General features: G+C 45.5%; 1 pseudogene; it reads left to right on the plus strand.

The window, feature by feature from the left end:
• Positions 1 to 48,339: 48,339 nt before the first annotated feature.
• LOC143935952 (small ribosomal subunit protein uS17 pseudogene) lies at positions 48,340 to 48,843 on the plus strand (annotated as a pseudogene).
• Positions 48,844 to 72,089: the final 23,246 nt, after the last annotated feature.

Below are 72,089 nucleotides of genomic sequence, written 5' to 3' on the forward strand. Positions count from 1 at the left end.
CTGTAAATCATCCCTAAAAGACTGCTGCTGCTGATGCTGAGTGCCAGCCTCCACCTCCATGCTGACACAATCATCTTCTTCCTCCTCCTCCTCCTCGTCCTCTTCCTGTGTGATGGGTGGGACAGCAGGAACACTGTCTGGATGAAGGGGGCTTTGAGAGGCAAGGAAGTCCTCCTCTTCCTGCCTCTGTTCTGCCTCAAGTGCCCTGTCCATTATTCCACGCAGCGTATGCTCCAACAGGTGGACAAAAGGTACAGTGTCACTGATGCATGCACTGTCACTGCTCACCATCCTTGTGGCCTCCTCAAACGGTGACAGGACAGTGCATGCATCCCTGATCATGTCCCACTGGCGTGGTGAGAAAAAACCGAGCTCCCCTGACCCTGTCCTGGTGCCGTAGTCGCACAGGTACTCATTGATGGCCCTCTGCTGCATGTGCAGCTGCTGCAGCATTGCCAACGTTGAGTTCCACCTGGTGGGCATGTCACATATAAGGCAGTTCTTGGGCAGGTTCAACTCTTTTTGGAGCTCAGCCAGCCGAGCACAGGCATTAAATGATCGGCGGGAATGCACACAGACTTTCCTGGCCTGCTTCAGGACATCCTGTAAGCCCGGGTACCTGCCTAAGAACCGCTGCACCGCCAGGTTAAGGACATGAGCCACACAGGGCACATGGGTCAGTTGTCCCTGTCGAGGGGCGGAGAGGAGGTTGGTGCCATTGTCGCAAACCACCATTCCTGGCTTAAGCTGGCGTGGCATCAACCACCTCTCGGCCTTCCCCTGCAGAGCTGACAAAATATCTGCCCCAGTGTTGCTCCTGTCCCACAAACAAACCAGCGCAAGCACGGCATGGTATAGTTTTGCCTGCGTACTTGCGTAGCCCCTGGAACGCCTACGGAGCACCACTGGTTCTGAGGACAGAGCACTGGAAGAGGCCATGGAGGAAGAAGAAGAGGGGGGGTGGAGGAGAGAGGTGTGTCACAACCAGTAGTAGCATTTTGGAGGCGTGGTGGCGGAACAACCTCCAACACTACTGCACCTTGTCCTGCATCCTTCCCAGCTGCCAGAAGAGTGACCCAATGGGCCGTGAAAGACAGGTAACGTCCCTGTCCATGCCTGCTGGACCATGAGTCAGCGGTAATATGCACCTTACCACTGACCTGTCCAGCAAGGCAAGGACATTGCCTTCCACATGCCGGTAGTGAGCCAGAATCGCCTTCCGTGAGAAAAAGTGGCGTTTGGGGACCTGCCACTGAGGAACTGCACATTGTACAAACTCACGGAAGGGGGCCGAGTCTACCAATTGAAAAGGCAGCAGTTGAAGTGCTAGCTATTTAGCCAAGCTAGTATTCAACCGCTGGGCATGTGGATGGCTGGGAGTGAACTTCTTTCGACGGTCCAGCAGCTGGGGCAGGGAAATTTGCCTGCTATAATTGGACGTGGGTGTACTGCTAGCAGAGTGCCCGGAAGCACTTGGCTGTGACACACCTAATTCTAAACCTTCATTCCTCTCAAAGCAGGTTTCAGAGAGGACTGAAGTTCTAGTGGGGTTGGAGATCCCAGCTGATGAGGTGCAAGGAGAGGTCCGCTTTTTTCTTTGGTGTTCGTCTTTGAGGTACGCTTGCCAACGAGCTGCATGGCAGGTCAACATATGTCTGGTCAAGCATGTGGTGCCCAAGCGGCTGATGTTTTGGCCACGCGAGATACGCTTGAGACATATGTTGCAAATAGCAGCAGTGCGATCTGATGCACTCGTCTCAAAAAAGGCCCACACCAAAGAACTTTTAGAATAACGTGCAGAGGCAGCGCCCTGCACAGACGGAGCTCTGCGGTGTGATTCAGTCGGTGTGCTGCCCCTAAGCTGGCCCCCGGAGGGCATGCTGCCTCGTTGGACATGTGCCTCCTCCTCCTCCTCCTCTCTCCTACCAGGCACCCATGTGGAGTCAGTGCCCTCATCATCCCCTCCCTCTTCATCGCTGTAGCAAACCTGGCAGTATGCTGCAGCTTGTGGAACATGACTGCCAGATTGCTGTCCTTCTTGAGCATCCCCTCTCTCTGCGCTCACGCTACTGCCTTCCTCTAGCTGAGTATCATCATCAGAGAGTACAACATCCTAAAAATTTGGATTACACGTTCTTCTCTCCGGTGCACGGTACGTACTCCAGGATCGACTATATTCTCGTGGAGCATAGAGCTCTTGAAACAGTTTTGGAAACAAGCATAGAAATAATAACACAATCAGATCACGCTCCAATAAAAATGAAGATACAGATCCCTGGATATAGTAAAAAAGCCACTAGTTGGCGGTTAAATGATGAATTAATCCGAGACAAAGAGGGAGGAGAAGTAGTAGGAAGAGAATTAGAAAAGTATTTCTCAATCAATGATACCGTGGGCATCTCTGGACAAGTCCTGTGGGATGCCCATAAGGCATATATCCGTGGGATCCTGATAGCTAGAGGAACACAAAAAAAAAACTAACGGGTCGAAAGGATTAACAAACTTAGCGAGGAAATCCGCAAGATAGAACAACAACATAAACTGGGTATTGCGGATAAGAAGATATATCAAAATCTACTAATTAAAAGGGAAGAACTACACAGGCTAAGAGAACAAGAAACAAAAAAATACCTCAATCAACTAAGGAAAATAAGCTACCAAGAGGGGAACAAACCCACTAAATACCTGGCCAATAGACTTCAAAAGAAAAAAGCCATCAACTACATAGAGAAAATACAAACAGAACACGGGGACTTGGTGTATACGTCAAAGGAGGTTGCAGAAACATTTAAAACATACTACGAGAGATTATATGCCATAAAAAATAAGAAGCTGGAAAAAGGGGGGGACATAAAGAAAATTGATAGATACCTTAACAACGCGAGACTTTCTCAGATAGGGGTAATAGATCAAGAAAACTTAGATAGCCCCATAACAGTAGCAGAAATAAACAAGGTATTGGCAGATTCAGCTCTGGGGAAGAGCCCAGGACCGGACGGATTAACAATCTACTATTATAAAAGGTTCAAGGAAATCCTGGTACCGGAACTCTGCAGGTACATGAATGGAATTGGGGAAAGATATGATATAAGTAAAGAGGCATTGTCTGCCTCCATTACTGTCATATTAAAAGAAGGGAAAGATGAAACCAAATGTGCCAGTTTTAGACCAATTTCACTTTTAAATGTAGATACCAAATTATTTGCAAAGGTACTGGCCAATAGGATGAAGACAGTAATGAACCTCCTGGTACATCCGGACCAGGTTGGGTTTGTGCCAGGTCGAGAGGGAAAAGACAATGGGGTTAGAACCCTATTATTGCTATCTCAAAGGGAGGAGACGGAACCCCCGGCCTTACTACTATCAACAGATGCCCAAAAAGCCTTTGATAGGGTTGACTGGGGATTTATGTTCCAGACAATAGAAAAAATGGGTATTGGCCCCAGGATGGCCAGGTGGATCAAAACATTGTATCAACATCCCACGGCGACTGTAAACATTAACGGGTTACCCTCCCCTCCCTTTGAGATGGAAAATGGGACTAGACAGGGCTGTCCACTCTCGCCCCTCCTCTTCGTGCTCTCATTGGAACCCTTACTTTCGACGATTAGAAACAACCCAGAAATAAAGGGAATTATGGCGGGTCAGGAAGAGCACAAGCTCGCTGCATATGCAGATGATGTGCTATTCTATATTAGCAATCCCAAAAGTTCATTATTAAAAGTAATAGAGGCCCTTGAAGATTATGGGAAAATATCGAATTTTAAGATTAACCAAATAAAATCAGAAATCCCTAATATAAACGTTAGCAAACAGGAAGAACAACTAATCCAGGGAAAATGTAATTTTAAATGGGCAAAAGAACTGAAATATTTGGGAATAAAACTAGCACGTACGTTGGATAAGATGTTTCACTTAAACTATATCCCATTATTAAACGAAATCAAAGCGGAACTTAGGAAGGTAGCTAACGGATCTATATCTTGGCTGGGCCAAATAAATGTATTCAAAATGTCCATCCTTCCCAAAATATTATATAAATTCCAGATGCTACCGATTAATATACCCTCTAGCTACTTTTTAAAATTAAATTCATTAATGAGTAAATATATTTGGAACAATAAAAAACCCAGGATCTCCCATAGGGTATTAAAACAGGAGAAAAGGAAAGGGGGACTGGCAGTTCCTGACCTGTTCTATTATTACCAAGCAGTCTTATTGTCTAGAATAGTCGAATGGAGTAGGGGAAAAAGGAATGAAAAAAGGTGGGTGAATCTTGAATGTATATATAGTAAGGTACAACTTAGGGAGATAATATGGAATCCCCCGAAATATAGGGCACTGGATATAAACACGAATGAGCTGACACGGAAGGCACTTATGATTTGGGATGGGGTATATAAAAGAGTAAATGGACACTATAACTCACTGATGATAGTTTTAAAAAACAATGAATACTTCCCCCCAGGTAAAAAGGAGATAGCGGGGAACTGGATTAAAAAAGAAGGGTCACAATTAAACGATATAATTAAGAATGGCAAACTTATTTCACTTGAAGAATTAGTACGCACTGGATTTATGGTGAACGATAGATGGCGATATCTCCAACTGGCCCACTTTATACAAAGACTGCCTCGGCCACCTAGAGTCAAAAATGAATTCACAGGGCTAGAGCAACTTTGCAAAGCAGACCGACCTAAAGGTACAATATCAAGGATATATAAACTGCTGATATTGGCCAACCAGAAGGAGATACCACCATATATAAAAAAATGGGAGCAGGAATTAGGGTCACGAAAAGGTCAAGAGACGATAAATAAAATACTGAAAATAACACATAGTTCGGCAATAGATAATAGGACAGCCGAGATGAATTACAAACTCATCTCGCGATGGTATAACACTCCAGATAAAATGGGTAAATACCAACAAGGTACAACGGTTGAGTGTTGGCGAGGGTGTAAAGTTACAGGAACAATGACACACCTATGGTGGGATTGTGCAAAAATTAAGATATATTGGGAAGAGATCCTTCAAAGGATAAAGGAAATAACTCAAACAACTATAAAACCGGACCCCTGGATAGTGCTTTTTCACGGGATCGAGGGGGGAATTAAACAATACCAAGATACAATTATTCCACATCTCTTAAACGCCGCGAAAAAATTGATTCCCAGGAAGTGGCATGAGGTTGAATGCCCAATGATATGGGAATGGGTAGACGCAGTAGAGGGAATAATCAATCACGAAAGTCTATGTATGAATGATGAAGATGAAAGAGTAGCATTTGAAAAAAAATGGAAAGGATGGAAAGAGTTTAAACAGAATTGGAGCTATGCAGCACAGCTGAGACCTAAAAGATAGGTAGTAGAGGAAGATAACTAGAAGAGGAACACCACTGACATGCCGGGGTTGGGGGGGGGGGGGCTTAGGTAGAGGGTAAATAAAGTATAAGAGGATGGGCGATGAAATAAGTTTTACTTTTTACAGCGAAGAAATAAAGTTATCTCCGAAATCCATTTATATATATAAAAAAAAAAGTGGGATTAAATAAACGATAGCTACAATGATGTAAAATAAATACGAGACAGCGATGAACGTAAAGTTGATTCTAGTCTCCTTGATGATTCGCTGACGTGGCTAAGAAAGAAAGAAAAAAAAAATAAAAAATAAAAAATAAATCATCAGAGCCTACAAAACACTGGGCATACTCCTGGAGCATGTATCCAACACTGTGCTCAAAGAGTTCAGGAGACTCCTCAGGAGGATGTGGTGGGTCTAGGGAAGGAGTCACTGATGATGACATTGAGAGGTGGGAAGATGATGCGCTGGCAGCTGCTTTGCTAGTACCCTGAGCCTGGGTGAGAGAGGATGAGGAGGATGAAGAGGGCTTGGTCATCCACTCCACCAAGTCTTCGGCATGATGCGGCTCAACATGTCCAGCTGCCGAAAAGAAGGACAAGCGTGTCCCATGGCCACGTGCTGATGATGACGATGCACGACCAGCACTGTTGTCTCTAGACACAGAGCCTGCTTGCCCTCTTTTATCGGCTTGCGCCTGTCTGCCTCGCCTTGTTGGCCTTCCAGACATGGTAATGGCCTTAAAGGAGATGGGAAAACCAGCAATTGGGTAGTGTATATTGTGCTGGAGGCACACAACACCCACTAACTCCTGCAGATGGCTCAATTAGAGAAGAGCTATATAGGTGGATATAATGGTGTATAGTGCGGTCAGGGCACGCAGACAACACGCACAATCTTCTACAATTGACTGCAAGCTCTATTACAAAAGAGCAATATAGCTAGCAATATAGGTGGATATAATGGTGTATAGTGCGGTCAGGGCACGCAGACAACACGCACAATCTCCTACAACTGACTGCAAGCTCTATTACAAAAGAGCAATATAGCAAACTATATAGGTGGATATAACGGTGTATACTGCGGCCAGGGCACGCAGACAATGCGCACAATCTCCTACAACTGACTGCAAGCTCTATTACAAAAGAGCAATATAGCTAGCTATATAGGTTGATATACCGGTGTATACTGCGGTCGGGGCACGCAGACAACACGCACAATCTTCTACAACTGACGGCAAGCTCTATTACAAAAGAGCAATATAGCTAGCTATATAGGTGGATATAACGGTGTATACTGCGGTCAGGGCACGCAGACAACACGCACAATCTCCTTCAACTGACTGCAAGCTCTATTACAAAAGAGCAATATAGCTAGCTATATAGGTGGATATAATGGTGTATACTGCGGTCAGGGCACGCGAACAACAGGCACAAACTCCTGCAGTTTGCTAACAGCTCAATTACAGAAGAGCAAGAACGCAAAATCGGCTGATAATGAACAGTTTATACTGTGTTGAAGGTACACAGAGAACACCCACTAACTCCTACAGACGCCAACACACTACACAAGGCCGCCGCACTGGCGGCCTTATATAGTGTGGGGCGTGTACTACACAGACTGAGCTATGATTGGCCACAGGCATCCTGCCTGTGGCCAATCATGGCTCTCCTCGCTGCCGGCTCTGTGATTGGCCAAGCATGCGGGGTCACAGTGCATGCTTGGCCAATCATGAGCCAGCAATGCACTGCGATGGTGCAGTGCATTGTGGGCCGTGAGCGCCACACGAATTTGGCGTGAATGGCCCATAACGTTCAGTATTCGCTGAACGGGCGAACAGCCGATGTTCGAGTCGAACGTATGTTCGACTCGAACACGAAGCTCATCCCTAGTAAGGAGGACTGATGGGGACACATATGTAAGGAGGACTGATGGGGACACACATGCAAGGAGGACTGATGGGGACACACATGTAAGGAGGACTGATGGGGACACACATGTAAGGAGAACTGATGGGGACACAGATGTAAGGAGGACTGATGGGGATGCACATGCAAGGAGGACTGATGGGGACACACATGTAAGGAGGACTGATGGGGACACAGATGTAAGGAGGGGTTCTGCTGGGGACACCGATGTAAAGAGGGGCTCCGCTGGAGACACTGATGTAAGGAGAAACTCTGCTGATGGGGACACTGATGTAAGGAGGGACTCCGCTGGGGACACAGATGCAAGGAGGAACTCCGCTGATGGGGACACAGATGTAAGGAGGGATTCCACTGGGGACACTGATATAAGGAGGAACTCTGCTGATGACACAGATGTAAGGAGGAACTCCACTGAGGGGGACACAGATGCAAGGAGGTACTCCACTGGGGACACTGATGTAAGGAGAGACTCTGCTGGGGGCACCCAATGTAAGGAGGGACTCTGTTGGGGGCACCTGATGTAAGGAGGGACTCTGCTTTGGGCACCTGATGTAAGGAGGGACTCTGCTTTTGGCACCTGATATAAGGAGGGATTCCGCTGGGGGCACCTAAAGTAAGGATGGATTCTGCTGGAGGCATCTGATGTAAGGACGGATTCCGCTGAAGTCACCTAATGTAAGGACGGACTCTGCTGGGGACACCTGATGTAAGAACGGACGCTGCTATGGGCACCTGATGTAAGGACGGACTCAACTGGGGACATCTGATGGCATCTGGTGGCAGTCGATGTGGCAGGTAACACACTCAGGGCTCCCACTGATTCTGCATTATGGTGAGTTGAATGATTTAATTTTATATTACAATATAATAATATAAATAATGAGCTTCAATTATCCTGACACCATAACAACCATGGTGCCAGTATGATTGATGTGCTAACACCAGGTGTTTGGAGAATCTTCATCTGCTGATTGTTAAACTTTCTAGAATACACATATTTCTATTGTTGTGTAGGATCTGGGCCTGCTTTCCCTTCCTCTCTCCCTCCCTCTAGCCCTCGTTCATCTCAGAATCTAACCCCACCCCCTTAGGGCCACATCATTAAGCCATGCCTACTCGAAACCACACCCATTTAACCAAGTGGGAGGGGTCAAAAGGAAAGGACGGGGTCTGGCATCCTCCCATCCTAAAACTTCACCAGCCCCCAATGGATTGTATATAGAATCAGAGGGAGTAAATAATGTATTCAAACTGTAGCTACAGCAGACAGGGAATAAGTGTGAATATATATATATATATATATATATATATATATATATATATATATATATATATATATATATATATATATATATACTTTTTTTATTTTTATATATATATATAAATATACACACACGTATTCATGAGAACCAAACAACATATAAAAATAGCTTCAGGGTACACTAGGAAAAGGAGTCCTATACATAATACTAATTTCCAAAGAAAAAGAAACTATTTGAAAAATATATTTGCAGATCATCGCCAAAAGGCAGCATTCTTCCAGACAGATAAATCATTGATGCTAAACCAAAAGGAGTAGACAGGGGAGAGGAAGTAAACTCATCTTAAATCCCAGTCAACAAGCAGGCAAGCTGAGATACTTAGTAAAACAGACATTATATAAAGAACAGTCATAAGGATACTAACCAAACAGTCTGCTGCTGAGGTATACACCATTAAAAGCAGTGTGAACGCACACCCTGAGGGTCAGGAGGATGCATGGCAAATGCAAGAGACAAACAGCTCCTCATATATTGCCATGGCCAAATAGGCAGTCCCTGAATGGTGGCATGAGATCACAGTGCCCAAGATGGAAAAGAATGTCACTCTCTGCAGCCGCATGGGTGGCCCATGTGCACCGGGTGGGCATCAAGGAGAATCAGTGGGTGAAAACGGAATTTCAACCAGGCACCGCCGGATGGAGAGGGCTGGAATGTGAAAGGACATAATTAATAAACACTATTCTAACAGAAGTATGTACATAGAAAAAAAATATATATATATTATTAAGGCTAGAATCATCCTAGCAGATAACAAGGACATAATCAGCCAATAGGAACCCTTATGGTTCACAAACACTAATTATGATTTTAGATGATATAACCTGGCTAGAGCAAAAAAAATATAGGGAGATAAAAACAAGAAACACCATAAAAGTAAAAGTGGACTGACAAAGAAGAAGGTGACAAAACAGAGCAGAAATATATGAAGTGTATATAGTTGCAATCAGGGGATTGAATCACAATTGTTTTACTCATTTCTCCCAATCACCTGAGGGGAAGCCCTCTAGGAAAAGTTTAAAGTTGGTAGCTTCATTCATACCCGAGGAAGATGTAGCACCCAAATGATAGATGCAACATAATTCACATTGGCCCATTCTCTTATTCCAGTCACCTCATCTGGAAGGGGGGTGTAATCTACCTAGAATAAGAATCTGAATACAAGGAAAAATGCCATTATGTACAGTCATAACATGCCGCCCCGACGGCAAATAGGCATTGCAAGATTTCATGCTCAAAATGTGTCTATACGCTTGTTTTCCAGAATTCCTGAATCATTTTTCCCCACGTAAAAACACCCACATTCACAGGTCAGAAGGTACACAACACCTGATGTTTCACAATTAGCATAGTGGCGATGCTTAAAAATTGTGCCATTAGGTAAGCGGACCCACTTTCCGTCTGCATAAATTGGCAATAGTTGCAACCACCGCAGCAGAAAGTGACAGAATATTTGCATGAATTATTTTTTGCTTCCCTTTGAATTCACTATGATCCAGCTGGTCCATCAGTGATTTTGCCCTTCTATACGTAATGGCCGGTTTGTCTGACACAAGGAGGTCAGTTTTAGGGTTCATGCTTAAAAGGTGCCAATATTTGTCCATAATTCCTCTGATCTGTGAATGTTGGCCACAGTAACAATTTATGATACGAGTGGTGGTATTAGCTTTAGGTTTTTTTTGGGCATATAGCAAATTCTGTCTGGTAGGGGTAGTAGCATGTTTGACAGCTTTTTTGAGACAAGTTTTTGAATATCCTCTGGCTAAGAGTCTATCACGTATAGCATCCACTTCTGTTTTGAATGAACTATCACTAGAGCAGTGTCTACAGATCAGTAGATATTGACTATAGGGGATTACGTTTACTAAGGGTCTGCGGTGAAAACTGGAAAAATTTAAAATAGTATTTTCTACCACAGGTTTCTACAAAAGTCTACTCAAGAGTACCTTGTCTAGGCCCTTTGAGATTGTAATATTCAAAAAAGGTATAGAATTTGGACTGAAATTCATTTGTAAAAGACAAATTTAATTCATTAGAGTTCATTGCTTGTAAGCAACGATGGAGGGTCTCGACACTTCCATCCCACACTAATGCCACGTACAGATGATCGGAATTTCCGACAACCAAACCTTGGATTATTTCCGACAGATGTTGGCTGAAACTTGTCTTGCATACACACGGTCATACAAATGTTTTCAGAAATTCGGCAAGAATGTGCTGACATACAACACGTATGACGGGACTAGAAAAAGGAAGTTCAATAGGCAGTGTGCCACTCTTTGGGCTCCTTCTGCTAATCTCGTGTTAGTAGACGTTTGATGAGAGACGATTCGCGCTTTTCAGCCTCATGCTTACTGCTCTTCAGTTTGTGCTTGTGGGTTTGTATCTTTTTTTTCAGTGCGTGTACTCAGTTCGCATCTGGTTTTCAGTGCGTGCCATTTCTAGTATGTATTTGATTCCCAATGCGTTCTTGTCCGCTCATTTCTAATTTTCAGCTCATTCTTCTCAGGTTCACATCCACATCTTGCATCCCCCCCAACTAGGGGTCATACTATTACAACTATAAGGGATTTAATAGTATTGTGATGTTGGCAGTGGTGTCGGCGACATATGAGTTTCTCTATGTGGACGTGGGGACAAATGGCCGGATGTCAGATGGTGGAGTCATCACCCAGACTGAGGTCTACGGATGGCTCCAGAGTGGTGGCTTGGGCTTGCAACCTCCAGATGACAACGTAGCTGGTCTACCGTTCGTCTCTGTCGATGATGAAGCATTTGGGCTGGGTGATCACCTGATGCAGCCATTCCCGATGAGGAGGTTTTTTAACAGCCGGCAGAGCCAGAAGAGTGGTGGAGATTGGAGAATGCTTTCAGAATAATGGCCAACCGGGTCCGCCTATTCCTGACACCAATCAACATGGTAGAATATAAAAAAAACATATAATACTTGCATGCTGCATTCTACACAATTTTCTCAGGAGAAATGCTACAAACTATGTGACCGGATTTCCAGAAAAAACAACAACCCTGACAGCACTTGAAGCTGGCTTGCCCCCGAAAGCGCCCGCAAGGTCCGTCAAAAATATATGGAATACTTTGCGAGTAGGGGGGCCATTGCTATGCCGGCAAATGTTTGATAAAAATTTTAAAAAAAATTGTTTTTGATAAAATGAAATGATATTTCATTTGATTTACTGCTTGTGTTTCTTTTAGCTGTATCCTAGGTTCTCCAATGGGGTTTTCTTTTTGGCCATTTTCTTAAATAGTGCAAACGTAATTTAGTTGACACATGAGGTGACAATCTCTTCTTCAGCTAATTATTATGTTGTGGGTCTGCTACATACACACACACCTTGTTTTTGTTGTTAACCACTTGACCACTGGGCACTTAAACCCCCTTCCTAATCAGACCAATTTTCAGCTTTCGGTACTCTCACATTTTGAATGACAATTACTCAGTCATGCAACACTGTACCTATATTAAATTTTTGTCCTTTTTTCACACAAATAGAGCTTTCTTTTGGGGGTATTTAATCATCACTGGGTTTTTTTATTTTTTGCGCTATAAAAGACAGACAATTCTGTAAAAAAGTGCATTTTTCTTCGTTTCTGTTATAACATTTTGCATTAGTAATTTTTCTTTATATATTTTGGCCAACATTTATACCACTACATATGTTTGGTAAAAATAACCCACATTGGTGTATATTATTTGGTCTTTGTGAAAGTTATAGAGTCCACAATTTATGGTGCCAATCCAGTGGCGTAACTAGAAACCTCAGGGGCCCGGTGCAAGAAATCAGGAAGGGCCCCCCCCCCCAAAAAAAAAGCATGATTTTGATACTTTATTTTTTCCACTGTACAACAAAGTAAAACATTTCTGTTTCTGATTTCAACTTATTTCAACGTAACCAATGCAGCCGGTGTCACCAATGCAGCCGGTGTCACCAATGCAAGCTGTGTGCTCAGTGCAGCCTGTGTCCCCAGTGCAGCCTATGTCACCAAAGCAGCCGGAGGCACCAATGCAAGCTGTGTCCTCAGTGCAGTCGGTATCACCAATTCAAGCTGTGTCCCCAGTGTAGCCGGTGTCCCCAGTGCGGCCGGTGTCCCCAGTGCAAGCTGAGACCCCAGTGAGGCCTGTGTCCCCAGTGCAGCCGGTCTTACCAATGCAGCCGGTCTCACCAATGCAAGCTGTGTCCCCAGTGCGGCCGGTGTCCCCAGTGCGGCCGGTGTCCCCAGTGCGGCCGGTGTCACCAATTCAAGCTGTGTCCCCAATGCAGCCTGTTTCCCCAGTGCAGCCTGTGTCAGCAATTCAAGCTGTGTCCTCAGTGCGGCCGGTGTCCCCAGTGCGGCCGGTGTCATCAATGCAAGCTGTAACCCCAGTGCAGCCAGTCTCACCAATGCAGCCGGTCTCACCAATGAAAGCGGCGTCCCCAGTGCAGCCTGTGTCCCCAGTGCAGCCTGTGTCCCCAGTGCAGCCTGTGTCCCCAGTGCAGCCTGTGTCCCCAATGCACCCTGTGACCCCAGTGAGGCCTGTGTCCCCAGTGCAGCCGGTTTTACCAATGCAGTCGATCTCACCAATGCAAGCTGTGTCCCCAGTGCAGCCGGTGTCACCAATTCAAGCTGTGTCCCCAATTCAGCCTGTTTCCCCAGTGCAGCCTGTGTCACCAATTCAAGCTGTGTCCTCAGTTCAGCCTGTGTCCCCAATGCAGTGGTGGTACTGGAGGGGGGGGTGGTGGGCTGGTGGGCTTGTGGCACTCGAGGGGTGGTGGTGGCACAGTCTGGAGGGGGGGTGGTGACACAGTCTGGAGGGGGGGTGGTGGTAGCGGCACTGGAGGGGAGGTGGTGGTGGCACTAGAGGGGGGTGGTGGTGGCACTAGAGGGGGCTGGTGGCACAGTCTGGAGGGGTGATGGAGGCACTAGAGGGGGGGGTGGTGGTGGCACTGGAGGGGTGGTGGCACAGTCCGGGGGGGGGTGGTGGCACAGTCTGGAGGGGTGGTGGTGGCAGTCTGGAGGGGGGGTGGTGGGCTGGTGGTACTGGAGGGGGGGTGGTGGCACTGGAGGGGGGATGGTGGCACTGGAGGGGGGATGGTGGCATTGGAGGGAGGGGTGGCACTGGAGGGCGGTGGTGGCAGTCTGGAGGGGGGGTGGTGGTGGAACAGTCTGGAGGGGTGGTGGTGGTGGCACAGTCTGGAGGGGTGGTGGCACAGTCTGGAGGGGTGGTGGTGGTGGCACAGTCTGGAGGGGGGGTGGTGGTGGCACAGTCTGGAGGGGGGGTGGTGGTGGCACAGTCTGAAGGGGGGGTGGTGGCACTGGAGGGGGGTGGAGGGCTGGTGGCACTGGAGGGCGGGTGGTGGCACAGTCTGGAGGGGTGGTGGTGGCACTGGAGGGGTGGTGGTGGCATCGGAGGGGGGGTGGTGGGCTAGTGGCACTCGAAGGCACTGGAGGGAGGTGGTGGTAGCGGCACTGGAGGGGGGTGGTGGTAGCGGCACTGGAGGGGGATGGTGGAGGCACTGGAGGGGGGGTGGTGGGGGCACTGGAGGGGTGATGGCACAGTCTGGAGGGGTGGTGGTGGCACAGGAGGGGGGGTGGTGGCAGTCTGGAGGGGGGTGGGCTGGTGGCACTATGGTGGCACTGGAGGGGTGGTGGTGGCATTGTAGGGAGGGGTGGCACTGGAGGGAGGTGGTGGCACAGTCTGGAGGGGTGGTGGTAGCAGTCTGGAGGGGAAGTGGTGGAACAGTCTGGAGGGGGGTGGTGGAACAGTCTGGAGGGGTGGTGGTGGCACTGGAGGGGAGGTGGTGGCACTGGAGGGCGGGTGGCACAGTCTGGAGGGGTGGTGGTGGCACTGGAGGGGGTGGTGGCACTGGAGAGGGGGTGGTGGGCTGGTGGCACTGGAGGGGGGGTGGTGGCACTAGAGGGGTGGTGGTGGCACTGGTGGGAGGTGGTGGCACAGTCTGGAGGGGCGGTGGTGGAACAGTCTGAAGGGGGGTGGTGGCACAGTCTGGAGGGGGGTGCTGGCACAGTCTGGAGGCAGGTGGTGGCACAGTCTGGAGGGGGGTGGTGGCACAGTCTGGAGGGGTGGTGGTGGCACTGGAGGGGTGGTGGTGGCACTGGAGGGGGGGGTGGTGGGCTAGTGGCACTCGAGGGGTGGTGGTGGCACTATGGTGGCACTGGAGGGGTGGTGGTGGCATTGGAGGGAAGGGTGGCACTAGAGGGAGGTGGTGGCACAGTCTGGAGGGGCGGTGGTGGCAGTCTGGAAGGGAAGTGGTAGAACAGTCTGGAGGGGTGGTGGTGGCACTGGAGGGGAAGTGGTGGCACTGGAGGGCGGGTGGAACAGTCTGGAGGGGTGGTGGTGGCACTGGAGGGGGTGGTGGCACTGGAGAGGGGGTGGTGGGCTGGTGGCACTGGAGGGGGATGGGGTGGAACAGTCTGGAGGGGGATGGGGTGGAACAGTTCTAGAGGAGGGGTGGTGGTGGCACTGAAGGGGAGGTGGTGACACAGTCTGGAGGGGTGGTGGTGGTGGTGGCACTGGAGGGGGGGTGGTGGGCTGGTGGCACTGGAGGGCAGGTGGTGGCACTGGAGGGGGGTGGCACAGTCTGGAGGGGTGGTGGTGGCACTGGAGGGGGGATGGTGGGCTGGTGGCACTGGAGGACAGGTTGTGGCACTGGAGGGGGGTGGCGGGCTGGCACAATCTGGAGGGGGGGTGGTGACTTACCGCCAATCAATCTATGATCGATTTCCCCCTCCTCAGAATCCTGCAGAGTGACGCAAAGTTCCTCCACGAAGCGTGCCTCCTCCAGGAATGCCTTGCTTCAGGGAGCTCCTCCCCCGCCTTCACTGAATTGGCTGAAGTTTTTTGTGTCCGCCCCGCCTCCCTTACAGTCGCTCTGGATAGGCGGGGGCGGAGCCCAGAGAGCACTTCTCTCACGCTGGTGAAGGAAGCCCCCCCCACGGCATGAACCCGACAGTGAATAACACCACACCCCCCCGGGGCGGACAGTCAGGTGGGCCCCTCGGGAGGCGGGCGGGCTGCCGGTGGGCCCCCTGAAGTGGCAAAGAATTACAGGGCCCAGTCGCACTTGTGACTGTTGTGACCCTGATAATTCCGCCACTGTGCCAATCTCTGAAAATTGGTCACACCTGAAGTACTGATTGCCATTTCTTCTCATTTCTTGATCTCATTTCTTGAGACCCTAACAAGCCAGGAAAGTACGAATACCCCCCAAATGACACCCTTTTGGAAATTAGACATTGCAAGGTATTTAAAACACATTCTGCTACTCCTCCTGAGTATGGCGATACCACATATGTGAGACTTTTACACAGCGTGGCCACATACAGAGGCCCAACATGCAGGGAGCACCATCAGGCGTTCTTGGAGCATAAATTACACATATAATTTCTTGACTACCGCTTACACTTTTGAAGGCCCTGGAGCACCAGGACAATGGAAAAGCCCAAAAAATGCCCCCATTTTGGAAAGAAAACAACCAACATATAATCTATGAGGCATATCGAGTCTTTTGAACATGTCATTTTTTTCTAAAAATTTTTTGAAAATGTGTAAAGAAAATGTAAACACATTTTTTTTATACAACATCCATTTACACAATATTTCTAACACATAGCATGCACATACCAAAAATTACACCCCAAAATACATTTTGAGTATGGTGATACCACATGTGTGAGACTTTTCCACAGCATGGCCACATACAGAGGAGAACCGTCAGGTGTTCTAGGGACATAAGTTTCAAATCCAATGTGACTACCTATTACACTTTTGTGAGGCACTGTAGTGGCATGGATGTGGCATGCTTGAGCATGAATGGGGATGGCTGAGCATGAATGAGTATGGCTGGGTACGGCTGAGTATGGCTGGGTATGGCTGAATATGGATGGGTACGGCTGAGTATGGATGGGTATAGATGGGATGGCTGGGTACGGCTGAGTATGGCTTGGTATGACTGAGTATGACTGAGTATGGCTGAGTATGGCTGGGTACGGCTGAATATGGCTGGGTATGGCTGGGCGGGGCTGAGTATTGCTGAGTATTGATGGATATAGCTAATTATGGATAGGTGGTGAATGGGATGGCTGAGCATGGATGGATGAGTATTGCTGAGGATGTATGGATGGCTGAGCATGGATGGATGGATGAGTATGCTGAGTATGGATGGAGATGGATGGATGAGTATGCCGAGTATGGATGGGTATGCTAAGCATGGATGGCTGAGTATGCTGAGTATGGATGGGTGAGCATGAGTGGATGAGTATGGATGGGTGAGCATGGATGGATGGATGAGTATGGATGGGTAAGCATGGGTGCATGGATGAGTATGCAGCGCATGGATGGGTGAGCATGGATGGGTATGCAGAGTACGGATGGGTGAGCATGGATGGATGGGTATGCAGAGTATAGATGGATGAGTATGCAGAGTATGAATGGATATGCAGAGTTTGGATGGGTATGCAGAGTATGCAGAGTATGGATGGGTATGGATGGGTATGCAGAGTATGCAGAATATGGATGGGTATGCAGAGTATGGATGGGTATGCAGAGTATGCAGAGTATGGATGAGTATGCAGAGTATGGATGGGTATGCAGAGTATGGCTGGGTATGGCTGAGTATGGGTGTGTACGGCTGAGTATGGATGGATACAGCTGAGTATGGCTGGGTATGGCTGGGTGCGGCTGAGTATTGCTGAGTATTGATGGATATGGCTAATTATGGATGGGTGGTGAATGGGATGGCTGAGCATGGATGGATGGATGGATGAGTATTGCTGAGGATGTATGGATGGCTGAGCATGGGTGGATGGATGAGTATGCTGAGTATGCTGAGTATGGATGGGTATGCTAAGCATGGATGGCTGAGTATGCTGAGTATGGATGGGTGAGCATGGGTCGATGGATGAGTATGAATGGATGAGCATGGATGGATGGATGAGTATGGATGGGTAAGCATGGGTGGATGGATGAGTATGCAGAGTATGGATGGGTGAGCATGGATGGGTATGCAGAGTATGGATGGGTGAGCATGGATGGATGCATGGGTATGCAGAGTATAGATGGATGAGTATGCAGAGTATGAATGGATATGCAGAGTTTGGATGGGTATGCAGAGTATGGGTGTGTACGGCTGAGTATGGATGGGTACGGCTGAATATGGATGGGTATACATGGGATGGCTGGGTATGACTGAGTACAACTGAGTATGGCTGGGTATGGCTGGGTACGGCTGAGTATGGCTGGGTATGGCTGAGTATGGATGGGCATACATGGGATGGCTGGGTACGGCTGAGTATGGCTGGGTATGACTGAGTACAACTGAGTATGGCTGGGTATGGCTGAGTATGGCTGGGTACGGCTGAGTATGGCTGGGTATGGCTGGGTACGGCTGAGTATTGCTGAGTATTGATGGATATGGCTAATTATAGATGGGGTGGATGGGATGGCTGAGCATGGATGGATGATTATTGCTGAGGATGGATGGATGGCTGAGCATGGATGGATGGCTGTGTATGCTGAGTATGGATGAGGATGGATGGATGAGTATGCTGAGTATGGATGGGTATGCTGAGCATAGATGGCTGAGTATGCTGAATATGGATGGGTGAGCATGGGTGGATGGATGAGTATGGAAGGGTGAGCATGGATGGATGGACGAGTATGGATGGGTAAGCATGGATGGATGGATGGGTATGCAGAGTATGGATGGGTGAGCATGGATGGATGGATAGGTATGCAGAGTATGGATGGGTGAGCATGGATGGATGGATGGGTATGCAGAGTATTGATGGATGAGTATGTAGAGTATGGATGGATATGCAGAGTATGTAGTGTATTGATGGGTATGGATGGGTATGCAGAGTATGCAGAATATGGATGAGTATGCAGAGTATGCAGAGTATGGATGAGTATGCAGAGTATGGTTGGGTATGCAGAGTATGGATGAGTATGCAGAGTATGGATGAGTATGCAGAGTATGCAGAGTATGGATGAGTATGCAGAGTATGGATGGGTATGCAGAGTATGGATGAGTATGCAGAGTATGAATGAGTATGCAGAGTATGTATGGGTATGTAGAGTATGGATGAGTATGCAGAGTATGCAGAGTATGGATGAGTATGCAGAGTATGCAGAGTATGGATGAGTATGCAGAGTATGCAGAGTATGAATGAGTATGCAGAGTATATATGGGTATGTAGAGTATGGATGAGTATGCAGAGTATGCAGAGTATGAATGAGTATGCAGAGTATGGATAGGTATGCAGAGTATGGATGAGTATGCAGAGTATGGAGGGGTATGGATGGGTGAGCATGGATGGATCTGTCACTGAGCAGCGCTGTGAGCACTACACATGCAACCCACAGCGCTGCTGCCACCGATCTCTCCCCTCTCCACTCACACTGGATGGAGAGGGGAGGGAGGAACCGGAAATCACCCTGGTTTGTTTACATGTGATTACTCCATCATTTGACGTAGCGATCACGTGGTAAACGGCCACTATGTGTCCAGGGGACCTGGCGGTCACGGTCGTTCTCAAGTGTGTGCCCCAGGGAGCGCACGAGAGCGGGATTCTGGGAGGACGTCGCTATACTCCTTCCCTGGGTTAAGCAACCTCCCTGTAGCCATCATTCAGTTGTTAAGTGATTACTGTATGTAATGCATTAATGATAAAAAAAACATCCTTTTCAGCACCATGAATTAATTGTTTTGAGTCCCCAAACTGGCCTGATTGGGTCAAATTTTAGGGCATCGTAGGGGTTATTTACTAAAGGCAAATCCACTTTGCACTACTAGTGCACTTGAAAATGCACTGAAACAGCACTGAAAGTGCAAAGTGGAGTTGCCTTTAGTAAATAACCCCCATTGACACTGTAAACACCAAATTACTCCAAAAACTGGTATTGAGCATTGAAAGAAGAAGCCACACTTTGTTGAGTAGAAAACATTTTACTCAAAGCACATTCACATGTGTGTTAAAAAAGTTTTTTTGAACAAACCAACATATTTGTTATATAACATTTTTAGGTTTGACAGCACAAATAGCCTTTTTGGGTTAATCAGGCACGTTTAAAACCATAAACATATACAACACAGGAACTTACAAAGTTCAACTTTGACAAAGTGAAGGCAATATCATATATTAGTATGTCCAAACTGTGTTTATATTGCCTTCATCAGATGGGGTGATGTCACCCTGTTAAAGCCAAATTTTGAACATGCACACAAATTGGGAGTCAAAATGTGGATTTCCCTCCTGATCCCACGTCTAATGTCAACATGTGCTATTATGCATCATGGGAGATCAATGGATGTGTTTTGGGGGTGCAAACCTCTTCCTCTCATTACTTTAGTTGCGAGGAAGGGGTTGGACCCCCAAAACGTGTACCTTGATATCCCGTGATGGCAGATAGCACATGTTGACACACTATGTGCATCTTAAAAATTTGGCTTTCATAAAAAATTAAAAAAATTTGTGAAAATTAGAAAAATACAAACCAACTTGAATAATTTTTTAGAACTTTAGATTCTGCCTAAAACATCAATGATGTTTTTGAGTCTTTTTCCACATCATTGATGTCTTCCTTGTTCTTCTGTAAATCACAATTGCACACCCTGATCTCCCTGATGAGGAAGTGTGCACTTGTGAAATTAGATTCTTCTTCCACAACATCCACATCACCTAAAATAAAATAAAACACCATGTATTATAAATATGCATGCATACATCTATTACCTGAAGCTGTGGTCTCAGACACTCACCTGTTGTGGTCACTATTTCGCCCATTTCATAAACCTCTCCTTCCTCCCCATCCTGAGGTTGTGGTGTTGTGACTTCCCCTTCTTTATGATGTTGGGGGTCCCTGGTGTCCTCTGATGTCCCGAGTCTCTTCTTCCCTATGTGAATTCAAAAAAGGTATACTTAGCACAAATAGGAATATGAAACATTGCTTGGAAGTGACGTACAATTGTCTGTTTTGGCAGAGTTCCAAGCTGAAAACATTTTTTATTTTTCTAAAGCTAGAATAATTACCTGTTTTGGGCAAGTTTAACACATGTAGAGACACCTAATATCCACTGGAGCACCTGTGTGGGATCCCCTAAAAAGTTTGTTCTGGTATCCCACACTAGTGCTCCTGCATCCAGATGTGTAAACAGCTGCTGAGTGTCCTCTCCTTACACTGAATACCGTTTGCATTTCATTCTAGTTACAAACCCATCTAGACAACAATGTACTAAACTTCTTTTAATACAAATAGGCATGAGCAAATGTAGTTAAACCGTATCTGCCAAAAACATGTATGTATTAGTGAGTGAATGAACGATGTTTACTACAAACGATTACTGTGTCCACGAACCTGAAACTTGCCATTTTAAACTGTACAATAGTAAATAAAAGCACATGAAGCAGCATGAATGTAATAATAATAATAGGAACACACAACAAAATACTTACTTTTTTGCAGCAGTCTCTTGATTCTTCTGTACTGATCCTGCTCCCTCAATTTTAGATCTGACCATCGTTTCCTCAGTTGATCCTTGGATTGACGTAATCCAAAATTCTTCTGCAGAGTTTTCACAACTTTAGCCATTATCTTGGTCTTTCTCACATTTGGGTTTGGGTAAGGTCCATGCTTCCCATAATAGTCGGCTCTCTTCAAGATGTTCACCATCTCCACCATCTCTACAAAGGACATATTTGAGGCCTTAAATCTCCTGGATCTCCTGTAGCTCCAGGCTTTCATCGTCCTCCTCGTTGCTGCTCTCCTCTGCATGCACCTGCTCTTTCTTCCCCATGCCCACTGCTCTGAATGAGAAGGGACAGGGAATATACTAGAAAGAAGGTCAGGAGCGGGTGGTGTTTCATGCATATGCAGTGTATATAAAGCGTATGTTGCACGTACAATCTGTGAGTGGAGGACGGAGTAGCGCAAGTGCCGATCATGATAACGAATGTACAATTTGAACTTGGGGCATCAGTGGTCTATACTGCTTATAGATTGAAGCCTATATTGGGACAATATTATGAGAGTTTAGCCTGACATTAGTGTTTGTCTTGTATTGTGTCTTGCAGATAAAATGGATCGATTCAATGATCACGACTTCCTCCCCCAATTCATTGATATGTACAGAGAGCTGCCCTGTCTGCGGCAGATAAAACACCCCTTTTATACTAAAATAAAGAGGCAGCAACGCTGGATCAATTGCTGAAAGTGCAGATCCCACGGCAAACATCAACTATTTGAAGGCCAAAATTGGTGGCCTGAGGAGCACATATAATAGGGAGTGCAAGAAGGTCCCGGATTCCATGAGATCAGGAGTAGCAGCAGATGACATTTATGTACCCAGGCTGTGGTACTATGACAGACTGCGATTTCTGTCAGACCAGAGTGAAATCAGGCCATCGCTCTCAACCCTTTCTTCCACACTTCCTTCCACCCTAGCTGAGGCTTCCGATGTCCATCCTGGGCCTTCCACCCAGGAAGAATATCTGGAGGAGCCCAACTTGAGTCAGGTATAGCATTGTTTAACATATTTCTCAAAATTGTGTTTGATTGATGAACAATAAACTAAAACAATGTCCCATTTTCATACACAAGCAAGCCTCAGCCAGGAGGAGGCTGTGGAAAGTGTCAGGCAGGAGGTGGCAGGGGAAAGTGGCAGCCAGGAGGTGGCCGGGCCCAGTAGCCTGATCGAATCCCAGGTTCCCCCCTCCTCCTTCCAACAAAAAGTATCAGGAAGGGGAAGAACATGCAGGAGTCAGCGCTTTCTTTGATTTGGGAGGCTACTGTGGCCTTCAGAACCACCTCCAATATTCAAGAGGTCTATGCCTGCATGGTAGCCAGCAAAATGCAGAAAATGGAGGTGGGCCAATGCCTCTTTTGTGAGGAGGTGATCTATCTGGCCCTAAATAAGGGGTTGAGGGGAGAACTCACAAGCAAAAACCACCTGTGTGAGTTGGACCATCCTCCTCCTCCTCCACCTTCTCCACCACCTGCCACAACTCCAACACCAGAGCCACAGCCCAGAAGCAAGCGTGGAAGGAAGACAAGAGAGTGATGGCATGGGTTTAGTCTGGTCTGACAAAAATGCAGGCTGTTTTAAGACTACAGCCTCAGGAAACACCAAAGGACTAACACCAACCAATCTCTTTGAGGTTACAAAATACAAGATAATAATGGTCTTGTGGTAACTTGACACACAAAACGAAAAAAAATATTATGGAGATCACTTTAAAAAAAAAATCAGGAGATCTTGATAAAAAAATTCAAAAAAGTAGATCACAAAAAAAAAAGATTATTAATGAGATCACGAGAAATAATAAAGAAATCATTTTGTCAGAACTCTGTGTGAATATCAGCAGCAAAACTACTTCATTATTCTAGCATTATAAAGAAGAAGAGAATGCGCCGCATTAAAAGATTAAAAACTTTGCAGCGTGACGAATGTGCTATCTCCATTACAAATGCTAGTTTTACCAGACCAAGCGCTTCTGTTTCGTAATTGATTCAGAGCATGCGTGGATTTTTTTTTTGCATTGGAATTGTCTACACACGCTTGGAATTTACGACAACGGATTTTGTTTTCGGAAAATTTGAGAACCAGTTTTCAAATTTTATTTGTCGCAAATTCCGTCAAAAAATGTCAGATGGAGCCTACACACGGTCGGAATTTCCGACAACAAGCTCACATCAAACATTTGTTGTCAGAAATTCCAATCGTCTGTTTGCGGCATTACAGGACATCATCAATATATCTGTACTGTCAGACTATAATGACACAGTGGGGAGGATTCACACTTTCAAGATCAGGTCAGTTTCTTTTTCTTTATTCAACCCTTTTGGTTAAATGAAAAATCAGTATCATCTATGGGTTTCCTTAGGGGCATTTCTCAAATTTAATCACTTGACCTCCAAAAGGTTTACCCCTCTTCCATACCAGGCCATTTCTTGCCATATGGCACTGCATTGCTTTAACTGGCAATTGCGACACTGTACCCAAATAAAATTGATGTCCTTTTTTTCCAACAAATAGAGCTTTCTTTCTTTGGTATTTTATCACCTATGCGGCTTTGATGTTTTAAACAAAAAAAGATGACAATTTTGTAAAAAAAAAAAAACAATATTTTTTACTTTTTGCTATAAAATATATCGAATAAAAAATGTAACAAAATCAAATTTCGTCATAAATTTAGGCCAATATGTATTCTGCTACATATTTTTGGTAAAAAAAATCCCAAATAAGTGTATATTGATTGGTTTGAGCAAAAGTTACATCATCTAAAAACTATGGGATATTTTTATTTATTTTTTTACTAGTAATGGCGATAATCAGCAACTTATAGTGGGATTATGATTTTGCGGAGGACAAATCTGATACCTAACTGACACTTTTGACAATTTTTTGGGGCCCAATGACATTACTACAGTGATCAGTGCTAGAAAAAATGCACTATCACTGCGCTAACTACACTGGCAGGGAAGGGGTTAACATCAGGGGTTGATCAAATGGCTAAATGTAAGCCAAGAGAGTGTTTTATAACTGTGGGGGAGGTGCTTTCACTGCATGAAGACATGGATCGATGTTCCTGCTTCACAGGAACACACGATCCATGTCTTCTGTACTCACAGAATGTTTACAATAGTTTACATAAGCAGACTGTCATTCTGCCTGAATACTAAATGATTGGCGGGTCCCGGTGGACATCGAGTCCACGGGACCTGCTGATGGGCTCTTGCTGTGTATAATCCCAGAGGGAGTGATCCAGCGGTGGCATGCGCTTGCCCCCACAACCCGGAAGTGCAGAATAACGTATTTGTAGATTGACACTTGCTTCCTTTTCTGTCTGAGGACTTCCAGTGGCATAGGAAGGGAGAAGAAATCTTCCTAATGAGGACACAGACAGCAACAAAAAACTGATAAAGTTTAAAACCTTATTCAATTTGAAAGGAAACAGACATCTTGCTTGTCAAAAGCCAATTTGCAGCCAAAGTCTTGTCATTTTGTAGTGTATACTTTTTTTGTCTTTTTCTATTTCCATTGTTATGTTTTCTCTATATTTTACTCGTTGTCATGTGTACGTGTTGCAAGAGGTATTCAATATATAAAGAAGTATGAGGAAAAAAAATAATTTAATTCACACTCACCCCGAAGCCAATACTGCAATCTGGTGAAAGCTGTGTTTAAAGTGAATTTATACAGGTCTGCCACAGAGCAAAACCCTGCGTGGGGAGAGGAGACCAGAATTCTCTCTGCAGCATTTCAGTAACACTTACATGTCTTGTCTCCATCCTAGAGATTTGGACAGTAAAAAGGGAAGAAGCATATTGATGAGCTCATTTCTTTGTCACTGTATTCTTGCCACCTATTACCATGCTACCTGCATCAGCACAACTGATTGGCCCCTTGTGTTGCTTTCCCTCTTCCAGTCTAAACCTTATATGAAAAGGTGAATGTTTTAGACCAGGGATCTCCAAACTATGGCCCACCAGCTGTTGAATCACACATCCCATGAGGCATTTAAAAACTCTGACATTCACTAGGCATGATGGGAGTTGTAGTGCCTAAACAGCTGAAGAGCCATAGTTTGGATACCCCTGTTTTAGACTATGGGGGTACCTCATCCTTTACAGAATTTACATAAACAGGGAACCAGCATGATGGATTATTATGGTACCAAAGAGGAACTGTTTCACTAAAATACTTTTTAATACATTTATTTTACAAAAGGTTTATACATAGAGATACAGTAAAATCATCAAATGATTATAAGGTTCAACAAAGTAGTTACAGAAGATATCATAGGGATGGTTGACGCTTTTCACTTATTAGCTTCTTCAGAACCGATTACTCAATGATTTGTAAAAAATGAACCTTATATTTCAGACATAAAATAGCTTCAACTGATCCACCTATAGATCAGGCGATGCCCATAGCAAGGGAGATAGATGGCATAACAAGTGCGGAGAGGCTATTTCACTGTAGCCACTAGGTGAGAACCACAAGTGCAGAGATGTTATTTTACTGTAGCCCTATTGATCATTGCTATATAAGATATAGTAGTTCAATAGGATCACTTAGCAGGGTTCCAGTCACAAAGGGACATTGTTTCCTTATCACCTGTATAAACTTTCTCAAGAGAGACAGCTACTGTTAGCCAAACAGAACACCCTATACACAGCCAGAGCCAGACTAGTTCAAAGAAAGTAATGCAACTAGTGCATATGGGTCCGGTAAGGACATTTAAAAGATCACTTCTGCCAGTATTGTATCCAGCATTAATATCTCTTTACAGCAGGAAGGACACAGCCCTAAAACCTTGGGAATCAAAGAGGCGTATATCAAATTCAGGTACTTATGCAGCTTATAATAAAATTCAATACGACGGGAATACAGGATATTCCCGCTAAACCCTACCGGTTTCACCCAACGTGCCTAGGGAGAGATCGGCTCACCTCTCCCTACGCCCGGTATACTCCCGACCTACCGGCCACTTCTTTGGTTCGTCCCACTGATTCCCGTTTACTCCCCCTTCTTTCAACCCTCCCCCTCTTTTTTTTTCTCTCTCTCTCTTTCCCCTTTCACCCCCTCGCCACACCTCCCCCATTCACACTCCCCTCTGACCCCCTCGGTCTTCGCTGTGCCAATACTTGGAGCACTGCCCTGCCCTCTGGGCAGTCGGCCCTCTCCTTAACCACTCAAACCCGACTAATTGGGGAACTACCTTCTTCCATACTCTTTAAACACCTCTTCATTCGCACATCATGACTCACGTCCGATCCATCAGTAAACATACCACGCTGAAGATTGTATCCCTGAATGCGAAAGGGCTTAATATCCCGGAAAAACGTAGACAAATTCTTGCCCAAATGCACAAACTAAAAGCAAATATCGTCTTCTTACAAGAGTCACATTTTCGCACAGATAAGATTCCTAAACTCACAAACCACTTGTTTCCAACCGCCTATCATTCTACGAATCCACAAGCAAAAACTAAAGGAGTCTCCATTCTGTTCTCCAAAAATGTGCAATGGGAACATTTAGATTCCCTTATAGATAAGGAAGGCAGATACCTATTTCTAAAAGAGAAGATCCAAGGCCGACCGATGACCTTAGCTAACATTTACAGCCCTAATTCCTCACAAGCGACCTTCTTTAGGCAAGTCTCCCAACTCCTGATGGAATTCTCCACTGGAATAACCATTCTTGGTGGAGATTTCAATGTAGCTCTCTACCCCCTACTGGACACCTCGTCAGGCACAGCATCATTGCCTTACAGAACCCTCCGCCATATCAAAATCCAACTTCAAAACCTGTTCTTACATGACACTTGGCATACCCTACATCCGAATGATAAAGATTACACATTCTTTTCAGCCCCACATAACAAGTACTCAAGATTCGACTATCTCTTTCTCTCTCAGACAGATCTTCCTTTCCTTTCCCATGCTACCATTGAACCGATGCTCCTTTTAGATCACCATCCCATCACCATGACACTCACGTTCCCAGACCTCAACACATGTTCGAAAACCTGGCGCCTTGATTCCACCCTACTGACAACAGAAGAAGACATATTAACCATTAGACAGACCATTCAAAACTTCTTCTTAGAGAACGACAATGGTGAAACTTCCCCAATAACGCAGTGGGAGGCCCATAAATGCGTTCTGAGGGGCAAATTCATTGCTCTAAAAACGGCCCGAAAGAAAACACATCAAGCCACGATTACAACCCTAGTCCAGAAAATCAAAACTCTTGAGTTAGCTCACAAACAGACCCAAGCCCAACAAACGTATCTTGACCTGATACACCACCGTGAACTTCTTCTGACGGAACTCGCCCATAAAACGAAACGAAAATTTGTCCTTCAACAGAAGTTGTTTTATGAATTTGGTAACAAAAGTGGGAAATACTTAGCCAGAGCTATTCAGAAAAATAAAGCCCTGAGTAATATCCCCACCATCAATGACCCCCAGGGCAGGCGGAAGGTCACAACCCCAGAAATAGCTTCCCATTTTGAATCATACTACACTTGCCTCTATAATCTCAACACAAGTACAGGTGATCCCTTAGCGAATAGCAACCGACACACCCTTATGGAAAACTTTTTTAATGAACATTGCCCAACACCCATTGACCAAGAAGATGCCCGTCAACTAGATAATCCTATATCTGAAGAGGAACTAAAATTGGCAATTAAACAATTAAAATCAGGGAAGAGCCCAGGCCCGGGTGGGTTCACAGCCACCTATTTCAAAACCTTTACAGACATTCTCTCTAACCCTTTTCTCAAAGCTTTCAACTCTCTGTCATCCTCCACACGCCCTTTCCACAGACTCCTCGAGGCCCACGTAACCATGATACCAAAAGATGGAAAAGACCCAGCTATAGTCACCAATTATAGGCCAATTTCTCTACTAAACATAGATATAAAGCTTTTTGCCAAAGTTCTTGCCAATCGCTTGCTTCCCTTCCTGCCGTGTCTGATAAAGAAAGATCAGGTAGGTTTTGTTCCAGGAAGGGAGGCAAGGGATAACACGATCAAGGCCATCAACCTACATCATTGGATGTCCACCAACAAATTTAAAGGTTTTTTCTTGCCATTGGACGCAGAGAAGGCGTTCGACAGATTGGCCTGGGACTACATGGCGGCAGTTTTGAGACATATAGGTCTCCAGGATCACATGCACAACTTAATAATGTCTTTATACACTGCCCCGACTGCAAGGGTGCGGGTCAACGGCCACCTGTCGAATGCCTTCTCCATGACTAACGGAATCAGACAAGGGTGTCCTCTCTCCCCTATCCTTTTTATTCTAACCCTAGAACCCCTCCTGAACTGCCTTAGAAACAATACAAATATTAAAGGAATACCCATTGCGAACCGTACCTATAAACTAGCAGCATTTGCTGATGACATCTTACTTTTTCTAACCGAACCCCACATTTTGATCCCAAACCTATTAAAATATTTCAAATTCTTCTAACTCCTTTCAAACCTCAAAATTAACTTTTCCAAATCCCAAGCTCTTAATGTCACCTTACCACAAGAAATTGTTGAACAATGTGAAAACAACTTCCCCTTCCAATGGCGACGTGATATGTTCAAATATTTAGGGATCAACCTCACAACGAACCTCTCTGAGCTTTACACTAGAAACTATTTACCCATTCTTAAAAACATATCTGACGATCTTAGCAGGTGGAATAAACCACAATTCTCCTGGTTTGGTCGCGCTGCAATTCTCAAAATGAATATCCTGCCACGCATTCTGTATATCCTGCAAACCATCCCTATAAAACTCCCCCCATCATACTTCTTATCTTATAAAAGACTCGCTACGAAATTCCTATGGGGTCAAAAACGTCAGAGAATCGCCTACAATGTTCTAACCCGTCCAAAATCGAAAGGAGGCATCGGCCTCCCAGACCTTAGAAGATATTACTGGGCCTGCCAACTTTCCAGAATTGTAGACATACATACCGCTGCACTCAGCACAATGGATAGAACCGATTCACACTCCCCCCCTATTGAAGAATTTCAACTCTCTGTCATCCTCCACACGCCCTTTCCACAGACTCCTCGAGGCCCACGTAACCATGATACCAAAAGATGGAAAAGACCCAGCTATAGTCACCAATTATAGGCCAATTTCTCTACTAAACATAGATATAAAGCTTTTTGCCAAAGTTCTTGCCAATCGCTTGCTTCCCTTCCTGCCGTGTCTGATAAAGAAAGATCAGGTAGGTTTTGTTCCAGGAAGGGAGGCAAGGGATAACACGATCAAGGCCATCAACCTACATCATTGGATGTCCACCAACAAATTTAAAGGTTTTTTCTTGCCATTGGACGCAGAGAAGGCGTTCGACAGATTGGCCTGGGACTACATGGCGGCAGTTTTGAGACATATAGGTCTCCAGGATCACATGCACAACTTAATAATGTCTTTATACACTGCCCCGACTGCAAGGGTGCGGGTCAATGGCCACCTGTCGAATGCCTTCTCCATGACTAACGGAATCAGACAAGGGTGTCCTCTCTCCCCTATCCTTTTTATTCTAACCCTAGAACCCCTCCTGAACTGCCTTAGAAACAATACAAATATTAAAGGAATACCCATTGCGAACCGTACCTATAAACTAGCAGCATTTGCTGATGACATCTTACTTTTTCTAACCGAACCCCACATTTCGATCCCAAACCTATTAAAATATTTCAAATTCTTCTAACTCCTTTCAAACCTCAAAATTAACTTTTCCAAATCCCAAGCTCTTAATGTCACCTTACCACAAGAAATTGTTGAACAATGTGAAAACAACTTCCCCTTCCAATGGCGACGTGATATGTTCAAATATTTAGGGATCAACCTCACAACGAACCTCTCTGAGCTTTACACTAGAAACTATTTACCCATTCTTAAAAACATATCTGACGATCTTAGCAGGTGGAATAAACCACAATTCTCCTGGTTTGGTCGCGCTGCAATTCTCAAAATGAATATCCTGCCACGCATTCTGTATATCCTGCAAACCATCCCTATAAAACTCCCCCCATCATACTTCTTATCTTATAAAAGACTCGCTACGAAATTCCTATGGGGTCAAAAACGTCAGAGAATCGCCTACAATGTTCTAACCCGTCCAAAATCGAAAGGAGGCATCGGCCTCCCAGACCTTAGAAGATATTACTGGGCCTGCCAACTTTCCAGAATTGTAGACATACATACCGCTGCACTCAGCACCATGGATAGAACCGATTCACACTCCCCCCCTATTGAAGAATTTCAACTCTCTGTCATCCTCCACACGCCCTTTCCACAGACTCCTCGAGGCCCACGTAACCATGATACCAAAAGATGGAAAAGACCCAGCTATAGTCACCAATTATAGGCCAATTTCTCTACTAAACATAGATATAAAGCTTTTTGCCAAAGTTCTTGCCAATCGCTTGCTTCCCTTCCTGCCGTGTCTGATAAAGAAAGATCAGGTAGGTTTTGTTCCAGGAAGGGAGGCAAGGGATAACACGATCAAGGCCATCAACCTACATCATTGGATGTCCACCAACAAATTTAAAGGTTTTTTCTTGCCATTGGACGCAGAGAAGGCGTTCGACAGATTGGCCTGGGACTACATGGCGGCAGTTTTGAGACATATAGGTCTCCAGGATCACATGCACAACTTAATAATGTCTTTATACACTGCCCCGACTGCAAGGGTGCGGGTCAATGGCCACCTGTCGAATGCCTTCTCCATGACTAACGGAATCAGACAAGGGTGTCCTCTCTCCCCTATCCTTTTTATTCTAACCCTAGAACCCCTCCTGAACTGCCTTAGAAACAATACAAATATTAAAGGAATACCCATTGCGAACCGTACCTATAAACTAGCAGCATTTGCTGATGACATCTTACTTTTTCTAACCGAACCCCACATTTCGATCCCAAACCTATTAAAATATTTCAAATTCTTCTAACTCCTTTCAAACCTCAAAATTAACTTTTCCAAATCCCAAGCTCTTAATGTCACCTTACCACAAGAAATTGTTGAACAATGTGAAAACAACTTCCCCTTCCAATGGCGACGTGATATGTTCAAATATTTAGGGATCAACCTCACAACGAACCTTTCTGAGCTTTACACTAGAAACTATTTACCCATTCTTAAAAACATATCTGACGATCTTAGCAGGTGGAATAAACCACAATTCTCCTGGTTTGGTCGCGCTGCAATTCTCAAAATGAATATCCTGCCACGCATTCTGTATATCCTGCAAACCATCCCTATAAAACTCCCCCCATCATACTTCTTATCTTATAAAAGACTCGCTACGAAATTCCTATGGGGTCAAAAACGTCAGAGAATCGCCTACAATGTTCTAACCCGTCCAAAATCGAAAGGAGGCATCGGCCTCCCAGACCTTAGAAGATATTACTGGGCCTGCCAACTTTCCAGAATTGTAGACTTACATACCGCTGCACTCAGCACCATGGATAGAACCGATTCACACTCCCCCCCTATTGAAGAATCACCCTCTTATTGACCCGACTCTTTGATCTTTTAGAAAGACCTGCAGAACAGTTCAGATTTCATCCATTCCAGGCCCTCTTACTCCTATCAGATTGAACCCAGCCTTTCCCCCTGGCATTTCTACACAATTCCTAGCACAGAATTGGGAACATTCAGAAATCCAAGCACACCATTTCTTTCACAACGACCTCTTGCTAGACCGCCTTGCTTTGGTACCTAACCAAAGTGAATACCCTATCCCACAATGGACTTATTTTTAAATCCGTCATTTCTTACAAGAACTAAATCATACCTCTGCGGTCTCTAGAGAGCTGACCCCATTTGAACGACTTTACTCTCAGTCGAACCCCCAACAACACCTAATTTCCAGCATATATGCTATGCTATTTACAAACATATCTGTTAAAGAAGGGAAGACCTTTAAGACATGGGAAAGAGAGATACAATTAGAACGCACAGAAGAACAATGGGAGCATGTGTATACAATTGCGCACAAGGGCTCCCTAAATGTTTCCATTCAAGAAAACAATTATAAAACCCTGACGAGGTGGTACAGAACCCCAATAATCCTAAATAAGTATAATCCTTCCTATCCCAACACATGCTGGAGATGTGCTGAAGCACCAGGAACATTGTTACACGTATTGTGGGCTTGCCCCGTATTACAACCATTTTGGATGCAGGTCATAGAACTCACAGAAATGATATCTACATATACAGTAAACCACACTCCAGCCCACTGTCTATTTCATCTCTCAGACATTCCAAATCATCACTACCGAAGGACCCTGGTCCTGCCCCTCCTCAATGCAGCCAAAATGTGCATTCCCAGACACTGGGGTTCACATATTACCCCAACAATATCAGAGTGGCTCAGGCAAGTCAACAGAATAGCTGAAATGGAAGAACTTATTGCAATCACCCGAGACTCCACAGTTAAGTTTTCCAGAACTTGGGCTTGCTGGAGACATTTCCAAACCACCGATAGATATAGGGCTCTGATACACTAACACACGACTTAACACCACACCCTCCAGGTGTAGGCCTGTGGAACGAACCCTGTATTCACCCTTAATTCCTAGGTGGCGAGGTGCTCCCACCCCTAACCAAGGGACGAGTATGGGAGACCTCACGCCGCTCCCCATCACTCACCATATGACTGCAAAAAGACCTTTACCCCGCTTCCAACCCCCACTTTTCAGAAGCAACAATAGGCCAAACTCTCATAACGCACAGCGGAGACCGAGGAGGCATCTTCCATTCCCCTATCCCTTCTAAGATCCCCTCCTGAATCCCACTTCCTTATCCCCCCCCAACCTACCAACCCAACCCCCCCCCCCCCCTGATCTCTATATACACCAGAATTCATTTTCACCAGCTACTTCTTGGATGCCCTAAACCAGGCATCCGGGTCTTCTCTAATGCATACGCACGCAGACTTGTTGTACAGGTACTCATCCGACTGCTCTGATGAGTAGGAACCGACTCGGACATCTACACCATGACACGTACACAGACGCATTACTCTTTGAAAATACTTACCTTCAGGCTACCTCGGTATAGCTTGTACAGTTTATCTAACACCTACTCTTCGCTAAAATCTTCCATTGTACGCTTGAGAAACTCCATGTCGCGATAAATTAATAGATTGATGTTCCTCCACTACAGTATGTACTGGCTTTGGTTTAACTATATGGCTATTTTGTGATAATTGGACATATGTATGACAACTCTGTTATTGTGATTGACTAACATTTTTTAAATAAAATCTTTTTTTGGAAAAAAAAAATATATAATTCAATACACCCGTGTGAAATACAAATTAAAATCAGTAAAGTGAAATAATTAGTGGCAGACAAATTGATGCACTGACAACAGAGACAGCATGCATTCCACAAAGATGTGACGCAATATGCATTTCAAGCTTATATGTTTCGTCATCAAAGTGACGTCATCGGAACTTCTGATGATGATGCACTTGATGACGAATCACATAAGGCTGAAACGCACATTGTTATATGTTACGTCTTTGTGGAATGCACGCTGACTGTGTGGTGGGTATTGCGGTTTCTCACAGCCCCCACCATTTTGCGGCTGTTCACATTTGAGAGTTTCTTATTCTTTAATAATGTGTTAATGAGTACAGCGCTCAACTAATTTTTGTCTTTTATACCTGTCTGGTGTTCAGCTTAAGCATAGTCTGTAAATGAAAACATATGATAAAAAAAGTCCACTGAAAAAACAATCAGTTTGAAAGTTTCTATCAAAGCGGAGCTCTTTTCAAATAAATTATATTAACTACCTAGCATATATACATACAGATATGCATTAAAATTAATACGCAATAAAAAGTATCAAAACATGGCAGAAAGGCAATGAGTAAGTGTATAAGAATAAAGTCTGTGATGAGTCTAATAAGTGGATATAAGGGAATCTTCCGGAGAGTGAACCTATCAACGCAATCCTCCACACTGTGCTCCACACACCCGTCTGGGGTTTACACTCACCGAAAGGATGATAAAATCAAGTCTCAAAAGTATCCACGCTATCCTGCCACCACGCATGGACTAGATCACCCAGAGAAATCTGGGTCAGGAAGTCCAGGAACATAAGGAGAAATAAACTCCAAATAGAGCAGTTCAGATTTTACTACTTATTGTGTCTCCAATTTTATGTTAAATAAATAAAAATCTTCAACATCATACAGTAGCTGGATTCCAAAGTTGATGGGATAGCTTGATGTCAGTCTATCTGATAATCCTTCCTGGGAGGTAGGAGGTGTTTAAAGTGCTGCGGGAACACGCTCAATCCACTCACTGCTCAGCGCTGAATCCTTCTGGTTTCCCAGCCAGGTCCCTGGAACACAGCATGTGATACGTCTCTTGTGGTCACCCTGACCGGTTTCATCATTCCGACTTTGTCAAAGGGCGTGATCACCTAGCACGGCATCCCGGAATATATTGCAAACTTTCTATATCACCTTTAACCCTTTATAAACCCTGAAGCCTCCATAATCAACAGGTGCACACTGGAGGCTACAGGTTATAAGCCATAAACCGGTTAATTTCCCTAAATGGCAACTACTGACATCACAAGTAAGGACCATTAAAATCCAAATTAAATGTAATTTCATAGTACAAGGGTGGGTGTCAAATAACATACAGTATTAATAGAGGGTCATTATATATCCTCTCAGATATCTAATTCCCTCGAGTAGAACCGCTATATGGATATCTGGTATAATTTGTATTAACCACTTGCTTACTGGGCACTTAAACACCCTTCCTGACCAGACCAATTTTCAGCTTTTGGTGCTCTCACACTTTGAATGACAATTACTCAGTCATGCAACACTGCACCCAAATGAATTTTGTGTCCTTTTTTTCCCACAAATAGAGGTTTCTTTTGGTGGTATTTGATCACCTCTGGGGTTTTTATTTTTTACACTATAAATGAAAAAAGACCGAAAATTTTGAAAGAAAACGCATATTTCTTTGTTTCTGTGATAAAATTTAGCAAATTATAATTTTTTTTTTCATAAATTTTGGCCACAATTTATACTGCTACATATCTTTGGTAAAAATAACCCAAATTAGTGGATATTATTTGGTCTTTGTGAAAGTTAGAGAGTCTACAAGCTGTGGTGCGAATCGCACAAAACTGATCACACCTGATTTACTGGTGGCCTATCTCATTTCTTGCGACCCGAACAAGTCAGGATAGTACAAATACCCCCCAAATGACCCCTTTTTTGAAAGTAGACATTCCAAGGTATTTATTAAGATGCATGGTGAGGTTTTTGATGTTGTCATCTTTTTCCCACAATTCTTTGCAAAATGAAGATTTTTTTTTTTCTCACAAAATTTTCAATGTAATTATTTTATTTCTCTCACATGGCATCTGTATACCACAAATGACACCCCAAAATACGTTCTGCTACTCCTTCTGAGTATTACGATACCAAATGTGTGAGACTTTTACACAGCCTGGCCACATACAGAGGCCCAATATTGAAATAGCACCATCAGGCGTTCTAGGAGCATAAATTACACATTTCATTTCTCAACCACCTATTACATTTTTGAAGGCCCTGGAGCACCAACACAATGGAAATGCCCACAAAGTGACCCCATTTTGGAAAGCTAGCACCCCAACGTATAATCTATGAGGCATAATGAGTCGTTTGAATGGTTCATTTTTTTTCCAGAAGTTTTGGGATAATGTGGAAAAAAAATGAAAACGCATTTTTTTTACGCAAAGTTGTCCATTTATAAGATATTTCCAACACATAGCATGTACATAGCAAAAATGAAACCCCAAAATACGTTCTACTACTCCTCCTGAGTATAACGATACCAAATGTGTGAGACTTTTACACAGCCTGACCACATACAGAGGCCCAATATTGAAATAGCACCATCAGGCGTTCTAGGAGCATAAATTACACATCTTATTTCTCAACCACCTATTACAGTTTTGAAGGCCCTGGAGCACCAGGACAATGGAAATGCCCAAAAAGTGACCCCACGTGGCACTGACAACACGTGGCACTGACGACACGTGGCACTGACAGATGGCACTGGAGGCAGATGGCACTGGAGGCAGATGGCACTGGAGGCAGATGGGGCTGACAGATGGGGTTGACAGATGGGGCTGACAGATGTCGCTGGCAGATGTCGCTGGCAGATGTCGCTGACAGATGGCACTGGGGCTGGCACTGGCAGATGGCACTGGCAGATGGTGCTGGCTATTTGCTCTGGCTAATTGCTCTGGCAAATGGGGCTGGCAGATGGCACTGCGGCTGGCAGATGGCACTGGCGCTGGCAGGTGGCACTGGCGCTGGCAGGTGGCACTGGCAGGTGGCACTGGCAGGTGGCACTGGCACTGGCAGCACTGGGGCTGACGGCACTGGCAGGTGGCACTGGCAGGTGGCACTGGCCCTGGCAGGTGGCACTGGCACATGGCACTGGCGGCACTGGGGCTGGCGGCACTGGGGCTCATGGCACTGGGGCTGACGGATGGCACTGGTGCTGGCAGGTGGCACTGGTGCTGGCAGGTGGCACTGGCAGGTGGCACTGGCGGCACTGGCACTGGCAGCACTGGTGGCACTGGTGCTGGCAGGTGGCACTGGCAGGTGGCACTGGCGGCACTGGCGGCACTGGGGCTGACGGCACTGGGGCTGACGGATGGCACTGGCGCTGGCAGGTGGCACTGGCGCTGGCAGGTGGCACTGGCACTGGCGGCACTGACGGCACTGGGGCTGACGGCACTGGGGCTGACGGATGGCACTGGCGCTGGCAGGTGGCACTGGCAGGTGGCACTGGTGCTGGCAGGTGGCACTGGCACTGGCAGCACTGGGGCTGACGGCACTGGCGGCACTGGGGCTGATGGCACTGGCGCTGGCAGGTGGCACTGGCGCTGGCAGGTGGCACTGGTGCTGGCAGGTGGCACTGGCACTGGCAGGTGGCACTGGCGGCACTGGGGCTGACGGCACTGGGGCTGACGGCAGGCACTGGCGCTGGCAGGTGGCACTGGCGCTGGCACTGGCGCTGGCAGGTGGCACTGGCGGCACTGGCACTACTGGCAGATGGCACTGGGCTGACAGATGGCACTGGGGCTGACAGATGGCACTGGGGCTGACAGATGGCACTGGCACTGGGGCTGACAGATGGCACTGGCACTGGGGCTGACAGATGGCACTGGGGCTGTCTTACAGATCGCTCTCCCTCCTCACACGCTGTCTCTGTGTGAGGAGGGAGAGACACGGCAATGGAAGATGATCTCATATGTTTACATATGAGATCATCTCCCATTGGCAGCTGTGATCGCGCTGTGAACGGCCGCTTTGATTGGCCGTTCACGGCGATCTGTATTTGCCTGTCTCCGGGAGACACGGCGAATACAAAACTTCCGCGATGCGTGCCCCCGGCGGCGCGCATTGCGGAAGTAAACAGAAGGCCGTCCAGGGACGGCCAGGCGAAGGAACCCGCCTGCTCTGAGGCCGTCATTCGGCTATAGGGCGGGCGGGAGGTGGTTAAATTCACAGATCAATAAATGTAAACTATTGACCAATTAATATGAATGGTTGAAAAAATGATTATCCAAAGAGAAAAAAAACAAGTTAAAATATTCAAAATGACTAAAATCAATATTTTTATATTGCAATAAAATTACCAATAGGTAAAAGTAAAAAAAAAAAAGCTTTTTCATATTATATTGAGAATTACTAACTAAATATAAATAAAATCATTCTTGAAGGGACACTCCGTCCCTTTACCAACACATATAAACATGAACCTAAAAGTGACCACTGTCTACGCACTAACCCCAAAATGTAAAAAACTTCATACAGCTAATAATCACTTATGAAGCAATTTAGATCAAGATCTACATTTAACACTCTAGGGGTAAGACTATCTGTCAAATATATCCACTGAGTTTCTATCTTTGAGAGTTCTCTCACCATATTGGAGCCACTCCATGCAGGTTTAATGTGGTCAATACCCCAAACCTTTAGACCAGAAGGGTCCTGATTTAAAATTAAGGGACAATTTATGATCTTTAAAACCAATACAAATATTATGGATGTGCTCTGCTATTCAAATCTTTAAAAGACGTTTAGTTCTACCAATATAGGTTAGCAAACAGGGGCATACCATAGCATACCATAGCATACACCACGTGTGTCATGTTGCATGTGATGAAATGCTTAACGGTAAATTCCTTATTATTAGAGGGAGATACAAAACTCTCTAATCCTCTCAAAGGTCCACTGACTTCCCTACATGCTTTACACTTCCTACAGGAAAAAAAGCCGTCCCTATCCCAAAAGGATGGAGGCTGGCTAGGAAGGTCAAGTACCTTTTTACTATAGAGTCTCCATAATCTTCAGTCTAGTGGGGAGAACTTTACTCAGGGTTCTGTCCAGACAGAGACCATGCCAGTGAGTATTAAAAATATTCTCTACCATCAGCTAGGTTCAGGAAACAATGGGAGACGGCTTTGCAGACCCAATTTACTGACTCTCAATGGCAGAGTGCATGCATTTTGGCCCATAAGTGTTCTATTAGTACGAGAATCCAGAAGAACGCGAATAAACTTTCAAACTGGTATGTCATACCCGCCTCGGATTCATGCTGGAGGTGTGGGGAAGCGAGAGGTGACATGCTACACATGTGGTGGAGCTGTCCTCATATATCCACTTTCTGGGACAAAATTTGTGAATTAATTTGACATATTACGGAAACCAAAATCAAACTCACACCTGCATGTTGCCTCCTGCATATCTCAGACTTCCCCCTGGCCAGATACAAAAGATTCCTAACTAAATACCTTCTAATAGCAGCCAAAACGCTAATACCCAAGTAGTGGAAACTTACATCATCTCCCTCAATTAGAGAATGGATATATACAGTAAACCACATATTTAAACTTGAAGAAACGTTGGCCATTGCCAACGAATCGGCGGAAAGCTTTCATAGAACCTGGGCGCCATGGCTCCAATTCAAACTTTCCAACACGTTTGCAGAGCTGACAGCCAGGTGAGGCCCTCCTTGTGATTTTGAAGTGTTTACCCCACCAGTCTGTCCCCAGGTTGGTAGTATATGATCTGTCCATATGCCTCTCCATAGCCCCCAAGTGGGGTGAGTAGAGTCTCCTACGCTGGGGTCTATCCACTCTGGCCTCGCAATTCTATATTTCACCCTATGAACTGTTCCCCTTTTTTTCCTCCCCCCCCCCCCCCGCCCCTTAACTCTTTGTCTTCCCAGTTCACTTTCTTTATTACATAGTATTCAGTAATTAGGCCGTGTGTGTCCAAATTTTATGTTACACTATTACAGACTTCCTCATGTACCCTAGCTAATGACGCCTCCACTAGTGCATTATAAAGATTGTTTTATGTTAAGATATATCTGAAGATATGTAGTGAAATCTGTATTTATTGTGAGTATTGTTCTTGATACGCTGTATTCTTTATTACTATCTTGCTAATAAATACTTTTATTGGAAAAAAAAAATATTCTCTACCTCTCTATACTGGGAGTGAAAAGAAGATATGAATCCCCACTCATGATCAGTATTCCTTACCTCTGAGGATACATCCTTTAAACACTCTTCATGGGGTACAGATCTAATCTCCTCAACAACAGTATTGAGGTGTTGGATTTTTCCCTTTTTTCAAGAAATCTGTTTTTCAACACTGTAGACTGTACATCATAGTTCTCCCAGCATTGAACATTTCCTCCATACTCTCATCATCTGATCTTCAGGTACATTCCTCAACCAAAGTGGGTGATGGCTGCTATGTGTGGGGAGGTAACTGTTCCTGTCTGTGGGCTTAAAGAGCGCCTTAGTCTGTTAGATGATTACATCAAGGAAACTAATTTGTTCCTTGCTCCACTGAATCGACGATTTTATATTATTCACATTGTTATTGAGATGTTCCAAAAATTATTTCAATGAGGATTCTGGGCCGGACCATATGAGGAGGAGATCATCAATATAGCGCCTATAAAAAAGGAGCTCCACCCTCCTATTATGGAACAGCTTTATCCTCCCACTCACCCATAAATAGGCTGGCTATGTTGGGCACAAATTTTGTGCCCATTGCCACACCCTTTTTGAAGAAAAGATGATCTGAACTCCGGTGATTGTTCTTAAAAAATTTTGTATTTATTAAAAGGCCACAGTGACCAAGCGCAAATACGAAAGGTTGACACGTTTCAGCCTATAAGGCCTTAGTCATAGAAATTACTGCCAAACCAAAAATAGTTATGGCAAAGACAAAAGTCACTTGTTTGATGATCAAATTGGAGCATGTGGCACCGTGCAACCTAATTGCTGGGGCTTGTAGATTCCTGTCTTAGGCTGGGTCAGAGAGCCTGCTTCAAGTGTAATAATTTGCTCGCTGTGAAGTGGAGGGATAATAAGAATGTTTTCGTTCTTACCTCCCTTCATGCAGACACGACGGTCCAAATTCCTACGGTGACTGATGTTGTGGAGAAACCCCTATGTGTCCACGGATATAACCAAAATATGGGAGGGGTGGATCTCAATGACCAGTTGTTGGCGCCGTACCTAGTTGCCCATAAGGCCAGACGCTGGTACAAGAAAGTTTCTGTATACTTACTGTATTTCAATTGGCTTTGCTGAACGCTCATGTGCTATACAAAACTTCAGGACGGACTGGATCCTTCCTTAAATTCCAGGAAGAGATCGTCAGAGCCCTTCTGTTTCCAGACGGTGTTCCACCTCACCTTCCCAATCCAAATGCAGTAAGCCGGTTGCATGAGAGGCATTTTCCTTATGTCCTCCCGAGTACCCCTACCCAACGAGCCCCCCAAAGAAGATGTCATGTCTACAGCAATCGTCAATATAGGCGTGACACCCATTATTATTGTCCCTCCTGTCTTGACAATCCTGGTCTTTGCTTTGGTTAATGTTTTGAACGCTACCATACACTAGTTGAATATTCGCGTAGGGTACAGCATTGCACAGACTAGGCACACTTTCACAGGGTCTCACAAAATGCAATGGCCAAACCTGGAACCGGTTACAGTTACAACAGTTACAGTGTAAAAGTGTAAAAAAAAAAAAAGCTAATTTAAAAAAAAAAAAGAATAAAATACAAAAAACAAAAATGTGTAATTTTATTGCTCTCTCTCTCTCTTTATTCTCTCTCTATTGTTCTGTTCTTTTTTACTGTATTCTATTCTGCAATGTTTTATTGTTATTATGTTTTATCATGTTTGCGTTTCAGGTATGTAATTTTTTTATACTTTACTGTTTACTGTGTTTTATTGTTAACCCTTTTTTTGTTTTGAGGGACACCATTCAGCTGCAGCGCAGATTTATTTATCTTGACAGCAACAGCGTTTGAAGCCATGACTTCAGCACTGTAGGAGGATATTTCATCACCACAGTTAAAAAAAGAGCATATATCATGGGGGAAGCATGGGGGCAGCAGGGGTGGAAGAGCCATTTGCTTCTAACTTTTGCAGGCGGATGTCCCCATGCTTCAGCATATATATATATTTTAGGCACAGATTGTGTTAAAAAAATTTTTATTTTTTACTGGGTTTTTTTGTATTTGCTTTGCAGGTATGGTATGTCTTACTGTTTCCATGGCCTCCGAAACTGTGATAGGCAGTGAGGAGTGAAATCAAAAAATTACACCCTTAGAAAGCATGAAGGCGGTGCTTGGTTTTTGGGGTCCTGTACAAGGCTAGGCTCCCAAAAAGTCTCACACATGTGGTATCCCCGTACTCAGGAGAAGCAGCAGAATGTATTTTGGGGTGTAATTCCACATATGCCCATGGTATGTGTGAGCAATATATAATTTAGTGACAACTTTGTAAAAAAAAAATAAAAAAAATTGTCATTTTCCTACAACTTGTATCAAAATATAAAATATTCCATGGATTCAACATGCCTCTCAGCAAATAGCTTGGGGTGTCTACTTTCCAAAATGGGGTCATTTGGGGGGGGGGGGGGTTGTGCCATCTTGGCATTTTATGGGCTTCAAAACAGTGATAGGTAGTGAGGAGTGAGGTCAAAAATGTACGCTCTTAGAAATCCTGAAGGTGATGCTTGGTTTTCAGGGCCCTGTACACAGCTAGGCTCCCAAAAAGTCCCACACATAAGGTATCCTCATACTCAGAAGTAACAAAATGTATTTTGGGGTGCAATTCCACATATGACAATGGCATGTGTGAGCAATGTATCATTTAGTGACAACTTTTTGTACAAAACATTTTTTTTGGTCATTATTCAATCACTTGGGACAAAAAAAATGAAATATTCAATGGGCTCAACATGCCTCTCAGAAATTTCCTTGGGGTGTCTACTTTCTAAAATGGGGTCATTTTTTTTGGGGGGGGGGGGGTTGTACTGCCTTCCATTTTAGCACCTCAAGAAATTAGATAGGCAGTCATAAACTAAAAGCTGTATAAATTCCAGAAAAAGTACCCTAGTTGGCAGATGCTATAACTTTTGCACAAACCATTAAATATACACTTATTGACTTTTTTTTACCAAAGACATGTGGCTGAATACATTTTGTCCTAAATGTATGACTAAAATTTAGTTTATTCGATTTTTCTTATAACAAAAAGTAGAAAATATAATTTTTTTTTAAAGTTTCAGTCTTTTTCCATTTATATCGCAAAAAATAAAAATCGCAGAGGCAATCAAATACCATCAAAAGAAAACTCTATTTGTAGAAAAAAAAGCGCAAGTTTAGTTTGAGTACAACATTGCATGACCGTGCAATTACCAGCTAAAGCAGCCCAGTACCAAATTGTAAAAAGTCCTCTGGTCTTTAGGCAGTCTAATGGTCTGGGGCGTAAGTAGTTAATGCAAATTATACCAGATATCTGTATAGCGGTTCTACTTGAGAGAATTAGATATTTGAGAGGTTATACAATGACCTTCTATTAATACTGTATGTTGTTTGACACCCACTCTTATACCATGAAATTACATTCAATATAGATTGTAATGGTCCTTAGTTTTGATGTCAGTAGTTGCCAATGCCATTTAGGGAAATTAACTGTTTATGGCTTATAACCTGCAGCCTCCAGTGTTCACCTGTTGAATATGGAGGCTTCAGGGTTTACAAAGGGTTTAAGGTGATGGAGAAAGTTTGAAATATATTTCAGGATGCCATGTGTTCACTCCCTTTGACAAGGTCAGAATGATGAAACTGGTCAGGGTGTGATCTTACGGCGACCGGAAGAGACGTATCACATGCTGTGTTCCAGGGACCCCCCTGGGAAACACAAAGGATTTGGTGCTGAGCGGCGAGTGGATTGAGTGTGTTCCCGCAGCACTTTAAACACCTCTGACCTCCCAGGAAGGATTATTAGATAGACTGCCATCAAGCTATCTGATCAACTTGGGAGTCCAGCTACTGAATGATGTTGAAGATTTTTATTTATTTAAAATTAAATTTGAGACGCATAATAAATAGTAAAATCGGAACTGTGGAGTTTATTTCTCCTTATGTTCCTGGACTTCCTGACCGTCTGAGATTTCCCTGGGTGATATAGTCCGTGCATGGTGGCAGGATATCATGGATACTTTTGAGGCTTGATTTTATCATCCTTTCGGTGATTTTAAACCCCAGAGGGGTGTGTGGAGCTCAGTGTGGAGGATTGCGGTGAAAGGTGCACTCTCCGCCAGATTCCCTTACATCCACTTATTAGACTCATCACGGACTCTACACATATTCACTTATTCATTGCCTTTCTGCATGTATTGATACTTTTTATTGCGTATTCATTTTATTGCATATCTATATGTATATATGCTAGCTAGTCAATATAATTTATTTGACAAGGGCGCCGCTTTGATAGAAACTTTCAAACTGATTGTTCTTTCAAACAGTGGAATTTTTTTTATCATATGTTTTTATTTAGTTTGTTTTTAAGTGGCTGCTGATTAACACTTTATGCTACGTACACACGATCGGACTACCTGGCGGACTTGGTCCAGCGGACTCTCCGCCGGACCAAGTCCGCCAGGTAGTCCGATTGTGTGTATGTAGCATAAATAATTAACAATCCGCCCATGTGTGGGCTCCGGCGGACTTTTTTTTCCCAAAGTCCGGCAGACTTAGAAAGTAGTTTTGACTCAAAATTGTCTGCCGGACTGCGAGTCTGGCAGACAATCTGGCCGACTGTGTGCTAGTCCGCCGTACTTTGAAATGAACGGACTTACCCGCACATGGAGAAAAGACCGTTCATTTTGAACGCGGCTCCAGGTAGACGGGACTAGCAAAGGAGGTCAATGTTGCCACCTCAATCGGCGAGAATGACACCTCGCTGACCCTGTCATCTGGTATGGACTTAAAGGGGAAGCTCTACGCCAAAAAAACGGCGTAGGGGTCCCCCCCAAGGTCCATATCATACCCTTATCCGAGCACGCAGCCCAGCCGGTCAGGAAAGGAGGTGGGAACGAGCCCCCTCCTGAGCCGTACCAGGCCACGTGCCCTCAACCTGGGGGGGTGCTTTTGCACCCCAAAGCACCTTGTCCCCACGTTGATGAGGACAAGGACCTCTTCCCGACAACCCTGGCCGTTGGTTGTCGGGGTCTGCGGGTGGGGGGCTTATCCGAATCTGGGAGCCCTCTTTAATAAGGGGGCCCCCAGATACTGGCCCTCCACCCTATGTGAATGAGTAAAGGGTACAATGTACCCCTACCCATTCACCTGGTGAAAAAAATGTAAATAAAACACAACACAAGGCTTTATAATAATTTATTGCACAGTTCCGGGGGTCTTCTTCCGTCTTGGGGGGGATCTTCTCGCCGGACTCCTCCGCTATTTCCTCCGCTTCTTCTTTGTTGCCGCCCGGGGGTCTTCTTCCGTCTTCAGGGGGGCTTGTCCCCCTCTTTGGAGGTCTTGTCCCCCTCTTCGGTTCTTCTTGCCGGGCCTCCACTTTCTTCTTCCAGCTCTTTTACTAGCGGTGGCCCAGTCTTCTGTCACCGCCGCCTCTTCTTCCGACTTTGGGGGTCTTGTCCCCCTCTTCGGTTCTTCTTGCCGGGCCTCCACTTTCTTCTCCCAGCTCTTTTACTAGCGGTGGCCCGGTCTTCTGTCGTTGCCGCAGCCACTGCCTTCTCTTCTTCTTCTTCTTCTGTACACCATACTCATTCACATAGGGTGGGGGGCCAGTATCTTGGGGCCCCCTTATTAAAGGGGGCTCCCGGGTTCCGATAAGCCCTCCCGCCAGCAGACCCCGATAGCCAATGGCCAGGGTTGTTGGGAAGAGGCCCTTGTCCTCATCAACATGGGGACAAGGTGCTTTGGGGTGGGGGGCCTCAGGGCCCCCCTTCCCCAAAACACACCCCAGGTTGAGGGCACATGGCCTGGTATGGCTCAGGGGGGGGGGCGCTCGCTCATCCCCACCCCCTTTCCTAACTGGCCGGGCTGCATGCTCGGATAAGGGTCTGATATGAACCTGGGGGGACCCCCATGCCGTTTTTTCAGCGTAGGGCTTCCCCTTTAAGTCCATACCAGGTGACTGGGCAAGCGAGGTGCCAATCTCACCGCCGAAGATGGCGGCATTGATTTCCTTCGCTAGTCCCGTCTACCTAGAGCCGTGTTCAAAATGAACGGACTTTCCTCAGTGTGTGTTCAAATCCGTTCATTTCAAAAGTCCGGCCATAGTGCGGTGGTTTGTCTGCCGCACCTAGTCCACCGGAAAACTCCAGTCGAGTGTGGGCAGGTCCGCTCGTTCGGAAAGTTCGGCGGACCTCCACTTCAAAGTTCGGAGGTTTGTCCACCGGATAGTCCGATCGTGTTGTACAGTGGTGTGAAAAAGTGTTTGCCCCCTTCCTCATTTCCTGTTCCTTTGCATGTTCGTCACACTTAAGTGTTTCGGAACATCAAACCAATTTAAACAATAGTCAAGGACAACACAAGTAAACACAAAATGCAATTTGTAAATGAAGGTGTTAATTATTAAAGGTGAAAAAAAATCCAAACCATCATGGCCCTGTGTGAAAAAGTGATTGCCCCCTAAACCTAATAACTGGTTGGGCCACCCTTAGCAGCAACAACTGCAACCAAGCGTTTGCGATAACGTGCAATGAGGCTTTTACAGCGTCCTGGAGGAATTTTGGCCCACTCATCTTTGCAGAATTGTCCTAATTCAGTTACATTAGAGGGTTTTCGAGCATGAACGGCCTTTTTAAGGTCATACCACAACATCTCAATAGGATTCAGGTCAGGACTTTGGCTAGGCCACTCCAAAGTCTTCATTTTGTTTTTCTTCAGCCATTCGGTGGTGGACTTGCTGGTGTGTTTAGGATCATTGTCCTGCTGCAGAACCCAAGTTCGTTTCAGCTTGAGTACACGAACAGATGGTCGGACATTCTCCTTCAGGATCTCTTGGTAGACAGCAGAATTCATAGTTCCTTTTATCACGGCAAGTCTTCCAGGTCCTGAAGCAGCAAAACAGCCCCAGACCATCACACTACCACCACCATATTTTACTGTTGGTATAATGTTCTTTTTATGAAATGCAGTGTTCCTTCTACGCCAGATATACTTGGACACACACCTTCCAAAGAGTTCCACTTTTGTCTCATCGGTCCACAGAATGTTGTCCCAAAAGTCTTGGGGATCATCAAGATGTGTTGTGGAGAAATTGAGACGAGCTTTGATGTTCTTTTTGCTCAGCAGTGGTTTTCTCCTTGGAACTCTGCCATGCAGGCCATTTTTGCCCAGTCTTTTCCTGATGGTGGAGGCATGAACGCTGACCTTAACTGAGGCAAGTGAGGCCTGCAGTTCCTTGGACGTTGTTGTGGGGTCTTTTGTGACCTCTTGGATGAGTCGTCGCTGCGCTCTTGGGGTAATTTTGGGCGGCCGGCCACTCCTGGGAAGGTTCACCACTGTTCCATGTCTTCGCCATTTGTGGATAATGGCTCTCACTGTGGTTCGCTGGATTCCCAAAGCTTTGGAAATGGCTTTATAACCCTTTCCAGACTGATAGATCTCAATTACTTTCTTTCTCAATTGTTCCTGAATTTCTTTGGGTCTCGGCATGATGTGTAGCTTTTAAGGATCTTCTGGTGGACCTTACTGTGTCAAGCAGCTCCTATTTAAGTGATGCCTTGATTGTGAACAGGTGTGGCAATAATCAGGCCTGGGTGTGGCTATAGAAATTGAACTCAGGTGTGGACAACCACAGTTATAGTATGTTTTAACAATGTTTTAACAAGGGGGGCAATCACTTTTTCACACAGGGCCATGATGGTTTCGATTTTTTTTCACCTTTAATAATAAACACCTTCATTTACAAATTGCATTTTGTGTTTACTTGTGTTGTCCTTGACTATTGTTTAAATGGGTTTGATGTTCCGAAACACTTAAGTGTGACAAACATGCAAAGGAACAGGAAATGAGGAAGGGGGCAAACACTTTTTCACACCACTGTACGTGGCATTAGTGTTTTATGCAATTTATTGTTTGAAGCTTGAAATCCATAGCGCTGAGTTGGGAGGAAGCAGGGAGAGTTGGTATTTTCTTCCCTTTTGTTTGGATATAGTCTGTAAATGATTCCAATCACCCTAATACAAATACATGTGAAACAGGAGTAGCAAAATAAGAACTGATTTACTGCCAAAATTTTGGTTTTGGCAAATGTTCCAACTTATTATCATTGAGTACAATGTGGATGTAAGCTTGTTCTCTTGTTCTTGTTCTTATTCTCTTTTAAAGTGTGGCATGAAAAAAAAACTAAATAAAACTGTAGCACCAAAGCTCCGTGAATGAAGTTCTGCGGACTTCCATCAACCAATCCTATGCAAGCAAAATTGCTGTTTTTTGTTTTTGTTTGTTTTTTTAACCTTACAAGTGATTGAGTATCTTTTGTAAGGTGAAACTTCACTTGCAACTTCAATTGCAAACTGAACAGCTTATGGTCCTATAGTAAAACAACCATTTTGTTAGAACAGAAGATGTTATCCCTGAGCCTGGGTTCACACTGTAGCGATGCAGGAACCAGCATGATTCCAGCGCCAGTTCTCACATTACATCTCTCCCGCATGCAGTTCACACTGCCTTCTGTGAACAGCTGCAGGTGTCAATACAATGTTAATGATACCTCTAGATCGGTTCACAGATAGTCATGCCCAAAATTGTAAATCTAAAATAGTAGTATAAAAAATACGTAGGTACCCCTCTTTTTCACCAGACAGGCCAAGATGGCGGATATCCAGACCGAGAAGGCTTATCAGAAGCAGCCAACTATCTTCCAGAACTAGAAGCGGGTGCTTCTTGGGGAGACCAGCAAAGAGAAGCTCCCGCGATACTACAGAAGCGTTGGTTTGGGTTTCAAGACCCCCAGAGAGGCAATCGATGGCACATACATTGACAAGAAATGCCCATTCACTGGGAATGTGTCTATTCGTGGTCGCATTCTTTCAGGTGTTGTCACAAAGATGAAGATGCAGCGCACCATTGTTATCCGCAGGGACTACTTGCACTACATCCGCAAGTACAACCGTTTTGAAAAGCGCCACAAGAACATGTCTGTGCATCTGTCCCCCTGCTTCGGGGATGTTCAGGTTGGGGATATTGTCACCATTGGAGAGTGTCGTCCTCTCAGCAAAACTGTCCGATTCAATGTCCTGAAAGTAACAAAAGCTGCTGGAACCAAGAAACAATTCCAGAAGTTTTAATTGTAAAAAGATGTTTCAGGTAAAATAAAAAATTGTAAAAAATACGTAGGTACCCATAAACATCAAATGACTCAAATTGATTTAAAAAAAACAAAAAAGATTTCAAAGTTAAGTGTGCACCTTAGTAGGTTTCTAATAAACATCTAAACTACCCAGAAAAGAGAACTTCATGGAAAAAAATGCAGCATAGAAAAAAAGGGTAAAAAAGAAACTGACCCTCCATATGGGTCATACTTCCCAAGAAGTGACCCAGAGGGATACAAATATAAAAATGTTTATATTGGCTAAAAAAAATTATTAAAGTAACCTTAAAACAAAAATAAGGATATAATATATCCAAATTTTAGTTCTATTCTTTAATACCGTGTTCAGAAGGCTAGGTGCTAGTAATATCTTAAAAACGTATATTAAAATGTATATTAAAAGAAAGGGGAGTTAATAGTCGCTAATAAAACAGTTTATATCTAAATTCACGTTTAACCCTTTCGGTGCTAATGTGTCAGCTAAGTATATCCATTCGGTTTCACGTTTAGAGAGTTCACGTACTAGATTTGATCCTCTCCAGGCGGCTTTCATATGCTCAATACCCCAAAACTTTAACCCTGATGGGTCCTGATTATGGTGGATCTTGAAATGTAAAGATACATTGTGATCCTTAAAGCCTAGTTTAATATTGGCAATATGTTCTGCTATACGGATCCTTAGTAATCTTTTTGTGCGGCCTATATAAATCAGCCCGCAAAGGCACTGCAAAGCGTAGACTACATAAAGAGTATTGCATGTAATAAACTCTTTAATTTTAAATTCTTTATTATTTGATGTAGCTACAAAACTATCAATGGCCCTCAGAGGTTTGTTAACTTCTTTGCAGGCCCTGCATTTTCTGCAGGCATAAAACCCATATTTTTCCCAAAAAGTGGGGGGGGGGTGGGATGGGGGGTCTAAAACTTTTTTTACTATTTTGTCTGCAAAATTTGGGGCCCTCCTATAAATAAAGCTAGTGACTAATGATTAAATAAAATAGAATTACGCTATGTGCAAACTTTTCTTTATTCTATGACGTTGTTGGAAGCATTTTTGGCAGTCGGACCCTAGTGGATGGCAATGAGATTGTGGTAAAACCAGAGAGGGAATATCCCCTTAAAGGCACTTTTCTCAGCTTTCTCTGGTGAGTTTAACCCCCTAGGGGGGCTCGTGTCACACGTGGTGAAATACTGGTGCAATCCTGGTGGATGGAGTATTTAGAGCACTTGAAATAAACACCGTTATCACCTTACAACGCTGATCAAACCACTATTGTCACCCTTTCTGCACATTTAAGAACTCTGTCTATACGTTGCTACCTTGGACTTGTTTTATAGCGCTGTTTTAGAACTGAAATTTACAGTATTTGGACTGATATATATTTTTTTGTACTACATGTTATATATATATATATATATATAAAAATATATATATAAATATATTAATATATATATATATATATATATATATATATATATATATATATATATATATATATATATATATATATATATATATATATATAGTTATATGTAAGGTTTTATGTAAGGCTAGGATAGTTCAGTGCCCTATTAGAAACCCCTGTCAGTGCCCATCAAAGTGTCAGTCAATGCCCACAAAAGTGCCAATCAGTGCCCACTACAATGCTAATCAGTGCCTATCACAGTGCCAAACATTGCCCATCAATAAAACCTGTCAGTACCTCACCATCAGTGCTGCCCATCAGTGCCATGTATTAGTGTCCATAAGTGCCACCTGTCAGTGCCACATAGTGCCAATCAGTGCTGCCTTTCAATGCCCATCAGTGCGGCCTGTCAGTGCCCATCAGTGGCACCTATCAGTGCCCATCAATGCTGCATATCAGTGTCACCTATCGGTGCCCATCAGTGCTGCATATCAGTGTAAGTTTTCTGTCCCCTCAAAATAACAACACACCCCAAATGTGAGTACACCCCAAATGTACTCTGTCAAATCAATGGTCTCTTCAAAGAGGTCTGACCTGCTCCCCGCAGAGTCAGATCTGCACTGAGCAATGACCCCTGCTAAGTGGAGAACTATAAGTCTGACTCATCAGGGGGCATGTCCAACCTCTACAGAGATCCCACTACTTCCACACAGTGAGAAAGAGACTTTCCCTACAGGGTGCCGTAAATTGCACCAGCTTTCCTACTCACGATGTGGCTGCTTTTAAAAAATAAATAAAAAATATTCAAAACTTTCCACACCTTTTTTATTGCATTTGAAATGTATTTAGATTATTTAAATTTAAAGTTAATTTGGGGTTTAAATGCGTCTACAGGATTTGAAGAGATTGTGATTTGCAAATCACTTATATGATAGTGGCAGATTATATCCAAACAATGCTTCCAGGTACAAGGGGTCATCATGTTGATCTTATTGACTGTGAACAATACAAAGGCAGCCATTGCTGATCACCTTCTTAAAAAAATATCTGCAGCTGAAATAGACTTGAAAGCACCAATTTGCAGAACTTTATTTTAGCATCTTATGGCCCTCTCATGAGTTTGGGGTCTGGTTCGAATACCAACCATGACACTACCTACCTGGAGTTTGCATGTTCTCCTTGTGCCTGCGTGGGTTTCCTCCGGGTACTCTGGTTTCCTTCCACACTCCAAAGACATGCTGGTTGGTTAATTGGATCCTGTCCAAATTGTCCCTTTTATGTATGAATGTGAGTTAGGGACCTTAGATTGTAAGCTCCTTGAGGGTAGGGACTGATGTGAATGTACAATGTATATGTAAAGTGCTGCGTAAATTGATGGCGCTATATAAGTAACTGAATTAAAAAAATATATATATATTAATATGTGTTTGTGTATATATATATATATATATATATATATATATATATATATATATATATATATATATATACATATATGTAAGGGTCCCATGTTTGACAGTGGTTCCTGCCACACTGATTCTGAACCCGACCCAGTTCTTCTTGGAAGGAACAGGTCACCTACCTGTTGTTTTGGAATCACGCTGCCATTTTGTGTCACTTACAACCTGGCCTGAGGCCTATTATCCAGAATAAAATATGTCCAGACCAAAACCATCTTCAATACTTTACTATACCAGTTCAGCCACATACAGCAATTCTTCTCTTCTGATTACAGAATCACAATGCAACACACTTATTTACAGCATAGTTCTCCTTCAGCAGCCATATTCCCAGATGCAACCAGTTACTTGCCTAAAGGGGATCCTCACATAGCATATTCCTCAACTTAGGTCCCGTGGCTGTCCTGAACCAAGCCACGGGGGGCCTGCTAAATGAAGGTCAGGTGTGGCAAGGTTCCACCCATCTTCACCTAAAGTGTCAAAGGCTATCCCTCTTGGCAGTTCATTCCAGCTAGCCTCTATCGCTTAGCTTCAGAGAACCCAGACCTACATGGTGGTCATTAGGGGTGTACTGTTGCCACACCAGAACTCCCAGGGCTTCACTCACAGCTAGCATAAAAAAGGGCACTAACCTTACCCACTACATCACCAAAGTAGGGGCAGAAAATAAAGGGCACTTACACATGCCAGAAGCAGCACATGTCTCTTTTCAGGATATAGTGTGTACCAATTGACAGGGCGATATCCATCTCTGACCCTTCAAATACTTAGAAGTCCCAATATTAGGTTGCAGCATACTTGAAACACTTTTTTAAAAATATTTAGCATACAGTATAGCAAGTTGACAGTTTAGAGCACTCTATGCTGTTTTTGAGGTTTTGCTGATAATAGGCACCATTGGGGGCTGTGTTAAAGTGTATGTACAGTATGGACACAACTTCTTTTTGGCTAGAGTGGGGAAGGTTTAAAACGCATGTCAATTTTTTTACTGTATGTGTCCCACTGAAGAGTTTTTACTTTGCTTCCTGTTCCAGAGATTTAACAGAAGTTAAGAGAAAAAGTGAGTTAAAGTTCTCACTTAGACGGCTGTCACTAGGACCGGTGTCTCCATTTCAAGGTTTAACCCATCCACATGCTCTGGTGACAACTTTTAGATTTCTCATCACTTTCTGCCTCAGTGATAGGGATGAGCCGAACACCCCCCGGTTCAGTTCGCACCAGAACTTTCGAACGGACCCCAAATTCGTACGAACGTTAGAACCCCATTGAAGTCTATGGGACTCGAACGTTCGGAATTAAAAGTGCTAATTTTAATGGCTAATATGCAAGATACTGTCCCAAAAAGGGTTTGGGGACCTGGCTCCTGCCCCAGGGGACATGGGTCAATGCAAAAAAAAGTTTTAAAAACGTCCGTTTTGGCGGGAGCACTGATTTTAATGACGATTAAAGTGGAAAAAAAAAGTGAAATATTCCTTTAAATATGGTGCCTGGGGGGTGTCTGTAGTATGCCTGTGAAGTGCCACGTGTTTCCAGTGTTTAGAACAGTCTCTGCACAAAATGACATTTAACGGAAATAACATCATTTAAAGCTGCTTGCGGTTTTAATGTTATATCTGGTTCCTGCAATATGGTTGAAAATCATTGAGAAAAATGGCATGGGTAGCCCTCCCTGCCCATTACCAGCCTATTTGGGTCTTGTACGCATATTAAGGGGAACCCCGTACCCATATTAAAAAAAGGAAATGCGTGTGGCCCCCAGGCCCTATATACTCAGAACAGCAGAATACAGGCGGTGTAAACAAGACAGGGACTGTGTAGGTTTGTTGTGTTAAGTTGAATCTGTTTGTAATTTTCAACTGGTACATTTTTAAAGTGTAGCTCCAGTCAAAAAAATATTTTTTAAGCTTTTTGGAAAACATAGGGAAGGGTTATCACCCCTGTATAATTTGTTTTGTCGTCCATCTTTTTTCATCTCACTTGCTGTTGTCTCCTTCCTTTTGCAAGTAGGAGATGTTTGTAAGTTGGATGTTTGAAAGTAGGGGCCTGCCCTATATGCTCTGCAGAAATGGCGGAACAAGGTGTTGGTTTTGCCACAACATTGTAAGCCCTCAAAGTGACTCTTGGTGGGCGCTGGAGCGCCCTGCTGTGAACGATTATATCAAGAATTGTAATTACATGCCATTGTTGAACAGTGGTAGAATAATTGACCTTTGGTAATTGTTGTGCTGGTGCCACAACACTATAAGTCCTCACAGTTACTCTGGGTGGGCACAGGAACGGGCCCTCCTGTGAAATATTATATCAAGAATTGTAATTACATGTCCCTGTTAAACAGGGGCAGAAAAATTGGGCCTTAGGCACTGGTGCTGGTGCCACGACACTGCAACCTCTCCCATATACTCTAGTTTTATTGCAGGAATTAGCCCTGCTGCAAAGCATTGCATCAAAAAATGTAATTAAACGCCCCTGTTAAACAGGGGCAGAAAAATTGGGCCTTAGGCACTGGTGCTGCTGCCACGACACTGCAACCTCTCCCATATACTCTAGTTTTATTGCAGGAATTAGCCCTGCTGCAAAGCATTGCATCAAAAGTTGTACTTAAACGCCCCTGTTAAACAGGGGCAGAAAAATTGGGCTGATGGCATCACCCAGAAACAGAAATGTTCTTCCAACATATCATCGGAGGAGGAAGAGGATAGACAATCAACATAACAGGACAGTCACTCAGCATCAGCATAGGCAGAAAAAAAAATTATTCGGTTACATCAGCTTCAGGTGCTTGGTAGCTGTGGGTGATCCAAGACTGATTAATCTTGATGAAGGTCAGTCGATCAACTGATTCGGTAGACAGCCGCACCCTGTGATCGGTAACAAAGCCACCAGCAGCACTGAAGGTGCGTTCCGAAAGAACGCTGGATGCAGGACAGGCCAGTAGCTCAATTGCATACTGTGCAAGCTCTGGCCAGTGATCCATCCTCAAGACCCAGTAAGCGAGAGGATTTTCGGTGGGAAAGGTGTCCAAGTCTGACCTTGCCCCCAGATATTCCTGCACCATGTAAATCAGACGCTGGCGATGGTTGCTGGAACCGATCATACCTTGGGGCTGCGGACTAAAAAATTGTCTGAAAGCATCAGTCAGACGGCCACCTTCTCCACCGCTCCTTCTGACCGATGCCTCAGCAACACGTTGTCCAGGACCAGGAGTTTGTAACCTCCCAGTCTCTGGGAACGCGTTGCACAGACCTTTCTGCAAGGCCTCCCAGAGATGTCTCATCCTCTGCTTCCTCTGCGATGCAAGATAAGGTCGGCAACCTTACCCTTGTACCATGGATCAAGGAGAGTGGCCAGCCAGTAATGGTTCCTCTCCTTGATCCAAAGAATACGAGGATCCTTCCGCAGGCTTTGCAGGATCAGGGAGGCCATGCAGCGTAGGTTAGCTGAGGCATTCGGTCCGGAGTCCTCTGGTTCACTAAGGACAACATGATCCGCAGCTACCTCCTCCCAGCCACGTACAAGTCCACGTGTTTCTTGGGACTGTAAATCATCCCTAAAAGACTGCTGCTGCTGCTGCTGCTGATGCTGAGTGCCAGCCTCCACCTCCATGCTGACACAATCATCCTCCTCCTCCTCTTCCTCCTCCTCATCCTCTTATTGTGTGATGGGTGGCACAGCAGGAACACTGTCTGGATAAAGGGGGCCTTGAGAGGCAAGGAAGTCCTCCTCTTCCTGCATCTGTTCTGCCTCAAGTGCCCTGTCCATTATTCCACGCAGCGTATGCTCCAAGAGGTGGACAAGAGGTACAGTGTCACTGATGCATGCACTGTCACTGCTCACCATCCTTGTGGCCTCCTCAAACGGGTGACAGGACAGTGCATGCATCCCTGATCATGCCCCACTGGCGTGGTGAAAAAAATCCGAGCTCCCCTGACCCTGTCCTGGTGCCGTAGTCGCACAGGTACTCATTGATGGCCCTCTGCTGCGTGTGCAGCCGCTGCAGCATGGGCAATGTTGAGTTCCACCTAGTGGGCATGTCACATATAAGGCGGTTCTTGGGCAGGTTCAACTCCTTTTGGAGCTCAGCCAGCCGAGCACAGGCATTAAATGATTGGCGGAAATGCACACAGACTTTCCTGGCCTGCTTCAGGACATCCTGTAAGCCGGGTACCTGCCCAAGAACCACTGCAACACCAGGTTAAGGACGTGAGCTACACAGGGCACATGGGTCAGTTGTCCCTGTTGGAGGGCGGAGAGGAGGTTGGTGCCATTGTCGCAAACCACCATTCCTGGCTTAAGCTGGCGTGGCGTCAACCACCTCTTGGCCTGCCCCTGCAGAGCTGACAAAACATCCGCCCCAGTGTGGCTCCTGTCCCCCAAACAAACCAGCGCAAGCACGGCATGGCATCGTTTTGCCTGAGTACTTGCGTAGCCCCTGGAACGCCTACGGAGCACCGCTGGTTCTGAGGACAGAGCACTGGAAGAGGCCATGGAGGAAGAAGAAGAGGAGGGGGTGGAGGAGAGAGGTGTGTCACAACCAATAGTAGCATTTTGGAGGCGTGGTGGCGGAACAACCTCCAACACTACTGCACCTTGTCCTGCATCCTTCCCAGCTGCCAGAAGAGTGACCCAATGGGCCGTGAAAGACAGGTAACATCCCTGTCCATGCCTGCTGGACCATGAGTCCAGCAGCTGGGGCAGGGACATTTGCCTGCTATAATCGGACGTGGGTGTACTGCTAGCAGAGTGCCCGGAAGCACTTGGCTGTGACACACCTAATTCTACACCTTCATTCCTCTCAGAGCAGGTTTCAGAGAGGACTGAAGGTCTAGTGGGGTTGGAGATGCCAGCTGATGAGGAGCAAGGAGAGGGCCACTTTGTTCTTTGGTGTGGGTCTTTGAGGTACGCTTGCCAACGAGCTGCATGGCAGGTCAAAATATGTCTGGTCAAGCATGTAGTGCCCAAGCGGCTGATGTTTTGGTCATGCGAGATACGCTTGAGACATATGTTGCAAATAGCAGCGGTGCGATCTGATGCACTCGTCTCAAAAAAGGCCCACACCAAAGAACTTTTAGCATAACGTGCAGAGGCAGCGCCCTGCACAGGCGGAGCTCTGCGGTGTGATTCAGTCAGTGTGCTGCCCCTAAGCTGGCCCCCAGAGGGCATTCTGCCTCGTTGGACATGTGCCTCCTCCTCCTCCTCTCTCCTACCAGGCATCCACATGGAGTCAGTGCCCTCATCATCCCCTCCCTCTTCATCGCTGTAGCAAACCTGGCAGTATGCTGCAGCTTGTGGAAGATGACTGCCAGATTGTTGTCCTTCTTGAGCATCCCCTCTCTCTGCATTCACGCTACTGCCTTCCTCTAGCTGAGTGTCATCATCAGAGGCTACAAAACACTGGGCATCCTTCTGGAGCATGTACCCAACACTGTGCTCAAAGAGTTCAGGAGACTCCTCAGGAGGACGTGGTGGGTCTAGGGAAGGAGTCACTGATGATGACATTGAGAGGAGGGAAGACGATGCGTTGGCAGCTGCTTTGCTAGTACCCTGAGACTGGGTGAGAGAGGATGAGGAGGATGAAGAGGGCTTGGTCATCCACTCTACCAAGTCGTTGGCATGTTGCGGCTCAACATGTCCAGCTGCCTAAAAGAAGGACAAGCGTGTCCCATGGCCACGTGCTGATGACAATGCACCGCGTCCACGACCAGCACTGTTGTCTCTAGACATAGAGCCTGCTTGCCCTCTTTTATCGGCTCGCGCCTGTCTGCCTCTCCTTGCTGGCCTTCCAGACATGGCAATGGCCTGAAGGGAGTTGGGTAAAAAAGCAGTTGGGTAGTGTATATTGTGCTAGAGGCACACAACACCCACTAACTCCTGCAGATGCCTTTATTATAGAACACCAGAGATAAAGGGGTATATACAGATGTATATTGTGCTGTGCTGGAGGCACACACAACTTCCAATAACTCCTGCAGATGGCAAGTGGGCTCAAATAGAGAAGAGCTATGTAGGTGGATATAGCGGTATGTACTGGGTACAGAGCACGCAGACAGCATGCACTAGCTCCTAACACTACTGACTGCAAGCTCTATTATAAAAGATAGATCACTAGCTATATAGGTGAGGTGAATATAGCGGTGTATACTGCGGTCAGGGCACGCAGACAACAACCACTACACAACAGCAAGATCGAAAATCGTCCGAAAACGATCGGTGTGTACTGTGTTGAAGGTACACAGAACACCCACTAACTCCTGCAGATGCCTTTATTATAGAACACCAGAGATAAAGGGGTATATACAGATGTATACTGTGCTGTGCTGAAGGCACACACAACTTCCAATAACTCCTGCAGATGGCAAGTGGGCTCAAATAGAGAAGAGCTATGTAGGTGGATATAGCAGTATGTACTGGGTACAGAGCACGCAGACAGCACGCACTAGCTCCTAACACTACTGACTGCAAGCTCTATTATAAAAGATAGATCACTAGCTATATAGGTGAGGTGAATATAGCGGTGTATACTGCGGTCAGGGCACACAGACAACAACCACTACACTACAGCAAGATCGAAAATCGGCCGAAAACGATCAGTGTGTACTGTGTTGAAGGTACACAGAACACCCACTACTTCAGACGCCAACACACTACACAAGGCCGCCGCGCTGGCGGCCTTATATAGTGTGGGGCGTGCACTACACAGCCTGAGCTATGATTGGCCACAGGCATCCTGCCTGTGGCCAATCATGGCTCTCCTCGCTGCTGGCGCTGCGATTGGCCAAGCATGCGGGGTCACAGTGCATGCTTGGTCAATCATGAGCCAGCAATGCACTGCGCCATCGCAGTGCATTGTGGGCCGTGAGCGCCGCACGAATTTGGCGCGAACGGACCAAAACTTTCGGACTTCGCCGAACGGGCGAACAGCCGATGTTCGAGTCGAACGTATGTTCGACTCGAACACAAAGCTCATCCCTACTCAGTGATAATGGTCACGAGGCAAATAAAGAAGGTAAACATACCCAGCAGGGACATAGACAGCAATAAAAACATGGGGTTCTAATGTATCTCTACCCAATCCGGCACTAAATTAAAGTGTGGACTTTAAATACAGTTTAAGTTAATGTGTTCAGCTGTTTGATAAGATACGATTAGCTAAGGCCATGTTCAATAGCATGTTGATAAATATCCTTGTAAATATTTCCTAAGTAAAGATTTTGTCTTGATATGTACGTCATGCCATTCTGTACAGATGTCTCAGTATTTCCCATTGTCATTTATTTGCCAGCTTGTTAGAGAAGTATGTGAGCTGATGTTTACTTGCTTTTGACAAGTGGAAAGTCCAAGATTACCATGTCATAGGCCTCTCAGAAGTGCCGTTCTAAAATAAAATAAAAAGAAATACAGTACATGTTAAAGTGGTTGTAAACCCTTACAAACCACTTTGACCTACAGGTAAGCCTAGATTAAGGCTTACCTGTAGGTCCAAGCAATATCTCCTAAACCTATATGGTTTAGGAGATATTTGCCCGAAAACGGGCACCGCTGTCTACGGCGCATGCGCCGTAGACAGCGACGCGCAGGCGCACTGAACGCGGCAGTTCCAAGAATGGAGCTGCCGCATTTGTCGACTCCCGTGCGCATGCGCGGGAGTGACGTCATCGCGGCTTCGCCGAATGACAGCGGCGGAGCTGCGAGACGCCACCAGCAAGATGGATAGTAGTCCATTATGCTTTACCTTTGCAGGGAAAAAAAGAGGAAGTAAACTCATCAGGGTTTACTTCCTCTTTAAGTGAATGCATTAAGAACATAAGATATATAAGGGAGTATAGTGTACATTTGTTTGTAAAATAAAAATAAATAAAAAAAACATGGGGACACAATTTTGCAGATCATATCATTTGAATAACTGTTTTATATGAACACTTTGAGAATCCTGCTGTACCATAAGCGTTACAACTCTCTCTCTTAAACTTAGTTGGATTTTAACCACTACAATACTGGGCACTTTCACCCCCTTCCTTCCCAGGCCAACTTTCAGCACTCTGGCATTTTCAATAAGAATTGCGTGGTCATGCAACACTGTACCCAAATTAAATTTTTATCATTTTGTTCACACAAATAGAGCTTTCTTTTGGTGGTATTTATTCACATTTTTTTTTATTTTTTGCGATATAAGTGAAAAAAAGAGCAGACATTTGGATATGAATGATGAATATTTTCTACTTTCTGTTTTAAAATAAATCCAGTAGTCATACACTTAAGCCAAAATGTATTCTGCTACATGTCTTTGGTAAAAAAAAAATCCCTTTAAGTGTATAATAATTGTTTTGTGTGATCACGGATATATCTACGCAATGATCACACTGACATGTGTGCAGATGATCACTAACGTGTGCAGATGATCATTGGGAAATATGATTTTAGTGTTACATATGTGGGGGACAGGTGTTTTTACTGTGTGGGGACGTGTGTGTGGGGACAGTATTTTGGGGACACTATTTAGGGGACACTGTGTGTGTTTACATTGTGTGGGGACACTGTGCCAGTGATCAGTGTGTAAAACGCTGTAAAAACAGCTCATACTCACGGATCACCGGCTGGCTGCAGCGCTCTGCTATTCTCTCCTCACTGACAACTTCCATGTGTGGAGAGGAGAGCTGATCATCTAGCAACCAGCTCTCTGTTTACATCACATGATGGCTCTGATTGGACACAGCCAATTACAGAGCCCTCCTGCCGATCAGAGATGCGCCATGTCAGGGTGACACATTCACATCGGGATCACGCCGATGCAAGGGCACACGCTTGCACGACCCCCCTCCTTCTGAGGTACTTTCCTGAACGTCCACTCAGAAGGCGGAAGCGCCCATCCGGCCATATATGTGCAGCGGCCAGGTGGGAAGTGGATAAAGTGTATGTAATGCATATTTGTCTTTTTTTTCATTTTGCTTACATTTGAGTTATCAGACTTCCTTGAATGGCAAGGCATTTTCGGGACAAAGGGTTCCTATTTTACTCCCCTTAATCGAACTGTATTGATTGGTGGTTATATGTTATGTTGTCACTGTCTACTAGACGTGTACACACTGAAATATTTAGTTTGGAATTTCGTTTTTGTCCGAAAAATACATTTATTTAGTTACTCCCAAAATTCATTTTTATTTATTTATTTTTTTGTTAAAAATTGCATTTGTCTGAAAATCCAAATTAATTAAGGTTGAATCTGTCATTGAAGGCTCATGGTGTCTGTCGAATGTTCAAAGAAGATTCGACTGAGCAGCTAAACGGTATGGCTCCGTATAGTTTAGCTGCTCCGTCAAATCTTCTTAGCCCTTGTACACACGGACGGAGGTTCTGACGGAATGTGTCCGATCGGACCATTTTGTCAGATATTCTGACTGTGTGTGGTCAACATCGGACTGTTTCTGGTCAGAGTATCCGTCAGACCAAGTTTTCCAACTTGTTGGTAACATTTTCCAACAAAATGCTCTGATCGGACATACTCCGATCATGTGTAGAGAATTCCGATCAGACAAAGTGCCACACATGCTCAGATCAAATTCCTACACCAAAGCTATTGGCTACTAGCGTGAACGTAGTCCCGTTGTAACTAAATAACGTAATCACGTCTGATTTTCCGACAACTTTGTCCGACCGTGTGTATGCAACAGTTTCGGACAAAATCCGTTGGACAAAATCTGACGGATTTGGTTGTCGGAATATCCGACCGTGTGTTAAAGGGCTTAGAACTTTTGACAGACACCATAAGCCAAAGATTTGACGTTTGTATGTTTTTTGCTGCTTTGTCAAATCTTTGTCGTTCATGTTCAATGTATATAGTTCAAACAGAAAATGGACTGGTGATAGTGATCACTGATCAGACAGGTAACAACATAGGGTATATAGAATCTCAATCTATAAAATAGAATCTATAATAATAAATCCCCCCCCCCCATACAACACTGGCAGCCTCTGAGGCTATCACAACACTAGCAACACTAGTATCACTATCAGGTTCACAACACTAACACAATAGCAGCAGATTATTATGAAAAAGTTAAGTTGAAGTGTAGCTTGGTTCACTATTGTTCTGCTGCTGTGCTTATGCTTAATTGATAAAAAATTTAGGTTCTCTAAGACACAGACACTGAAATGATTCATTGTCTGTGTCTCTCTCTCTGCTAGAAATCATAAGTGAAAGTAAGTTGGCTGTAAGTGTGCACTTAGTTCTAGCTATTTTACTGCTCCTCTTCTTTGGTTACAATTAGGGATGAGCTTCGTGTTCGAGTCGAAAATATGTTCGACTCGAACATCGGCTGTTTGCCCGTTCAGCAAATTCCGAACGTTATGGGCCGTTCGCGCCAAATTAGTGTGGCGCTTATGGCCCACAATGCACTGCGCCATCGCAGTGCATTGCTGGTTTATGATTGGCCAAGCATGCACTGTGACCCCGCATGCTTGGCCAATCACAGTGCCGGCAGCAAGGAGAGCCAGGATTGACCACAGGCAGGATGCCTGTGGCCAATCATAGCTCAGGCTGTGTAGTACATGCCCCACACAATATAAGACCGCCAGCGCGGCGGCCTTGTGTAGTGTGTTGGCGTCTGTAGGAGTTAGTGGGTGTTCTGTGTACCTTCAACACAGTATACACCGATCGTTTTCGGACGATTTTGCATTCTTGCTCTTCTGTAGTGGTTGTTGTCTGCGTGCCCTGACCGCAGTATACACCGCTATATCCACCTATATAGCTAGCTATATTTCTCTTTTTTAATAGAGCTTACAGTCAGTTGTAGGAGATGGTGCGTGCTGTCTGCGTGCCCTGAACCCAGTTTACCGCTATACACCGCTATATCCACCTATATAGCTAGCTATCTTGCTCGTTTTAAATAGAGCTTGCAGTCAGTTGTAGGAGATTGTCCGTGCTGTCTGCGTGCTCTGAACCCAGTATACACCGCTATATCCACCTATATAGCTAACTATCTTGCTCTTTTTAAATAGAGCTTGCAGTCAGTTGTAGGAGATTGTGCTTGCTGTCTCTGTAATTTTCAGATGAGAATATTCAGATGAAAAATCTTTGTACGTTCGTTGAATGAAAGAATTTTGTTTGAAATTTTCACTTGTTTTTAACATTCTGTTTTTAAAATGAATGTAATTTCTGAACGAAACCACATATACTGTCTGAAAATTCCTTTGACTAAGAAGTTTTCCATTTCGAAATTTTCCTGTCACTGTGGTTGAAAATGAACGTCAATTTGACCCCCATTTTTTTTTCTTTTAAGGTTATTAACCGATTAATCGAAACAATAATCGGCCAACTAATCGATTATGAAAATAATTAGTTAGTTGCAGCCCTATAGCTAACTATCTTGCTCTTTTTAAATAGAGCTTGCAGTCAGTTGTAGGAGATTGTGCGTGCTGTCTGCGTGCCCTGAACCCAGTATACACTGTTATATCCACCTACATAGCTCTTCTCTAATTGAGCCATCTGCCATCTGCAGGAGTTAGTGGATGTTGTGTGTGCCTCCAGCACAATATACACTACCCAATTACTGGTTTTCCCATCTCCCTTCAGGCCATTACCATGTCTGGAAGGCCAGCAAGGAGAGGCAGACAGGCGCAAGCCGATAAAAGAGGGCAAGCAGGCTCTGTGTCTAGAGACAACAGTGCTGGTCGTGGACGCGGTGCATCGTCATCATCAGCACGTGGCCATGGGACACGCTTGTCCTTCTTTTCGGCAGCTGGACATGTTGAGCCGCAACATCCCAAAGACTTGGTAGAGTGGATGACCAAGCCCTCTTCATCCTCCTCATCCTCTCTCACCCAGGCTCAGAGTACTAGCAAAGCAGCTGCCAAGGCATCGTTTTCCCTCCTCTCAATGTCATCATCAGTGACTCCTTCCCTAGACCCACCACGTCCTCCTGAGGAGTCTCCTGAACTCTTTGTGCACAGTGTTGGGTACATGCTCCAGGAGGATTCCCAGTGTTTTGTAGGCTCTGATGATGATACTCAGCTAGAGGAAGGCAGTAGCATAAATGCAGAGAGAGGGGATGCTCAAGAAGGACAGCAATCTGGCAGTCATGTTCCACAAGCTGCAGCATACTGCCAGGTTTGCTACAGCGATGAAGAGGGAGGGGATGATGAGGGCACTGACTCCACGTGGGTGCCTGGTAGGAGAGAGGAGGAGGAGGAGGCACATGTCCAACGAGGCAGGATGCCCTCCGGGGGCCAGATTAGGGGCAGCACACTGACTGAATCACACCGCAGAGCTCCGCCTGTGCAGGGCGCTGCCTCTGCGCGTTATTCTAAAAGTTCTTTGGTGTGGGCCTTTTTTGAGACGAGTGCATCAGATCGCACCGCTGCTATTAGCAACATATGTCTCAAGCGTATCTCGCGTGGCCAAAACATCAGTCGCTTGGGCACCACATGCTTGACCAGACATATGTTGACCTGCCATGCAGCTCGTTGGCAAGCGTACCTCAAAGACCCACACCAAAGAACAAAGCGGACCTCTCCTTGCTCCTCATCAGCTGGCATCTCCAACCCCACTAGACCTTCAGTCCTCTCTGAAACCTGCTCTGAGGGGAATGAAGGTGTAGAATTAGGTGTGTCACAGCCAAGTGCTTCCGGGCACTCTGCTAGCAGTACACCCACGTCCCATTATAGCAGGCAAATGTCCCTGCCCCAGCTGCTGGACCGGCAAAAGAAGTTCACTCCCAGCCATCCACATGCCCAGCGGTTGAATGCAAGCTTGGCTAAATTGCTAGCACTTCAACTGCTGCCTTTTCAGCTGGTAGACTCGGCCCCCCTCCGTGAGTTTGTACAATGTGCGGTTCCTCAGTGGCAGGTCCCCAAACGCCAAACTTTTTCTCATGGAAGGCGATTCGGGCTCTCTACCGGCATGTGGAAGGCAATGCCCTTGCCTCGCTGGACAGGGCGGTCAGCGGTAAGGTGCATATTATCGCTGACTCATGGTCCAGCAAGCATGGACAGGGACGTTACCTGTCTTTCACGGCCCATTGGGTCACTCTTCTGGCAGCTGGGAAGGATGCAGGACAAGGTGCAGTAGTGTTGGAGGTTGTTCCGCCACCACGCCGCCAAAATGCTACTATTGGTTGTGACACACCTCTCTCCTCCACCCCCTCCTCTTCTTCTTCCTCCATGGCTTCTTCCAGTGCTCTGTCCTCAGAACCAGCCTCCTCTCCGCCCTCCGACAGGGACAACTGACCCATGTGCCCTGTGTAGCTCACGTCCTTAACCTGGTGGTGCAGCAGTTCTTGGGCAGGTACCCAGGCTTACAGGATGTCCTGAAGCAGGCCAGGAAAGTCTGTGTGCATTTCCGCCAATCATTTAATGCCTGTGCTCGGCTGGCTGAGCTCCAAAAGGAGTTGAACCTGCCCAAGAACCGCCTTATATGTGACATGCCCACCAGGTGGAACTCAACGATGGCCATGCTGCAGCGGCTGCACACGCAGCAGAAGGCCATCAATGAGTACCTGTGCGACTACGGCACCAGGACAGGGTCAGGGGAGCTCGGTTTTTTCTCACCACGCCAGTGGGGCATGATCAGGGATGCATGCACTGTCCTGTCACCATTTGAGGAGGCCACAAGGATGGTGAGCAGTGACGGTGCTGTCCTTCTTGAGCATCCCCTCTCTCTGCATTCACGCTACTGCCTTCCTCTAGCTGAGTATCATCATCAGAGCCTACAAAACACTGGGCACCCTCCTGGAGCATGTACCCAACACTGTGCTCAAAGAGTTCAGGAGACTCCTCAGGAGGACGTGGTGGGTCTAGGGAAGGAGTCACTGATGATGACATTGAGACGAGGGAAGACGATGCGTTGGCAGCTGCTTTGCTAGTACCCTGAAACTGGGTGAGAGAGGATGAGGAGGATGAAGAGGGCTTGGTCATCCACTCTACCAAGTCATTGGCATGTTGCGGCTCAACATGTCCAGCTGCCGAAAAGAAGGACCCCATGGCCACGTGCTGATGATGACGATGCACCGCGTCCACGACCAGCACTGTTGTCTCTAGACGCAGAGCCTGCTTGCCCTCTTTTATCGGCTCGCGCCTGTCTGCCTCTCCTTGCTGGCCTTCCAGACATGGTAATGGCCTGAAGGGAGTTGGGAAAAACAGCAATTGGGTAGTGTATATTGTGCTGGAGGCACACACAACTTCCAATAACTCCTGCAGATGGCAGATGGCTCAAATATAGAAGAGCTATGTAGGTGGATATAGCGGTGTATACTGGGTTCAGAGCACGCAGACAGCACGCACAAGCTCCTACCGCTGACTGCAAGCTCTATTTAAAATGAGCAAGATAGTTTGCTATATAGGTGGATATAGCGGTGTGTACTGGGTTCAGAACACGCAGACAGCACGCACAGGCTCCTACCGCTGACTGCAAGCTCTATTTAAAACGAGCAAGATAGTTTGCTATATAGGTGGATATAGCAGTGTATACTGGGTTCAGAGCACGCAGACAGCACGCACAAGCTTCTACCGCTGACTGCAAGCTCTATTTAAAATGAGCAAGATAGTTTGCTATATAGGTGGATATTTTTTTATTAATAGAACTTCTTCCAAATATACAAAGACTTTCTTAGAAATGATACCATAGCAACATACATATGGTGAGAGAAAATAACATATCAAACAACCGTATGTCTCCTCAACCCTCCAGCAGTCTCCGCAGCGACTAGCCGCACTACCGCATGATCATTGGGTTTCTTTATGGTACAACTTATCCACTAAACTTTAGTTTTAAAATATACAACTCATCCATCTAATCACACTACAAACAAGATACAGACGGGAATGTAAAGAGTGAAGCATGGCCGTACCCGTTTGTCGAAAAAAAGAGAAACTCAAAAAAAACTACGGGGGGGGGGGGGGGGGGGGGGTGTGAAAGGATAGAAAGACACCACCACGGAAAGAGAAAGGACCGTGGGAGTCATTAAGGAGGCCGGAAGGAAAAACCCCTCCACAACCTGGCACTCCTTTCTTCCCCAATCCTCTCTCTTTCCAGACACCTTACCTTCTCCACTTCCCAAAAAATATCTCCCACCACCTCATGCACAGACAGGACTTTGCCCCTAGTGGACACTAAACACCTTGCGTGCCAGATGAAGTAAAGACAAACTGTACTAACTAGATAAAGTGATGATAACTCAAAGCCCCTTCACACCCTGAAGTTACCATATACTCGCTCAGAAGCCGACAGGGCCTGGAGGCGGTGATAGCCGACGGCCACCCCAACCCCCGCCAGAACCTCCACGTTAAAGGGACATTCGACCAAAAAGTGGTCCATGGTCTCTAATGTCCCTCCACACTCTGGACGGGGACACCCTCTGTCCCCTAAGCTCCGATATTTCAAGTTGGATCGTACGTAGAGGCGTCCATGGAACGCTCTCCATGCAAGATCCCAGAACTTGAGAGGAATTCTCACAGAATTCAGAAGGGCTAGTCCCTCCGTGAGAACCCTGTCTGGGCAATCCCTTAAGGCCAGTGGTCTCAAAAAGTCAGAGGACATGACCCTAAAGTACAGCTCACGCCGACCAATAGAGCCCACCTCTAGAGCAGTTATCTTCCACTTCCTTAGTACCTTCAGAGCAGTCGGGACATAGGACGGGAGGTACCCATGGGATCTACGAAGATCACCAGAGCGACCCCCTCCCTCCCAGCTACTCAGGAAAAGCAAGAGCCAGCCCTTACACAAACGTTCCCACAGAGAAGGCGTGTCCACAAAGATAGACTGTAGATTGAATTTCACAAATACAGTGGGGAAAAACACCACTGGGTTGATCATGTCCAACCCACCCTGCCTTCTCCGAAGGTACGTAACCTCCCTCTTGATGAGGTTCAGCCTGTTTCCCCACAGTAGTAGGAAGAACAGGCTGTAGATCCGTGCATAGAGTGATTCCGGCAGAAGACAAACGTAGCTGACATAGAGAAATTCAGGCAGCAGATAGGTCTTGATCAGGCTTACCCTTTCCCTCAACGACAGCTTCCAGCCCTTCCAGGCCTTTACTTTCTGGGTAGCACCCGACAGCCTGCACTCCCAGTTTTGCTTGGGATAGTCGCCTAGGCCAAAAAGGATGCCTAAGATCTTTATCTCTGGTTGGGGCTGGGGGAAAACGTCCGGAAGGGCAAACTGCTCGCCTTCCTTCCCCATCCAGAGAACCTCACTCTTGTCCCAGTCGACTAACGAACCTGATGCCCCCAATCTGTGTTTCCACAAAAAGGGCCTCCTCTCGGCTAGACATTACCACCGAGACATCGTCCGCGTAGGCCACCACCCTCACCGATGGCTCTGGGCCCCCACAGGGCTCTACCAGAACCCCCCTCAAACGCCCGCGGTCAAGCCTCCTCACGAAGGGATCTACCACGAAGACGTAGAGTAGGGGGCTCAACGGGCAACCCTGCCTGACACCAGAGTCCCCCGGGAAGGTGGAGCCCACCCAACCATTGACAAGGGGGAAGCTCTCAGCCCCCCTATACAATACTTTCTGCCAATCGATGAATTTAGCTGGCAGACCGTACTTACCCAGGAGAAGCCAGAGGTACTCATGGCTTACCCTATCAAAAGCTTTCGCCTGATCTAGTGCCAGCAGATACCGACCATTAGACATGTGCATTTGTTTTCGTCCGAATGCATTTTCGTCCGAATTTCAGCTATTTTCGTTTTCGTTTTGACAAACGATAATGAAAGCACAAAATCCGAAAAACGAAAGATCCGACATAAATAAATGCTTTATTTTCGTTTTCATTGTTACAACAGTTCGATATAGAATAGGAGATTCGACATGACTCTGACAATAACAATCTGTCTATAGAACCTGTGGTCGAATGTGCCTAACCTTACCTCTATTAGTCCAAGATTATATAGAGAAAATATTCGACAGAGAAAAAAGATTTGACAGAGAGAAAAGATTCTGCAAGTTACTGTCCTAAAAAGTGTTTGGGGACCGGGTCCTGCCCCAGGCGACATGTATCAATGTAAAAAAAAGTTTTAAAAACGGCCGTTTTTTCGGGAGCAGTTATTTTAATAATGATTAAAGTGAAACAATAAAAGTGTAATATTCCTTTAAATTTCGTAGCCGGGGGGTTGTCATAGTATGCCTGTGAAGGGGCGCATGTTTCTAGTGCTTAGAACTGTCCCTGCACAGTGTCATTTATGCAGGAAAAAAAGTCCTTTAAAATCACTCGCAGCTATTATGAATTGTCGGCTCCATAATACAGAGAACACTCATTGAAAGTCATTGATAAAAAAATAAATAAATAAATAAATAAAAAAGCGTGGGGGTCCCCCAAATTCAATTACCAGGCCCTTCAGGTCTGGTATGGATATTAAGGGGAACCCTGCCTCAAATTTAAGAAAAAATTTGACGTGGAGTTCCCCCTAAATATCCATAACCAGACTCTTCAGGTCTGGTATGGATATTAAGGGGAACCCCGCGTCAAATTAAAAAAAAAATTGACGTGGGGTTCCTCCTAAAAATCCATACCAGACCCTTTATCCGAGCACGCAACCTGGCACGCCGCAGGAAAAGAGGGGGGGACGAGAGCGGCCCCCCCTCCCTCCTGAACCGTACCAGGCCACATGCCCTCAACATTGGGAGGATGCTTTGGGGGTCTGTGACCCCTCAAAGCACCTTGTCCCCATGTTGATGAGGACAAGGGCCTCATCCCCACAACCGCGGTTGTGGAGGTCTGCGGGCGGGGGGCTTATCAGAATCTGGAAGCCCCCTTTAACAAGGGGACCCCCAGATCCCGCCCCCCCTGTTTGAAATGGTAAGGGGTACCCCTACCATTTCACAAAGAAAGTGTAAAAAATGGTTAAATAAAACAAATACACTTTTGAAAAATTCCTTTATTAAAAATAAAAAAATAAAAAAAAGATTCCAGCGGCGGTAATCCACTCTTGCTATCCAGCGACGGACGGTCATCTCTCCAGCGATGGCTCATCTCATCCAGCGCAGCGAATACATCCTTCTTCTGTCTCCGTGGAGGAGACACTGCAGGCATTCCGGCGGATGACGTTTCTTATATACGGAGGGCGGGGCCACCCGTCACCTGACCCCGCCCCCCTCTGACGCAAGGGGAAACCCGGGGTTCCCTGTGACGTATGGGTGACCCCGCACCCCTCTGATGTAACACAGGCAGGTTTCCGTTACATCAGAGGGGGGCGGGGTCACCCATACGTCACGGGAAACCCCGGGTTTCCCCTTGCGTCAGAGGGGGGCGGGGTCAGGTGACGGGTGGCCCCGCCCTCCGTATATAAGAAACGTCATCCGCCGGAATCCTTGCAGTGTCTCCTCCACGGAGACAGAAGAAGGATGGATTCGCTGCGCTGGATGAGATGAGCCATCACTGGAGAGATGACCGTCCGTCGCTGGATAGCAAGAGTGGATTACCGCCGCTGGAATCTTTTTTTTATTTTTTTATTTTTAATAAAGGAATTTTTCAAAAGTGTGTTTGTTTTATTTAACCATTTTTTACACTTTCTTTGTGAAATGGTAGGGGTACTTTTGTACCCCCTTACCATTTCAAACAGGGGGGGGGGCGGGATCTGGGGGTCCCCTTGTTAAAGGGGGCTTCCAGATTCTGATAAGCCCCCCGCCCGCAGACCTCCACAACCACCGGCCACGGTTGTGGGGATGAGGCCCTTGTCCTCATCAACATGGGGACAAGGTGCTTTGAGGGGTCACAGACCCCCAAAGCATCCTCCCAATGTTGAGGGCATGTGGCCTGGTATGGTTCAGGAGGGAGGGGGGCCGCTCTCTCGTCCCCCCCTCTTTTCCTGCGGCCTGCCAGGTTGCGTGCTCGGATAAAGGGTCTGGTATGGATTTTTAGGGGGATCCCCACGTCAATTTTTTTTTTAATTTGACGCGGGGTTCCCCTTAATATCCATATCAGACCTGAAGGGTCTGGTTATGGATATTTAGGGGGAACCCCACGTCAAATTTTTTCTTAAAGCAGAGGTCCACCCTAAAATGGACCTTCCGCTCATCGGAATCCTCCCCCCCTCCGGCGCCACAATTGGCTCCTTTCAGGGGGGAGGGGGGTGCAGTTACCTGGATAATCCAGGTAAATGCACCCACTTCCGGGATAGCTCTCTGCGGAAAGGGGCGTAGATTACGCCCCTTTCCGCAAGTGCCTGCCCCTTTCCGCAAGTGCCCCGCTGCCTGCTGGGAAAACACACAGATCCCAGAGGCAGCGGGGACCGTCCTTATTGCGCAGCGCGGCTCGCGCATGCGCAGTAGGGAGCCGGGAAATGAAGCCGAAAGGCTCCATTTCCTGATTCCCATACCCAAGATGGCGGCAGCAGCACCCGAGAAACGATCTACAGATCGGCTTCGGGTGCCGACATCGCGGGCGCGCTGGACAGGTAAGTGTCACTATTTTAAAAGTCAGCAGCTGCAGTATTTGTAGCTGCTGGCTTTTAAAAAAAAAAAAACGCAGAGTCCCGGCGGACTCCCGCTTTAAATTTGAGGCAGGGTTCCCCTTAATATCCATACCAGACCTGAAGGGCCTGGTAATTGAATTTGGGGCACGCTTTTTTATTTATTTATTTTTTTATTTTTTTATCAATGACTTTCAATGAGTGTTATCTGTATTACGGGAGCCGGCAATTCATAATAGCTGCGAGTGATTTTAAAGGACTTTTTTTCCTGCATAAATGACACTTTGTGCAGGGACAGTTCTAAGCACCAGAAACATGAGCCCCTTCACAGGCATACTATAGACAACCCCCCCCCCCCCCCCCTACGAAATTTAAAGGAATATTACACTTTTATTGTTTCACTTTAATCATTATTAAAATCACTGCTCCCGAAAAAACGGCAGTTTTTAAAACTTTTTTTTGCATTGATACATGTCCCCTGGGGCAGGACCCGGGTCCCCAAACACTTTTTAGGACAGTAACTTGCAAATTAGCCTTTAAAATTAGCACTTTAGATTTTGAACGTTGGAGTCCCATAGACTTTAATAAGGTTCTAAAGTATGCTATATACTAGCTCTGTCGAATCTTCTTTATACATTCGACAGACACCATAAGCCTTCAAAGACAGATTCGACCGTAATTCATGTGGATTTTCGGACGAATGCAATTTTTGAACGAAAAACGAAATAAATAAAAACGAATTTCGGGAGTAACTAAATAAATTAAGTTTTCGGACGAAAACGAAATTCCAAAACAAAATATTTTACTCTGCACATGTCTACCGACCATCACCCATTGCCCTGCACCTTTCCACAGCCTCCCGGACATTCAGGATAGCACTAAAGGTGCTACGGCCGGGAACTGCACAGTGCTGGGAGGTGGAAAGTAACTTGTCCGCGACAGCAGACATACACACAAACAATATCTT

The sequence above is a fragment of the Lithobates pipiens genome, unplaced genomic scaffold (genome assembly GCF_037356315.1).
Source record: "Lithobates pipiens isolate NorthernLeopardFrog02 unplaced genomic scaffold, aLitPip1_a1.2 Scaffold_10, whole genome shotgun sequence".
NCBI lineage: Eukaryota > Metazoa > Chordata > Amphibia > Anura > Ranidae > Lithobates > Lithobates pipiens.